At 36.2% G+C, this 67,111-nt stretch overlaps 2 protein-coding genes and 2 long non-coding RNA genes across 5 annotated transcripts; 2 read left to right on the forward strand and 2 right to left on the reverse strand.

Annotated features, from left to right (window-relative positions):
* The first annotated feature begins 574 nt into the window (after positions 1 to 574).
* LOC130052639 (uncharacterized) lies at positions 575 to 18,424 on the forward strand. The gene is made up of 4 exons (XM_056158183.1): positions 575 to 1,002; positions 12,724 to 12,811; positions 15,019 to 15,237; positions 17,475 to 18,424. The coding sequence occupies exons 1-4, from the start codon at positions 655 to 657 to the stop codon at positions 17,696 to 17,698; spliced, it is 879 nt and encodes a 292-aa protein (XP_056014158.1). The 5' UTR covers positions 575 to 654; the 3' UTR covers positions 17,699 to 18,424.
* Positions 18,425 to 38,461: 20,037 nt separating this feature from the next.
* LOC125677191 (uncharacterized) lies at positions 38,462 to 42,134 on the reverse strand. The gene is made up of 2 exons (XR_007370979.2): positions 38,837 to 42,134; positions 38,462 to 38,628 (listed from the first exon to the last, which is right to left on the reverse strand). It is a non-coding gene; the product is annotated as an uncharacterized LOC125677191 (long non-coding RNA).
* Positions 42,135 to 51,299: 9,165 nt separating this feature from the next.
* On the reverse strand, positions 51,300 to 54,859 carry LOC125677504 (uncharacterized). The gene is made up of 2 exons (XR_008801002.1): positions 54,684 to 54,859; positions 51,300 to 51,668 (listed from the first exon to the last, which is right to left on the reverse strand). It is a non-coding gene; the product is annotated as an uncharacterized LOC125677504 (long non-coding RNA).
* Positions 54,860 to 58,093: 3,234 nt separating this feature from the next.
* Positions 58,094 to 62,087, forward strand: LOC125677266 (transmembrane protein 45B-like). Of its 2 annotated transcripts, XM_056158185.1 has the most exons (3): positions 58,271 to 58,289; positions 59,086 to 59,195; positions 60,776 to 62,087. In XM_056158185.1, exon 3 carries the CDS (start codon positions 60,817 to 60,819, stop codon positions 61,699 to 61,701), a length of 885 nt encoding a protein of 294 aa, XP_056014160.1. In that variant the 5' UTR covers positions 58,271 to 58,289; positions 59,086 to 59,195; positions 60,776 to 60,816; the 3' UTR covers positions 61,702 to 62,087. The 2 variants fall into 2 exon arrangements, with proteins under 2 accessions (XP_048771229.2, XP_056014160.1); XM_048915272.2 differs by lacking the exon at positions 59,086 to 59,195 and having other exon boundaries at positions 58,094 to 58,289.
* The last annotated feature ends 5,024 nt before the right edge of the window (positions 62,088 to 67,111 follow it).

Raw genomic sequence — 67,111 nt, forward strand, 5'->3', positions numbered from 1 at the left:
TACGCAACACAAACAATAGAGCATTTGTGATTTGAAAAATGCAGTGATGTCTGTGTATAGCATTCTAATTTTTAAAGCGATCATGAGTAAGCCTTGCCCCCTCCCATGTGCCGGGATGTAATTTCATCTAGGTTGCTCACGGTCGTTTTAACGCCCCTGTGTAATACCAGTATATTTTATAAAAATTCCAAAATAATTATTAATAATAAATTAACAAAGCTGACGGTTTGTTCCTGGTACAGAAGTGCAGGATTTTAAACAATGAGACAGTTGATAAACAGTACGTTAATCATGTTCAATAATTCACTCTGCTAGATCGTTCACAAAAGTAATTGCAGTATTTCTGGATATTCGTTTCATTTCCGTCTGTCGGAAAATGGATATTTTGCAGTTCAGTCTTTTGTGAATTATTATCATGTATTTATAGATAACTTTTGTATGGAAACCAAGCATTTTGCATAACGAAGTCACAGTTGTTAAGCATGACTTTCCTGATACAAATGCAGGTGACTGTAGAACGAACGGTATTATTCAGAACGGAACAGTTATGTGTACTGTAATATCTTGTTAAATTCATCTGTATTTCTTATAGAGAGTTAGAACGTTTTAGAGGTTTTGTCTACCACACAGAAAAGGTTTTCGATAAACAAGATAATGAGAATTAACCAGAGCGTTTTATATTTCACTTTTCATTTCATCTGCTTGTTCTTCAAAGTATCTGCACAATGTGAAAGTTTAGACATTCAAATGGCGACTAAATTGATTGCAAACTCGAGGTTCAATATTACATTCATGAGTTACAATACGATTGGGAGGAATTTATGTATAAAGGAATGTCTGAAGTATCCCGCGTGTCTGTCCGTTAATTTTGATAGAAGCCATTTGAAATGTGAACTGGTCAGCTTTTCCAGTGATGTCAATCATGTTTATTTACTCGAGGATTCAAGATTTGAACACATCGTTATCAACAAGACCGCAGATATATCAACAGACAATGAAATGGTAAGTTGTTTATGTGTGTATATACAGCAGAAAAAAAAATTAACTATCGCTTTAAAGTTTGTGACTTAAAGGAAGTTCGGGATCGACAGTTGAAATAAGGGAAAAATACATTTACATGATTCAAGTGTCCAATGCTATTGGATAGGGTAGTCACGGGAATGCCTCCTTTATGACGAATAATAATAATATTTTTACCCTGGTTTACAGATCGTGGTACATGCTTGTGATAAATATTGACCACGATCTTTTAGAGTACGTGTAATTTGATAATTTCAGAGATTACGATTGTTGCTTTAATTTGAATTGCTAATTTACCGATACGTGCAAAAGTTTATTAGTATTATATTAATAAAAATAAATTCACCTTCCACTATCTCGTACATGTAGTTATGAGATAATTATCTCGTAATTGCAAGAAACAGATCTCATAATTACGAGATAAAGATTTCGCAATTACGACATAAAGATGGAAATTACGAAAAAAGATTTCGTAATTACGAGAAAATTATCTCGTAATTACGGGCAAATATAAATATTGGTCACATATTTTCATTCATATACACACACACACACACACACACACACACACACACACACACACACATATATATATATATATATATATAGTACTCAAAATTTGATAAGGATCATAGATATTTTTCTGTTTAAAAAATTAATAACTGCATAACTGGCAATATTATGTCCAAGTGAAATCAACAACGTCTTCAACAAACTTGCACGTGCATTTCATGCCATGGGAAATGCGGTTCTCATCACAGCACGATTTTCACTCAGGCATCGGTGTCTGATTCTTTCTAAAATTTCAAACTCACTTGTCTGTTTACATTACGTTTATCAACACAATGTCCCCTCAACGTGTAAGGCATCGCCTGACGACAAAACAACTGGGCAGATGTATTGGAATGCTTGACGCTGGATATTCACAACGTGACGTTGTAAATACACTAAACGTCAGCCAGAGCGTTGTAAACAGGGCCTGGAACCGACAGCAAACTTTGGTACAGCAGCACACCGACATGGGGGTGGTCATCAAAGGTCGACAACCCAACGCCAAGACCATTTTGTGGCTCTTCAGACACGACGCCATCCCTTCTGGACAGCAACCAGCCTACGTAACGACCTCCTGAACGCCTCGGGGGTGAATGTGTCCACTCAGACGATACGGAATCGGCTTCCCAATGCAGGTCTCAACTCGAGAAGGCCATGTGTTCGAGTCCCTCTGACTATTCGACACCGGCGGGAGCGATTGGACTGGGCTGAAGATCATGTCACTTGGACACAGAACGATTGGGTTCAAGTTCTGTTCACCGATGAGTCCAGGTATTGTTTGGACTTTTCAGACAGGAGGCACCGAGTGTGGCGACGACAACGTGAACGTTTCCATGATGCCAACATCAGTGAACATGACCGTTATGGTGGTGGTTCCATCATGGTCTGGGGTGGAATCAGCAGGGATGGAAGAACAGATCTTCATGTCCTAGAGAGAGGAACAATGACGGGGTGCGGTACCGGGATGAGATCCTCGATGTTTACGTCAGACCCTACGCTGGTGCTGTTGGCCCCGAGTTCATCCCGATGGATGATAACGCCCGTCCTCATCGCGCCAGGGTGGTGGAGCAGTACCTTCAGCAGGAGACAATTGTCCGTATGGACTGGCCAGCACGCTCGCCGGACTTGAACCCGATTGAACATGTATGGAACATGCTGCAGGTTGCTCTTTCACGTCGTAGAGCACAACCCACGACTTTGGAAGAGCTCGGAAACGCCCTCGTGGAAGAGTTGAACAACCTTCCCATTGGAAACAACAGGGTGCTTATTGACAGCATGGCTCGACGTTGTCAAGCCGTCATTGATGCAAGGGGAGGCCATACCCGGTATTGACACTTCACCGACTAAGTGTAATGATGGACTATCCCCAAAAACTGTGTAATTCTTTCTCTGGTTACTTTTTGTAATGAAATGCCTTTTGATGTTGATATCAGATTTCAAGCATTCCGTATTGATAAAAGTCCATGCCGTTCATGAATTTTCATTCATAACCTGAGTAAACACGTTTCTGAGTCAAATTTATGTCTTTTTTTATGTTGGTGGTAAATTACACACATATAACCTAGTGATCCTTATCAAATTTTGAGTAGTATATATAAGCTCTCATCTTCTTCCGTAAATTTTTAAGGCTGTTTGAAGAATAGGTACATATTGTCATCCATTGGTACATGTGTACTACTAATTTCACGTATTGATACTATGTGCCGAGACAAGGCATTAACGTCCCTCTCGGGAATTTTTCACTCATATGGAGACGTCATTAATACCGGTGAAGGGCTTCAAATTTAGGCCTTTGTTCGGCGCTTACGGTCATTGAGCAGTGCGGGTTCTTCAGCGTGCAATCCTACTGTAACACGGGACATGCGTTTTGAAGATCACCTCCGAGGACCCGTGATATTCACACCAGATGCCGAGCGTTTGACGATTGAACTGTCACTACCTGTTTTAACACTTAGGTTTGTCGCGGCCGGAATTCAAACCTCGACATTCCACATGCGAGGCGAACGGTCTCCACCGCGGAGGTTATCAGATACAATAGTCAATTGGTGTTGACAACGAGAGTGAAGATTTAAAGTGCAGACTGCTACAATAGGTTTGTTGCGGCGAGGCGACAATGGTGGTCGACACTCGGATACCCTGGTAGCGGGGACGGGTTTTGTTCAATTGATAGATAGATAGATAAAAAGCATTAAAACAATACTCAACATCCAAAGTTTTGCATCACCATTACGTGGATCAGCAGTCCCCAGGTCCTAGATAATTTTTAAAAAAAGGATAAAGCAACGGATGGTTAGGTGCACGATATTGTAGGTTTTTTGTTTATGTTTTCCAACGGCCTCGCAAACCGGTCCTACTAAACAGAGATCGATAGAGTACGTTGGTAAAAGGATGAGGTGAAAGAACAGTTAGAGTTGGCCCCCTTTTCTGTGGTCAATAAAAGAAATTTTACTGTACAAATGTTATTTTGTACGTAGACGCCACAGATAATGGTTTTTGAAAAGTTTTAATAGTTTCCTTTGTTTTTGTCACGAGGAGTGTCGAAATATCAATTGATTCTAGAACCCTATAACAATCAGTTTTCGTCATAATCCGCGGACTTCATGAATAATGATCAACAAAATGGGCAACTATGAATAGATCCCGTGCTTTCTCCGTATACAAATCACGTGACATTTAATTGTGATAGAATCTTGATATTTTTTTTAATTAAATGGAAGCTATGCATTATTTTTACTGAATACATATATGCTGCATATGTGATCGGTATTTTTATGCATGCTATTTATTCGTGGTGATGATGATGCTAATACATTTACCTAAACACGTTATCAAAAGGGCATTCGGTCATAGATACGGCCGCTGGAAAAAAAAATGAAATCAGAAATCAGTACAAATCTTACTGTCATTCAAATAGTTATTTTCAACTAAATTTGGAAATTATATTAGAACTGTTAACCGTCAACATACATTTCGTTCAAATCTTATATTATATTATGATGCACTGAATATATGTCACAAGTGTTCACAAAAAAAATAAATAAAAAAATAGAGACACCTCCTCTCCTTTTCTCAAGATCTTGATCGAATTTGCCTTGAAGCAAAATATATTAAAAATATTTGGGCTCGTATAATCATTGATGAAAATACCTTGATTATCTATTTTTATATTTAAAAAGCACGCGCTTTGAAAGCACATGTATATGTAGTAGTCTTTATGTTTCGGTCAATTATATTACAGGTAGAATGATACACCAAAAGATCTACCTGTAATGTGTAAAATTTTAATAAAGAAATTAAAATAATACTACCAGGTAGTACATTCCACTTTGCATTTAATGTAAACAAAGAAAATATGTAATTATTTGTTTAGAAAAATAGATTAAGAAACGTCAACTTATTTCTGATAACGATATCTACCCTTGTATAACTTAATATAATTCACCAAAATTTAGTAAATAAATTTAGTAAGTAAAGCACACAATACATCCACATCACGTGACATCGTCTTCTGTATAGAGCGAGCTATTCCGGGCAGGTCATCGAGTTCAAACAGGTTTCCATAATGGAAAGGCTTCTAGTGAAAATTTTGCTAACCCTTTTTTTAAATATCGGCGATAAGGGCTACGTTTATCGCCATACGAAATTTAAAAGTTTATGATAATATACAACCATAACCTACATGTAAATCATTAAACTGTACCTAATATCGTTCATATATTTCCAGATCTGTAAAAGTGTGGGCGGGACCAAATTCCTATGGAAATCTCAGCTAATGGTCGTTATAACGATCTAGTTCGTCAGTACAACCTATCATTGGTTCAAATGCTGTCTGACATGTTCATACCGATTGTTAGGCCGTTCTTAGCACACTGGTTTTGACTACGAATAACTCCGTTTACTTGATCAAGATATAGGGCTCACAGCGGGTGTGGCCGGTCGACAGGTGATGCTTACTCCTCCTAGGCACCTGATCCCACCTCTGGTGTATCCAGGGGTCCGTGTTTGCCCAACTATCTATTTTGTATTGCTTATAGGAGTTATGAGATAAATCACTGTTCGTTATCTTCACCTTTCATATGTAATTTTTTGTAGAAAAGAAGTAAATCCATCTGTGTTGGTTGAATTGTGCCATTTGTAGCCTAATCAATCACTAAAAATAACTCGTATATCTTAACTCAGTAAAGGCAAAATGTAAAAACCAAGAATATGACAGCATAGAAAACGAAAACTAATGAAAACACATATGATCCAATGAGCTATAAAAAATACCTACTACTATCAAAGCCTCTCCTAACATTAAAGGCAGAAATATGTTCCCCATATTTTCCATCAATTTGAACTCGACATTTCATAGTATCAATAAATATAAACTATCAACTAATTTTCAAAAGTATCCAAAATATTATTTCATAAATAATACTGCAGCAACAACCCATGGATAAACAAGAGCTCCATAGGCCACATCGCTCACCTTAGTCAACTTGATTTGCCCTATATATTTGCATGTAAAACTTTGATCCCCTATTGTTGCCCCACCCTACATCTGGGGGCATGATTTATACAAACTTGATCCTGCACTATGTCAGACAGCTGACACATAAATTTGAACTTCTCTGGCCCAGTGGTTCTTCAGAAGAAGATTTTTAAAAAGAGTTTCCCTATCTATTCGCATGTAAACTTTGATTTCCTATTGTGGCCCCACCCTACCTCCGGGGGCTATGATTAGAACAAATTTGATCCCATCCTATATTTGCATTTTTGTCATTATTTCCCCCTTTAAAGGGGGCTGACCCTTTATTTGAACAAATTTGAATTCCTTTCACCTACAAATGATTAGTACATGTACCCAATTTGATTGAAATTGGCCAGCTGGTTACGGAAAATATATTTTCAAAATTTCTTAGCGAATTTTCACTATTTTGCTAGTATCTTCCCTTGGAGAAGAACGCTGCCCCTAATTTGAATAAACTTGAATCCCCCTCACCCAAGGATGATTTGTACAAAGTTTGGTTGAAATTTGGCACGTGGTTGTGAAGAAAATAAAAATGTAAAAAAAAATTACAATATCAATGACAACAACAACACCAATGACAGACAACAGAAAGTTTTGATCAGAAAAGCTCATTTGAGCCTTCAGCTCAATGGAAAAGAAGATAATTGTATTGAGCATACATTTATAAAGATACAGTCGAGTTCGCTATTAATATATTACAAGACCATGTATCTAGTGAAAATGGATCTTGAAGAGATTATAAATTTATGTCATAATATATTTGTAAAAGATAGATCCCTATACAACAAGGTTTATAAATAGATAAAGTATTCAGTATTGCAGTAACAAGTAAATATTTGTTTTACAATCTTGATTAAGGTCTACACTGACTAGGCTAGGGTCTTCAATGGCTAGATAGGGTTTATACTGATTAGGTTAGGATCTATATTGACTATTTGGATAGAGTCTACACTGACTAAGTTAGGGTCTACCAATACTAGGTTATGATTTACACTGACTAAGTTTGAGTCTACACTGACTATGTTAGGGTCTACACTGACTAGGATAGAGTCTACACTGAATAAGGTAGGGTCTACACTGACTAGGTTAGGGTCTATACTGACTAGGTTAGGATCTACAATGACTAGGTTAGGGTCTACACTGACTAGGTTAGGATCTACAATGACTAGGTTAGGGTATACACTGAGTAGGTTAGGGTCTAGACTTACTAGGTTAGGGTCTACAATGACAAGGTTAAGGTCTATACTGACTAGGTTATGTTTTTCACTAACTGGGTTAGAGTCTTATCTATCTACATTTATTAATACAGTAGGTTAGGGTCTATGATGATTATGTTGTTTGACACTGACTGGGTTATGTATAGCATCAACATACAACATGCCTTGTCTCCACATCCATAATGACAAGTTTTTAGGCTTTAATTTAACTCAAGTCATAATGAAGAATCATGAAATATATCTGCAATTGATCAAATAGTTCATTGAGCAGCAATACATGAAGACAAAATATGAATTCTTCACTCTTCAATATTTTGACTTAAGTAATACATATGTTTGATAATTACAGCCAGTATAAATGGCTCATCAAAATTTGGTCCCTTAAAAACTAAAGTACAGAACTCCCCTAGCCCAGTGCCTCATAGAATTGCTTTGAGTGATATTGATATATAACATATGATTGAGCCCTCACCTTTTAGTGTCTGTGCAATAAGTGTGTTCAAATACATGTATTAAGAATAATTTATAACAAAAACTTTCTAGTACAAAACCTTCTTTAACCTATAATCGGTTACACTATAGGACTTTTAATTTGTAACAGGAAAGAACAAAATGTGACAGACCAGATTGGGATTCAAAACTTGTGGCCAAGTAGCTCAGTTGGTAGAGCACCTGACTAAAGATTCAGGGGGCCCGGGTTCGAATCTCAGTCTGTCTGTTGCATTGTCTCCCTTCTTGTTACACTTGGTGCCGTAGACCAACCCCTGGAACTGACACAGCCTGTGACAAGTGAAAATGCCTTCCAGGTTATAAAGATCCTGGATTGATGTCTTGAAGGTGAGAAAACATTTATGGAGGGAAGAATGTGGCAGTCAGACAGGTTCGATCACCGGGAGTCATCTATAGCTCAGTTGGTATTTTGGACCTGGCAAGAAATTCAGGGATCGAGCCCAGTATCGTTTTATGGCTCATGCTACAACATAAGACAAACTAAGTAGGACTTATGCAGGTCTTAATACAGGGGATAATATCTGGAATTTGAGCCTATATACTAAATATTGCATATCACACACCACTTAACAATATACGATCTAATTATCAGCATATGTTTACAGATATCATAATCAACAATATCTAGCTTAACGTAGAATTAACGCCGTTAACTGTTAGTGACATTCAACTACTCAATGCATTAACACAATAAGTATATCGCATACCTTAAGTATTACCTTTTTAGACATTCTCGAAAATGTTTCTACCATATTCGTTTTCATTTCCCCCACAAATATCCAATCAATAATTATTTAGCGCAATAATGTCAATCGACACATTTTGGGATCGGGATAGACATATTGTATAAAAGCTAAAATTGAAACGGATAATTTTTTCTCTGACTAAGTTATGTTATATACTCTGTTCAAACTCACCGAAAAGAATAGAGAGTTTAAATGGACCACGGAATGCCAAGAAGCATTCGAGAAGTTAAAGAATCACCTGACCACGGCACCAATACTATGTCACCCAGACTTCCGGTATTCCTTTATACTTGATACAGATGCCAGTCAATTTGGACTTGGTGCTGTCTTATCGCAAGAAATTGACGGAAAGACACGAGTTATCTCTTATGCCAGTAGCACATTGTCAAAATCAGAGAGGAAATACTGTGTCACACGCAAAGAACTTTTGGCTGTAGTGTTTGGATGTAAGCATTTTCGACATTATCTATATGGTCACAAGGTGATTGCAAGGACATACCACAGTACACTTAGGTGGCTTCTAAATTTTAAGGATCCTCAAGGCCAGGTAGCAAGGTGGATAGAATTTCTTGGTACCTACGATATTGAAATCAGACATCGAACAGGTGCCAAACACTGCAATGCAGATAGCTTAAGTAGGCACCCCTGTCATCAATGTGGTTTCTCTGAAGACTGGGAAGAGATCAATGACCATGGCAGTAACAAAGATTCTCGTTCAAATTACATACGTCAGATTAATACTGTATCTGAGGGCAACGGAACTGTGTGACAGGGCATGCAGGATAATGACCAGGAGCTGTGCAAAGTAAAGCATTGTGTAGAAACTAAGAAACGCCCATATTTTTCAGAAATCAAGCATGAAAGCAGAGTTATCAAATCACTTTGGTCACAATGGAATCATTTGGAGATTAAAAATGATCTCTTATGCAGGAAATGGATTGGTGATAAACAGGTTTACCACCAAATCATAGTTTCCTTGTCTGAAAGGAGAGATATTTTGAAAGAATGTCATGACTCGAGGACATCAGGTCATTTGGGTGTGAACAAAACTCTACAAAGAGTTAGAAATAAATTTTACTGGACAGGATTACGAAGTGATGTACGTAGCTATGTTATTGGATGTGCACAATGCAGAAAGAGGAAAAATCGTTCGGCAGGCAAATCTTGTATGCAACTGGATCAAAGTGGCAATCCAATGGAACGTATAGCAACAGATATAATGGGACCACTACCCGAGTCTGAGGAAGGCAACAAGTACATTCTCGTAATATCAGATTATTTTAAGAAATGGAGGGAGGCATTTCCACTTAAGAACATTGAAGCACAGACAGTGGCAAGAGTTATAGTGGAAGAATTCATAACCAGGTTTGGGGTGCCAGAGGTAATTCATAGTGATCAAGGTCGCCAATACGAAAGCCGACTATTCCAAGAGCTCTGTGACTTGCTTGGTATACGAAAAACAAGAACAACAGCATTCCATCCCAAATCAGATGGGATGGTAGAGAGGTTTAATAAAACCTTAGCTACCATGTTATCTGCTTATGTTTCGGATCATCAACATGATTGGGACCGACATCTACCTTACGTTCTAATGGCATACCGGTCCGCACAACATGGGAGTACTGGTTATAGTCCTAATATGCTTATGCTGGGGAAGTTTCCATCCCACTGGATCTCATGTATGAACTCCCTAAAGACATGATACCGTGTAATGTCCATGACTACGTTTGGAAGTTAAGAGAAGTTCTGGAAGCAGTACATAGACATACTCGACAATATACTTCTCAGTCCATGAAGAAGAAATATCACGACCAAAACGTGGTCCGCAAACAGTTTGACATTGGGGATCAAGTTTCCTCAGAGAAAGATGGGTAAATCCCCCAAGCTTATGAGCTTTTGGTATGGTCCATATAAAATTGTAGGAAAACACACACAGATCTAACCTATACAATTCAGAAAGAGGGTGCACCAAAAATAACATTGGTACATGTAGACCGCATAAGATCCTATGGTTGTCAGAAATTACAATTCGAGTCTGAGAATGAAGTTAGACCACAAAACGAGTCGGATGATTGTAATGATACAGAAAGAACAGTCGTAAATGACGAAGAAGTCGACTTGCTTAGTAACACAGATCTGAATGAAATAGAAACTGAGTATTACAGTACCAGAACAAGAAAAAGACCAGCATGGTACTCTGATTATCAGTTTGATTATAATGTTTAAGAGAAATGCAAATACTTCATAATCCATTTTCATTTATTTCTCTGTTTACAGATCAGCCATAGTAAGCAGCATGCCTTTAACAAAAGTAACCCCTAGGAAACCGGGATTTCTGTGCTCGATTTGCTTGTGTCGACTTCCTACTCATGAAAAATGGCAAGAACATCTTCTTGCCTGTGCTGCTGACGATATTGAAAGAAGAAAGTTTGAGTGCAGTGATTGTGATAAAGCTTTTGCTAGGCAGGCACTACTGATAAGACATCAGAGGAGAATTCACCAGGTGACAACTAAATGTGACAGTAAACAAGCAACACTTCAAGATGAACAAGACGAAGCCACAACTTGTTCAGTAGATGAAGGAAATGACAAGGAATGGCAAGATGATCCAGGTGATCTCATTTACGAAAATGAATTGGAAGGTGGTAGAACCATTAGAAAGAAAACTTCGCCTATATTACCTGGAGTAAGACGTAGAGCAGAAGAAGTGAAAGCAACAGACACAGTCACAAGCGAGAAGATACCTCGGGTAGTCGATGATGAGAACAAACAGGTATCCTTGCAGCATTGCCCATGTTGAAAACACCAGGTAATTATGTTGGATGCAAGCACTCAGACACAACGGATTAGCCATCAGAAAACGGTACGGATCATCAGAAAGTATCAAAAGGACGGCGAGTGTGTGAAGTTTGAAGAAGACATTTGGAATGATTAGGAGACACTGAACCCCCCCCCCCCAAAAAAAAAACCCAACGATATTCATAATTGTGAGGCACACACAAGATCATTGCATAACATGCTTATTTATGTATGTTAATAAAAAGAATTTGCATTCCTTTCTGCAGATTTTGAATCATTGAAAAAAAAGTTTGTCTTGTTAGGTTGATAAACATGCGGGACGCATGTATACAGAGGCGTGGGTAGTGTAATGATTAATAGTTATAGTGTATTAGGTCCATGTCTTCCAAACGCAGAAGTGATTTATAATTTGGAATAATCCAAGGACATGATCTCCCCTTTTGGATAGACATGGTCCAGTAGTATATAAGAGCCTGCAGTCGAGAAGTCAGTCGGTCTGATGTGAACAGCTCAAGAAGCAAGAAAGAGTAATAATAGGTAGGCTAAAAATAGAAATAGGCTAGGGAGAAAAGGAATAAGCATAAGTGAAAAGAGCTTAAGGAATTGCAGTGGGGTACTGGGTGCAATTATCCTGAATAAGGGTGAGGCACCCTGTACTTTCAATAAGCAATAGGAACTTGGCTCAGGAACACAGGGCAAGTAGCCCAGCCAGCGAACTACCCTCTGTGTATGATTAGAAACCCGAGATAAGTAACTCGGTACCAATCAAAGCTCGGACAGAGAAATAGAGAAAATTGTTTTAATGATAAATCAATAGCTCAAGTAGAGTAAGAGGAAAATTATAAATATATGACCCCATCTCTTGTAAAGAACCCAGTAACACGTTACAGTATATTAAAACATCTCCTTGCTTTATTCAAAATTTCAAAAAAGGTTTCTCTTCCCTGATCAGCAACATATACTCGCAGTAAAACACCTACATAATTAAATTCACTGACAATATCAATCTATTAACTATTATACGCCCATTTTTGTGTTACTTAATATCACGCCGTTTTGAAATACCGGGTTTTATTATTTTGATATTGTTCCACTTGTTGCAATAAAGATACAATATTCTCAACATTTTCTGTAAATTTTGCGGTGATTCAGCGACACACTCAATCATTTCTACATGTACATGTATATTCTACAATACATGTACATGTATAGTCTGCAAACTTAAATCAATCCGAAAAGTGCCATATGTGGGTTTTTTGTATTTGGTATTGATTTTATTTTGTAATAATAGGTTTTTGGATCGAGTACAGAAAATGTAAAATGCAAATAAAATGTAATAGATCCATTCTATTTGTATTTATTTTAGAGCAAGACTACAGTTCGCGGAAAGTGTAATGAATTATTTCACAAATGTGTTTTGACAAAGTCAGTAGGAAGACGCTGTTTACCAGAAGGTGGGTAATCCAAAATATGACGTCATGTATCGTTTCACTGCAGTTGTTACATCAGTAATTTCATGATAACGTCCAGTACATTAGCTGTACCGAATCATTTACCTCTGTCTATGTGTGTATATTTAGGTCACCTGAATCATTAAGGTGACCTATTGCAATTGCTCTGCATCCGTTGTCGTCCATCGTGCGTATACAATTTAACATTTTTAACTTCTTGATAACTGTCATTCCAATTCTTTTCAAATTTGATATGAAACATCTTTATGACAAGGAAGGGACATAAATTGTAAATTTCAGGTCTACTGTACACCTGGGCCTTAGGGGCGGGACAAAAACTACCAAAAATGACTAATTTTCAAAACTCTTCGTCTACACAACCGCACATATGTAAGAACAAATACATGCTTAGTGATGAAAAACAGGAAGGCCTCTACCAAAATAGCAAATTTTCATGATCCCCGGGGTAAAGTTTCTGTCTTCAGGGTGGAGCCAAACTTTGGATATAGTGTTTATGTTTAAAACATTTAGATTACATCTTCTTTAATGCTATTGATACTAAATTGAAAGCAAGTGGATATTTAGGGCAAATAAGTAGCCCATTATCCAATTTGTTTTCATGACCCCAGGGGTAGGGGTTTAGTATCAGGGTGGGGTAAAAATAGTCATACTTATTAAATATGTTTTGATGATGGAAAGAACATTTTTCTCTTGTTCTAGATAACTACCATTCCAATTCTTTTCAAATTTGATATGAAGAACCTTTGGGACAACCGAAATAAAATTTAGGACTCCTTCATTCGAGGAGGCTTACAGCAAAAACTGACGAAAATGACCATTTTTCAATAATCTTCAGTACAACCGCACATTTGTAAGAAAATCTAAATGCATAGTTTTTAGAGCAGGAATGCCTCTACCAAAATTGGAAATTTCACGATCCCCGGGGTAAAGGTTCAGACCACAGAGCTGGGCGAAACGTGTTATATAGTGTTAACGAGTAAAACTTCTTTAAATTAAATCTTAATATTAATGCTATTGACACTAAATTGAAATTAAAGGGATACTTACCGGTAGAAGGAGCAGATAACCCATTATCAAAATTGTATATTTCATGATCCCAGGAGTAGAAGGATTTAGTTCCAGGGTTTGACCACCATCATTACAGTGACTATTATCTTTAACATTTGAAATACCTCTTCTTTAATTTTGATGATGCTGTATCAAAACTAAATGCATATTAAGGGAAAGCAGAAAAAGATATATAAAATCGCGAATTTCCAACCGCAGAATTTTTACTCTAATGCGGGACCAAAATGGTCATACATGTATATAAAGTCTTTCATCGGTATAGCTACTTTCGGGACATTTAAGTTAAAAGAACACATCTTGTTTTATACTATTGCTGAATATTAGAATGTAGCTTCGATATGCAGAACACACACACACACACACACACACACACACACACACACACACAATGACATTGTGGATCAGCTGTTTTGACGAATAGGACACCAAAACATGTAGTGTGCAGTGTAAATGTTTGTAGATTTAGTGTAGTTGTGGTACGAGGTGTATTTATATGTAATTTTTGTTGTTCTCTGTTAATATTGGCCATCTTATGTAATTCTTTTCGTTTCTCCTGAAGAAGGGACGGGTCCCAAAAATTTTGACAATCTGGTTGTTCGTGTTGTTGGTCATTTTAGCGTTTTGATGAAATTATTTTAATTACATTAAATATGTTCGCTGACAAATGACTCTTTTAATTCATAAAAACTCGAAATATGTGCACGCTTATGCGCAATATTACTATCTAATTTTACTTTCACTTTATCCGGAAATGTGTATTGTTAGCTCGTACAAAAAAAAATCCAGTTTTTAAATGCAATATGACACGATAGTGTAAGAACATAGTTTACCAATTTACTTTAAAATGACTATAGTTTGTCCTCTTACAATGCCACAAAAGTATGCGAAGTTTGAACATCCTTAGTTTAAGGGTAGCTTTATATTCTGCCCAGTAGCTTGTAACGGACACACATGCACGCAACTTAGCGATGCTATATTTCCTCCGCAACTAGTTGCAATAGGGGATAAAAACAAAATTTTAAAGATATTGAATATAAAATTCATGTGGTAGAACTTATCTCTGCATACCATAACAGACAAATATCATCGCAGTATACCCTCTCTCTTCTTTTTTCAAAAAGGTAAGCGATGGAGTTTTCATAACATTGCAAGGAACAAGACCATTCATTCGAGCTCAGTTTGGAGTGATAACCTGCCTCAACGTGGACCGCAATACCTAATTGATGGCATCCGGACGGCAATCAATCATTACTGCGCGGCCACCAAGACGGAGTCACAGCCATGGTTTGCAGTCGATCTACAAAATGTGTATCAAATTGACCACGTTCTAGTTTATACTGGTAAGGCTGATTAAATAGGAAATTTCCATTTTCAGGAAATTGACAAGTTTAAGATAAACATTTAACATAGTTGCTGTAATTGTTCACACGCCATTATAACTTTCTTAGAAAGCCTTTTTTCAGTACGAATTCATTCACGATATATGTAGTGATATTACTGTATAAAAAGTGACGATAAGGAACAATGATCATTCTCATAATCCCATGAAGAACACAAATTTTAGGAGAAAGAGAGCACTAAAAACCCAACAACATTCCTCCCCTCGGGATCCGGGTTAGAATATGTTCCCCGCACTCCTTGCTTGTCGTAATAGGCGACTAAATGGGGCGGTACTAAAACCGAGGCCCCGTGTCACGGCAGGTGTGGTAAGATGACCATTATTACCAAGAACCACACAGTTCATAGGTTTAACGTATACACATACAATGATTTGTACAATATATTTAACATATAAAGCTTGAAATAATAAATAAGAATATGCGGAATACACATGTTGTAGTACAATTGTAATACTGCAATTTTCTATCAATTATACGTGTTATATAAGCTCTAGTTTGACATGTGTACAATGGAAAAATGAACAACACACACAGTTATTCCATGGGGATCCGGAAATTAGAACAGGTCCTCAGTACACTGTACCCCTTGCTTGTTGTATGAAGCGACTAAATGGGGCGGTCCTTCGAATGAGACCGCAAAAACCGAGGTCCCGTGTAACAGCAGGTGAATTTAAAATCTAATTTAAAATGTAACACCTGATGATTTTTTTAATTTCAAAAATTTATTTAAGATGTAACGCCTGAGGATTATAAAATGAAAACGCTTGCGTTAAAATATTAATTTTCTGTGATGTTTATTAATTTCAAGGGGGCCTCAGTGGCCGAGTGATTAGAGCATTGCGCTCAAAATCACACGGCTTCTCACCTCTGTCAGCGCGGGTAAGTGAAAAAGTTTCCCAGTTTACTTTCGGAAGGTCGGTGGTCTCTTCCCAGGTACATTGTATCTGGGTTATCTCTTCCACCAATAAATACTGGGCGCCGCCATATAACTGAAAAATTGTTGAGTGTGCCGGAAAACATTAAAACAATATTAATTTCAATATCTTAAACCGGACACTGATTTTTCAAACAAATTATACACACACACACACACACACACACACACACACACACACACACACACACACACACACACACACACACACACACATACATACATATATATATATATATATATATATATATATATATATTAATTATGTCGTGGCCTTTTCAGTGCATTTATATATATATATATATATATATATATATATATATATATATATATATATATATATCTCCCTCGTGCATAGCTCTTATCCTTGGACGAATTTGGCTCCACTTGTTTGGCACGCTGTTTTTGGCTATATTTAGATCTAAAACTTCATAGTTATTTCGGATTTCAAACACTTCGGTTGAGCATCACTGAAGAGACATTATTTGTCGAAATGCGCATCTGGTGCATCAAAATTGGTACCGTATAAGTTTTACATTATGACCCCTGGGTCGAGGCCTCTGCTGGTGGACTGTTAGTCCCCGAGGGTCTCTACAGCCCAATAGCTAAGTACTTCGTTACTAGCTTGAAAATACGGATGTATATTTAATTGCTGTTATAAAATTTAGAAATTCATTTCAAAATTAAGGATTATCTCCCTCATGCATAGCTCTTATCCTTGGACGAATTTGGCTCCACTTGTTTGGCACGCTGTTTTTGGCTAAAACTTCATAGTTATTTCGGATTTCAAACATTTCGGTTGAGCATCACTGAAGAGACATTATTTGTCGAAATGCCCATCTAGTGCATCAAAATTGGTACCGTATAAGTTTTACACACACACACACACACACACACATATATATATATATATATATATATATATATATATATATATATATATGCCTGTTGACAAAAAAAGTTGATATTCTCCTGTGGGGTTATTTTAATGACGTCATAGAATTGTACATTTGAAAGCTGTCGTATCTTAATGTATTGTGAAGTTTATCACTCACACATATGATAGGTGAAGATAACGAACAGTGATTAATCTCATAACTCCTATAAGCGATACAAAATCGGGTTACTGTGGGGGTAGATTTATATTTAAAGTCTTTATAAGGCCCACCCTTCTCCTAGTGTATTACAAATACATTGTTAAGCAAGGTCACTTATGTTTAATTAACATCTTGATATTATTTAGGATGGAATAACGGTGAACCTTGTAACACATACCAAGTAAGAGTGGGCGTGACCACAACATGGAACGAAATGACGTCATGTGGAGTGGGATCACAGGCACAGGACGAAACTATCGTCTGCAAGGATTGTCTCCTGGGACGCTATGTTCAACTTCAGCTTACATCGACAGATGCTAGCTGTCATATTGTAACATGCGAAATAGAAGTTGTTGGAAGCTTAATATAAGCGGAGGCAAATGTTTACTTTGTTTATTAAAATTCAAAATCATTGATAAGACACATGAGTATAGGTAGTTTATAATGCGAGAATATCATTAAATTAATGCTTGTTTCGAAGACATCTGCTGTAACTAAGTCTGCGTTTCTTTGTACATTGAGTATATCGTGGTACTTAAATATTGTATGTCCTGAATTTGTCTCGTTGTGTTGAATACCCGGGATGTGTTTAAGTTGGACATTATTACCTATCGATTTTCTATTCATATTTACCTCTCATAATTTCGGAACATTCGGCAATATACTTTATAACTTACGTGTACACGGACGTGTTCGTATTATACTTTATAACGTACTTGTACACGGACATGTTCGAATTAATATTTTTGAAGAAGAGTTTAAAGAATAGTTAAAATGTACTGTAAAGCAATGATATTTCTTCAACAGCGATTTAAACATCCATGGTTTGAGTGTATATCAGAGCATCGGGTATCCTAGACTTACAGGTTTCAGAAATCGCTTCATTTTCATAACTGAATAATATATAAACTTAGCGAATGGCTGAGGTTTTTGTTATCTTGGTAATATTTCTATCAAGAAGTGGACATTTTAATAATGCAAAGAAACATTTAACAGAACAAGCATCAGACGCTTTTTATGGTGTATTACGTAAGATTCGTTATTTCAATTTATCAATTGATTGTCAGTTAGACATGTTTGATAAAGTCATCAACCCAGTTTTACTTTAATTCTTGTGAAATATAGGGATATGAAAATATGGATATTATTGAAAAAGTACACCTTCAATCTTAAGTCAAGTACCCTAAATTGTATGATGTTTGAAGAAAGTGGCAGATTTACATTGTCACTCAATGTCAAAGATAGGAATGGATGCACTGGGCAAAATTGTTACAGTCCGTGAGAATAAACTCACAAATGTAATATATTGCTATTTTTAAAAGTGTTTTATGGATGGGTCATATATACACCCATGAATAAAATATATACACGAAATACTTCATGCTTGTGGACTGTTTTATATATATATATATATATATATATATATATATATATATATATATATATATATAAATCAAACATTTCATAGTCTTAACTGGCTAAAGTCTTGTGTTAAAAAAGAGCTAAAAACCAATTTCTACAAGAATGGAATAGTGTTATTAACGACTCACCGACACTGCACGAAATATTGCGTTTAATATAAAATTAAACACCAATTATTCCCCAATTAAATGTCAAATTTAAACGTAAAATGCACATTTCATGTTTAAATAAAATTAAACGTCATTTTACGTCTAATTGAGAATTTAATCATCTTATTTTACTCCATTAAATTTCACATTTAAGCAATATTAAACGTTAATATACTCGAAGTTTGGCGTATAATCCACCCATATTAAATTTCATTTTACTTGGAGTTTCACGTATTTTCATATTTTACTCCATTACATTTCACATATAAACGATATTAAACGTCAATATACTCGGAGTTTGGCGTATAATCCACCCATATTAAACTTCATTTTATTTGAAGTTTCACGTATTTTCATATTTATACTCCATTAAATTTGACATTTAAGCAATATTAAACGTCAGTATACTCGAAGTTTGGCGTATAATCTTTAGTTTGGATGTAAATTAATATATAAGAAAAAAATATATGTAATGAACAATATTATGATCTCTCTCTCTCTCTCTCTCTCTCTCTCTCTCTCTCTCTCTCTCTTTACATACCTTTCAATATTTCCTGTAATTTCAGTGAAGAGAAGGCAATCCCCCCCCTTTCCCATCCAGTTGATGTTTACTGCTAGTTTTGTGGTGATCATATGGGAAAGTAGTCTCCTTACTGAACTTTTCGTGTTTTCACCACCAATAGTTGATAATGATCTCACCTGCACATTGTAAATATTGATAGAGAGTCACGTGTATATACCATTTCATGTATTGATAATTCAAAATACAATATCTTAAGATGAACATAATTTTGCAGGGTTTTTTTTTTAATAAAAAAATACATGTATATGTTTCAATAAAACAAAATGATCAGTAACCTACCAAAGTTTTACACGTATTTTTACTCTGCAAGAGGTCCTCCACTTCTGTATATCTTCTTGTTTTCCCAGAGGAAAACATACATCTAACTGCAGTGTAGTGTCGGGCTCCTCTGCACCAGGAGCAGGACGGCTTTCAAGTCTATCGATCTTTGTGATTGTGGCCTGCAGAAGCTGCGTATTTAGGTGGGTCTGTACTTTTATTTCCTCCACGTTTGTCATAACTTTCTCCAAACAGTTTAGGATTTTCTTTTCTGTTACTGAAAGAAATCCACGGCAGAGTTTAAGACAGACATGCAATTAGTCCAAAATGTATGTATGGTTTTGATATCATTTATAAAAAAAAAATGGAATCATATAAGTACCTGAGCTAGTGGGGCTTTTGTCAAATAGTGAAACTGTAGAACTTGATGTTGCTTTGTTGCACACGTCTTCTAATTGACCAATATGACGTCTCTTTACCCCCTGAGTACTTGTTCATTTTCTGTGAAAAGAGATAGTCAGCAAAATAGATTTTTAAAAACCCAATATGAATAATTTAGAAAGTGTTTTTGAAAAATTTGAATATGCAATGGCGTGGGAAAAAACCCAAAACAGAAAGATTGACCTGCAATGAAAGAACACTTTTTAAGCCTTTTGTGTACACTGTTTTATAATACATGTGCAATTAAGACAATAAAAATATTCAAAAAATGATTTTTGTTTAATTCAAGCACTTTGTTACTCTGGTTTTAAAAAATCTCAAACGTTTATTTTTAAACATAGCGCAAACCCTGTACACGAGTTTGAAATAAGGCTTAGCCTTATATACATTATTACTTTAAATAAATACAGCATGATATACAACATCATATATATTGCGATTGATTTCTCTCAAGTTTCATTTGATTACTTACAACTGAGAGGTGAAAAGCAATATTTTACAATTTTGAAATGGGGCAAAATGACAACTTATAATTTACTTGACAGCCAAATAATTTCCCAGCCCCCCCCCTCCGCATGCACAAGATATAAATGCATTTAAAAATTGAAGATTACACATATGTGAGAAAAAAAAAATCAACAGCCTCAACAGGGGTGCAAGTATGGAACGAAACATCGGCCATTACTAAATCATGTGACCGGCAAATCACGTGATATCTTAAAAGGTGAGGCGGAAAAAGACGAAAGTAGTAAAATTGGAAAATTGAGACATTCTTAATGATTTACTTTGGAAAACAGTATAAGTAAAGTATAATTCATTCTTTGGAATTGTACATCATATTAAAAAATTATGTAAATACGTTCCTTTGAATGTAAGCCTGACGTTATGTAATATATATATATATATATATATATATATATATATATATATATATATATACTGTAGATACAGCCCGGAACGTGTATTTCAGTAAAAAAAAAAGTTAGAAAGATCACACATTGAATAACAAGATGTACTTACATATTGTCTTGCGAAGTAGTATATCCAAATTTCTTTAATCCAACAAAAATTCCCGTGTGCATCAATTAAGCAGCTCAAATGCGAAATTTATTAAATGGATACACATGCTGACCATCTCGATTTATTAGATTTCGCAGCTACCAAGGAAACTGGCCAGTCTCCTGCTGTGAGAAGCACTGATGATGTTGACCTAATTTCTTAAACAGAGAAACGTTCTCTTATCTCGGAATATGCCCCCCCCCCTAAAATCGGCACTTTAGCGAAATTATGTAATCGATGTTTCTAAGATAACGTTGGCCCAACACAACTATTCCAACGTAAAAAAAAAATTCTCTAGGGCGCACATTGCTAACATAGCGCCGTTGTTGGGCCAACATTGTCTTCCCGACTTAAGTGTGACGAAAATTAAAAGCAGCATGTTAGCATTGGACCAACGTTGTATGCCCAACGCCAACCATCGGCCGACAATACATCCATTTACCAACGTTGGCCCAACATAGTCATGCTATCTGGGCTAGTATAAAACTGGTTTTCCTACTGTATAGACTTTCCCCTAGCTCTAACCTCTATTCTGTTATAAAAGTACTGGTATCATGTATATATATATATACACACTTACTCTTATGTGTGGAGGTACAAAGATGCTGGACTCTTGTTTTCGGGTCTTTTCGGGTTTTTGTTTTGTCTGCTCCTTAATTTCTTTAACTTCCTTTGCCAGATCATCAATTTTTTTTTCAATCGGCATAAATATTGTATGATTTCATTCTATAAAAAAATAGATGCAAGTTTAGTGAAACACTTTCATAAAGATATAAATTGCTGTATGATACTGGTAACCATTTTTTATTTGCAAATGAAGGACAGAATATGAAGAGAAATATTTGTCACATTAAAGTTCTCTCGAATTTCACAAAAATTTGTTGCGAAAGCTTATTAGTTGGTTTGTCCTACCCTTGATTATAAAACTAAATGTGAAGTATCAAATCAATCGAATCAGTCCTGTTGATACCTTTTCCCCGCTCACAATAAATATTGTGGGGGATAATAAAGGAGACTCATGATGCAGTGCTATGTACAGCTGGTGATACATACAATATTAAAATAAATGGCAGTCTTTAGCATTGTGTTGAAGCATATTGGAGAGGATCATTAAATTGCAAGGACTTGTACGTATCCAGTCCATTTGTATGTAGCTCTATTATACAATAGAATAGGTCCAAATCAAAATAAATGGAGAGAAGTAATTTACGAATTATCTGTGTCCATTGGTTCACTTTCGTGTCACATGCATGCCTATTTACTATAAATAAGCTGTCTTGAATACTTAGGGTACATGTACAAGCCTTCCAGTCTGATTGACTTGGCAGTTGGCACAGGCACTACCCTTGGTACCCTCTGTGTTCGGGACATTTTATACTGTTTCAATATTTACTTCCCATATATAGCATACTTGTTGTGCAATGCATTTGCCATCGGTATTATTATGAGCAATGTCCAGACCAATGTCAATATAGAAATCCTTATAAGATCATATGCATAAAGGATATACATTTGTATATGGTAGCATGTAGTTATAATGTTTAATTGTTAGAATTGTATATCCTCCCAGATTAATAAATAAATATACCTCTTGACCTATATGACACTTTTGGACCATCTGTATTTATTCCTGTACAGAGAATCTGTAAATATATTTGTGCAGATGGAAGGGTTCAGAATAAAGATGTTTCTTACATTTGTCCCAATATCAAAGATGTGAATATATGATGTTTTAAAGCAATATTTCATAATGTACATGAAGTGTGTTCATTTCAGTAACGTATACTTGTTTAGCAAGTACTTGAAAGATTTTTTTAAGTTAGTTTTGTCATTTTGTGGTAATTGACAATGTAATGTTTGAAGATGTTCATGTATAGTCATCCACCGGTTAACTAATATCTCTGGAAGGATGTTTCGTCCTACGCCAGATGATAAATATCTCTCGGAAGGATGTTTCGTCCTGTACCGGTTGACAAATGTCTCTCGAAAGGATGTTTCGTCCTATGCCGGTTGACAAATGTCTCTCGGAAGGATGTTTCGTCCTTTGCCAGTTGAATGGAAGGATGTATTCTGAGAATTTTTCATATCAATACAAAACGTTTCAAATGAACTCATTTGAACATTTACACTTGTGATTATTAACGATTAGTAATTTATGCTTATGATATATATACTTTTAAAAACTATTGAAATGTGCAATAAACCATTGTTTATACTTGTTGTGATGTGATTATTACTAGCAGGGTGAAAATTTTTGAGGAATATGAACGCTAATGCTGAACCCATTGCTAAAACATATGGTGCATGAAAAAGTGAATGTAATGAACAGTGATTATTCTCATAAATCCACAAAGAGTACTAAGAGTAGGGCAAATGTGTACCTCTGGACACAACAGAGGTAAGGACGGGTGCTTATTTAATTAGGAGCACGTATCTCCTCTTGATCGGTTGCACGGAGGAATAACACACGTTGCAAATAAACACTGTGAAATTGATATAGAAAATCTGTACTTGGATTCTTGCTAGAATTATAAACTGACAACAGGGTTTGAATACTCGTTTATATTGTGTATAGTTCATATATACATTCTGTAGTATTTAATATTTTAAATTCTTGTATTTATCAAGCGGGGGTACATGTAACTTATGCGCAACATTTGCGTAGTGCAGGTTGGACTGCCTGGGCAGTAGAATATGAATATTGTACAAGCAGTGCGCGTGTGTAAGATCTACTTGAAATCATACATATTTGATAGAAACGTATACATTTGTGTCATATGGGATACAATTTAAAATGGTTATTGAGGGCAGATGATACAAACAAATTTTTTCTTTCGAAGAGACTTTATATGATGTCATTCTTTTATAAAAGTGGATAACTCATTGAATTCTTTTCCCTTTTGACTTGGAGAGTGAAATATTTTCCATATTTCAAAAAAAAGTACAAAACAATAGTTATCATGGTAAATTAGTTTATTCTTCATCTGTTTACCTTTTTTATACCTCAAAAAATGGTTGTCAGGGAGAACAGAGTGTACTGATATTAGATTTACAACACAACATGTAAAATATTAATGCATTACAAATTTTACACTTGGAAAATATCAATTGCTGCTTCAATAAAATTACATATATGGACATTGCACCCTCAGTAAAGGTTTACAAATTAAAATAAACTTCATAATATGTTGACTTAATGTTTAAAGTGTAATATAAACTTAAAAATCATATACCATACGGGGTGAATTTTCTGAGTAGAAGCAAAATTGTAAATATCACATTGGCTGATTTTCTCAAGACAAAGAAGAGTTATCTCCCATAATATAAGAGTAAAATTTTACAACTTCTGAAAATAATTTACAATGGCATTTATGATTTTACTGTTTGTTTTTTTTTTGGGGGGGGTTGTTGTCACTCTTGGTTTTCCTTTGCTATTCATCTCTGAAAAAAAATAAAGAAATGCCTAATACAGGATCTCTTTGATGTGCCATTTTACATTAATTTCTGCATTATCTCACGTTTCCCAGTAAAAACAGGAGAAAGATAACTGCATGCTTCCTGCTGACATCTTATATATAGCAATGATCCAAGTCCATACCGTTTTTCGTCCTCACAATGTCTTATGCGTTGTTAAATCTAGTGGTCTACCACACGCAGCACAACCTTTTTCCAAATTGTCCACTAGAATTCCAAGTTCCACAACTCGTCTCCAACAAATCATCTTCCGATTCCTCACTCTCTGATGCATCAGATGGATACGTTTCTTCATTTCCTAGGCATTCTAGTGAATTATCACCAGACGAACAATTTTTTCTTGATTCATCCAACTTCTCCTCGATCACCACGTTGTTATTTGCATCAACATTCACTATCTTACGTCCAAGGGATAATGCATAACCTTTCTTAGCATTCTGTAACCTTTGATGACGTTTTTTACTAATAATTTTTCCTGATTTTTTCCTGAATGATTCTGGCATCACAATTGTTTACATTGTTTACTGACCCCCTTTCCTGCTCTTAAAACACAGAGGAGTTCCAAAAAACTATAAATGAGAAAACCAAAACCAACTAAAGTATTTTTTTTATCATGGGAACTCTTCATTGCTAAAGGTAGAAAAATTTGTTTATATCATCTGGCCTTAAACTCATATTATATATGAAATTTACTAACATTAAATCTGCATTATACATGGCATAAAATTGGAAATTAAATTTCATTTTACGGACATGTATAAATTTACTGTAAACTCCAATTAAATCTGAAACTTCACGAATAATATAAGTTTAATGAAATATAATATTTGTAAACGCCAAATTTCATGCAGTGCGAAATGTATTTTAAAACTTTAAAACTATATAATTTTTAAAACAATTTTTGGTCTAGAAAATTATGTGTTGAACTTGTCTAGAGATATAAGGATCACATTAACTAAATTGTGAACTTGCAATCATCTCCCTATAGAAACTGCAGATGGAATGATATTGAAAGAAATTACGGACATGTACAATGTGTAATTGCAATAGTATTGGTGATGAATTTCATAATATCATTTTTATGTATTGTAATGCACTTCACCATTGGTTCGTTTGATATCACGTGTCAAAGCATAGAAATGCGGATTGACTGCGTCTTTCTAATTATAAACATTAAAACAAACTCGGATTGACCTGTACTTTCTAATAATAGATCAGGGAAACTTTGCTACGTGCAACAATGAATGTGATTTGCTGACGAATGTCATTCCAACCAATCAAATTCTCTTTCCAGTTTTTCTAGTTATAAACAAAAAACTCGGATTGACCTGTACTTTCTAATAATAGATTAAGGAAGTGAATTTATCAATAAATTCTTATAATTTCCTGAAATGGGAAGATGATATATTCATTACTTGTTTCATAATTTTTAAATTAAATAAAATCAGTGTGCCAAGAACGGCTTAACAATCGGTATGAAACACGTCAGACAGCATTTGACCCAATGCGAGGTTGTATTGACGAACAAGATCGTTATAACGATCATAGAATTTGTGAAATGCTGACTTCAATCCCTGTACCATCAACTTGTTTGTCAGTAGCTTACCTCGATTTAAAAACTGACTATACGCAGAACAAGCTCTTGCATATTGAATCAGTTGAGATATATAAACACTATATGCAGGTGATAATGGAATATTGCTACATAAATATGGGAAGTTGACGATGGAGAAGCTGAAATCATCCCGTTTGTCATACAGTTAAGTTGTCAGTTTGTCGTTAATGTCTACATTCAATAAAATATCTAAGTATGAAGCAGAAGTGGACGACTCTGTGGTGTCCTTTATTTCGAGCTCACAGGGATATATCAAATCGACATATGAATGAAAGCTATCATTGTTAATAGACAAAACGTAATCGATATATCTAAAAGTCGAATTGAAGGCCACAGCGAGAGATTTTTCCTTCTCACGTAGAAGTGTTTGAATAAATTCTGCTTCATATGAATAAAAAAACAGGTCAGCTAACAAAGGAGCACAATTCGTGCCCATGGGAATTCCAACAGACTGTTGGAAGACCTGATCACCAAAGACCACGAAGATATTGTCAATGAGGAACTCTAGCATATTTTTTATTTCAATTTCAGAGTACTTGTGCGTGGAATCAGAGTGGTGTTTAACAAAGTAAGTTTTTGAATGACTGATCACTAGATATGAATATTTCCGTTTTTGTTGAAGAAGCAACTGTCTATGATGTCAAAAAGTCTAGTCTTTCATTTATCGTGAGGAATGGTCGTGTATAGTGTTGAAAAGTCATAGGTTTTAATGTTATTGATTTGGGAAAAATTCTGCGATTTCAAGTTTACTAAAAGTTCTTTAGAATTTGTTAGAATCCCCATTGGATTAACACCACTTCTGGCATATGTAGTCGCACAGTAAGTTTGAAGTTTCTCCTTCACAGCCGTTAACATTTTCGTGAGGAGCAAAGATATGGGCTTGATAGAGCACTTACTGGATCCAGCAATGTATCTTTGTTTGTAAGGGTTTTTATGTAGTTTAGGAATCCAGTATAGGTACGGTAACTCATATTCATTCGACCCATTGACTGGAATATTAAATGTGTCTAAAACTGAATCATAGTTTTGAAGAATTCCATTGTTTGACAGAGCAGTTGGAGTATATGTATGATTACCAAAAGTGGAATTTTTGAAGTCAGAATTTTTAACTTCTATGGTCGTTTAAAATACAGTTGTAATAATGAGCCTTACAAAGACAATGTTGTTATAAGCTTTATCAGCTGGAACCAAAACATATTCCTCATGTAACCTATCTAATTCTTTTATCGCTTCTGGTTTACTAAGCACAGAAGGATAGATGGTACGTACTTTTGTTTTCATGTGTCTAATGTGGGATTTTAATATCCCTCTTATGCTTTTAACCCATTCTGACAATGTATCAAGTTCTTCTTTTTCATATTTAGCCCATCTTCTGGCATAATCTTCGACAGAACTCATAATAAAGATGAAGTTCTGTCGCCAATTAAAAGACCGAGGTTCTCTGTATTTAGGACCTTTAAGAATAAGTGATTTGAGGTCCTCATTTTCAACTATATCAACATCACCAGTGATGACATGTCCAGCTGGACTATAGTTGAAAGAAGATGAAGAACAAGAACATGTTTGTGGATTACGTATAAGATGGTCTATATCTAAGCACTGCAAAGTTTGTTTATAATTAAAAAAGTTTGGATGCAATAGTAGAAGTATAGCTGTAGGAAATACATCGTGTAGATTTGAACTTGAAATAAGTTGGAATACACGACTGAACCCTTTTATGTCGAAGAATGTTGCTTATGTTGACGGATGCCGTCTAATTTGAGCTTAAGGAACTGACGGCATGATTCGGAAGGAATATCATCCATGGTCCGTGCTGATTTATAGAGCCTGTGGTAGGCAACATCCATAATCATAGAGTTCAGTCTATATTCAGGTGTAGAAAAATCCAAGTATAGACTAGCCATAGCTTCTTCAAATAACGTGTGTAAAACTCTCAATGGAATAGAGTAAAGTTTTGTACGAATATGATGTGGACCTAATTGTCTGTTGACGTAAGGCAAAAGTGAATCAAATGTGACATCATTTATACTTAGTCTTTTATATGAGCGATGTCCATGACTGCGTTTCCGTCTTTGGGTATTGGGAAAGAATCCCATCACATTCACGTTATTTCCTTGTGGACTAGTCAAATTTCCCACATCATATACATTATCATTGCATCCATATGGAAATGCAGTGCCTAGGGTCCTGATCCAGTGATCTTCTCGTTGTCTACGAAAAGGGGTGCTTAAAGTAGGATTGTTTGTGTGATGGTAATTTTTTTCTAAAATCCTTACCCTCATGGACAAGATGGAGTGGTCCGGTGCATTAAAATGCTTGTAAAGAAGTTGGTTACCACCATTATTAATTTGAAATCTGTGCCCCGATATGTATAGTCATATAAACAGATTTTCTTTCCAATACGAGATATCGGGATGATAGAACTTTAGAACTCTTCAGAATTAAAAATATGCTGCAATTGGAGAACTCTTGTATACAAGACGTGGCTAAAGACAATTAATTTCTGATGTAAAAAGACTTACTTGTTTTCAAGAATGTACACACACACACACACCCGCACATACACACATCGCAGTATTCTTTTACCTTATGAGGATATTTTCTCAGTAAATGATATATCTCGAGTCATAAATATCAATCTACCGCTATGCAATGATGTCATAAATGGTCAAGCACATTATATATGCATTAATCTCCAGGTACGTAGCAATCGGGGGGAGGGGCCTGATACCCCCATGACATGTGACGTATTTATTCGTTATTACTCATCACGTTTTACATGCATATTATTTTTGTTATAGTATCGGTAGATGGTAGTGTAAACGTAAGGTTGAACCGGTGAATTTAACTCCTGTACTGGTGTACTGAAGGATAAACGCACGCCCTCCACGATTATGGGGTTTTGCAGAACTATATTTGGCTAACCTAGAATGTTCAAACAAAAAAGAAGGCAACTTTTTCATCCATTTTCAAAAACGATGCTTAGTGTCTGCGCTCACTAGATCTGATATTTCCTGAAAAGTTGCCCAAGTTCACGTAGAAAACAAGATCTCGTTGGGCATACTAAACAATAAAACCACGACGGACTCAGAGACGAAATAATGGATCCGATATTCCGCATGCATTGAATTAACGATTTTTAAAGATTAAATATATTTTTACAACATAACCATTCGAGAACCATCTTAAAGAATGCATCCTTGCCATGGGGTAAAGAATTTTATGATTTTGGAAGATGCATATAGTTTTTCTTCGTGACTAGTCACTATGCAAATAGTTTGTTTTCTAGGTACCCCCAGTGAAGATATCTTAAGTTTGCATTGGGATTTACCATCTCACGCCAGCATAAAGCTTCCTGATTCATAGGCCACGAACTGTACAATTTTGGGAGAGGATTTTCTCTTCATTATTATTCTGTTCTCAATTTGATGCCCAAGAGTCAAAAGGATTTTTTAAGAAATAGCATATGCTCATTATAAAAGGTGAAATTAACGAACAGCGATCAATTTCATAGCTCCTATAAGCAATACTAAATAGAGAGTTGGGCAAATATATACTGGATATACCAGAAGTGAGATCAGGTCCCTAGAAGGAAGCATCCTTTGTCGACCAGTCACACCCGCCGTGAGCTCTATACCAAGTGTCTTGATCAGATAAACAGAGTAATCCGTAGTCAAATGCGCAACAAAGCCCACACTTAGCATAAGAACCTCTTATTTAACGCCAATTTTGGCAAAGGCTTCAGGATCTCATATCATTGATACTATGTACTCAATCTAATTGATTGATGCCAAAGAGTTCGGAGTAAGACTTTTAAAGAAATAATACGTATTTGTTACATGAAAGATAGCACCAGAACGCCATGAATTTCACAATGTTAGCAGTGTCGTCCTCACTCATCATGATAACATGTATTACTAGATGTACTTAAGTAAAGATTTTTTAAAGAATCCATCATTTTAAACCTTTGATCCTATCCTCAGACTCCAATGAACACTAGTTTTACAATTCAGTTTTAGTTTTCCTTATCGCAAATCTAATATTTACTAAATTTAATGAAAGATGGCCATTGAGTGTACTTTCAAAAACAAAGCTGACTTCAAATTTTGACGAACTACGGAGAACGACGGTTAACAACCAATCGCAATGGATCACCTGAGTGAAACAGACGACCTACCTGTACATATAGTTTACAAGTGTACAAGTGTTCCAGCAATGTAATAGAAATCACTAAAATGATTATAGACATAAATGTCGAGTTGAAGGCCACAGCAAAATATGTTTCTTCTCATGTAGAAGCTTTTGAATAAACTCTGAATATAAAAACAGAACAGCTAATAAAGGACCACAATTCGTGCCCATGGGACTTCCAACAGACTTGAACACCAAAGACTACAAAGATATTGTCAATGTGAAACTCCAACATAATTTTATTTCAAGTTCAGAGTACTTGTGCGTGGAATCAGAGTGGAGTTTAACAATACATAATGTATATTTTTTTGGATCATGATGTATGAAAGCATGTATTTCCTTTTTCCATTTTTTATTCAAGAAGAATATAAATATAAAAAACTTAAACTTCATTTTTGAAATTACATGAAGGTTTGAACTACGAAGCTTCATGCCCACATACTTTTCACAACGTGCGAAAGATCATACCTTCATGAATGTATTTTCAAAAATAAAAGTTTAATAATTAATTACAATGCGTTTGATAATGATAATGAACAAAATTTATGTCCATTTGATGATTTTCAAGGAGCGCAATTCGTACCCATGGGAATTCCAACAGATTGTTGGAAGACTTGACCACCAAATCTGACCTCCAAGTAGCTAGATTACAGAAGCACACCATCATTCACAGTCTACGAAGATATTTTCAGTGAGAAATTCCAGCATATTTTTTTTTAATTTCATGACGTTTTGATGTTATTACAGAATAGTTATATGTAAAACTTATACGGTAACAATGTTGATGCACCAGCTGTAGAGACCCTCGGAGACTAACAGTCCACCAGCAGAGGCCTCGACCCAGGGGTCATGCAATATTATTTATGATATCAATTGTTGTTCTCTTTTCTGTATTTCAACTTATTGTGTGCATAGAAAGTCAAACAAGATGTATGAACCCGATAAATTTTGATCACGGTGCCGTATATTTTGAATGGGTCATCAAATACCCAAACGAAACCTTCTGCTAGGTGGATTCGATGATTTGAGAAACCCGCCGCTAGATGGATTGATGATTTGAGAAACTTTCGGAAAAGCGATACTTAAACACATTGATTTCTGTCATGACACCGTGTTTTGTTGTTGTTTTTTTTTTTGGGGGGGGGGGTGTGTAATGTTCCGAAAGCAAAGACAACATATTATATGATAATAATATATGCAATATGTTTCTCGGTATTCAGATTATATATAAAAAAAATAGCCAATTTATATACATTATTGGCTTCTATTTTGATACACATGTACCATTAGGAACATTAGAAGATGGACGCAACATATGTTATCCACTGTTGTGTCAAGGTCAAGAGTGTATTTCAGATAAAGGTGAAGGTCTTTGTGAAGAATTATCATAGTTTGTGACAAACAGATGCACAGGAGGATTCCTATAGCCATTTACATGTACTTAGCTGTTGTTTGCAAGTCTGTTCGCAAATATTTGGTTATTGAATCATATGTTTTACTAACACTACTACCCCCAGGTCAGGACTTTATCGTACGACACGTTATAATTATGTCCTGTTTAGAGAATATCGTCCTTATATCTAATGGATTGGAACTCACGGTAATTATGTATAGAAATCCACGTACTGTATTAACATACTGTAAGTAAGTAAGTAATTTTATTTATTATAGTGGCATATGTACATATATTCATACATCCAATTTCATCACAATATACAAATCAATAAACACCCGGCCCGTTGGGCCTATATGCCACTTTAAACGTTGATATAATGATATATAATGCAAATAATTGCGCATAACATTTTCTATTATATATATATATATATATATATATATATATATATATATATATATACATACATGTATATACATATATATATATATATATATATATATATATATATATATATATGCATGTGTATACATGTATAATAAGTATATAATGTATAAATAGCTCAGTTGTTGATTTTTCCAAATGCAATAGATTGTCTAAGAGAAAAGGAGGAGTACAAGTATTTTGCTAATTGTCTCGGGTAGTTTGTAATTAACATTCGAAGAACCTCTACATCTGACATTGACATTTGATCAAATCCCGTGTTTTCAAACTAAGTTGTTCTGAGTTTAGAATACAATGGGCAATAGAGTAAAAAATGAACTGTATGTACATTATTTCGAGGTTCATATGTTGAATATGCTACATGTATGTATCAGAGCACGTGACCTACGAATCTTGCAGATGCATGTAAGAATAAACTACCCAGGTATACAGTTGAGACATTGTATCTGTTCCTCAATTTTCGTCAGTTAATCTCCCAAGTAATAGAGCCTCGTCCTTTTTAGTGGATCTGTTATACTTTCTACGATGATATATCGCCATCACTCCGCCGATAATAAAAATGACAAAGCAGTCGGCCGCCATATGCCAGGTAAACAGTAAGGCGGACATCATTATCCCAGTGTGTTCTTTACGGTTCCACGGGGTCTGAAATGCAAACTGGGGATACAATATGAATGATAGCTGCCAGTACCAGGTTCCTTGAAAGAGAAAACCAAAGCACTTCATCAATGAACACAGAATGTTATTGCGGTATTTCATTTCCAGAGCTATTCCCGTCATGTTGATAAGAATGGTGTATATCAATAATGTGTGCATCGTAACATCCAGATCGCCACGCCCGTGCACATGATATCTGAATAAAAATGCATGAACCCCAAAATTGGCTATTTGAGACACATACTCAATGTTTGAAGGTAAAGATGCACCATAGAATATGAGTAAGTCAATTATAGCACTGTGTCCGAAGAATATGTACAGAGTCACGTGATGTTGGTTGTTTATCCGAAACGGTTTCTTCTGTATCACTGAGTCGAGTACTTCCGCTATGATTCTGCTTGATACCATTATTAACCTCAGTCGAGGTTCCAGGGGGATTTTTCGTAATTTTCCTTGAAGAAAGAAAAAGGGATAAGACAGGGAGGATTTGAATTGGGTTCGACGTCTCATGGCGTCGAAATATTTGTGAAATGTGGATATAGTATACCAAATTCCTAAGTAGATTAAAAATGATCCGGGTAAAACATGTCCGCCAAACGTCCTTATCTGTGTGATCTGTTTATAGACGAAGAGCATGTGTATGTGAGTTGTATCATTAACTGTATGCAACAACAACAAAGCTATATGATGTACATATCTACAAAAAATATGCTTTACAAATTCGAAAAATTGCATCAACGTGTTATATTCGCCAACTCTAAAGCAAAAACGATATATTCCAGGAACACGTAAAGCACGTGTGGTATAGTACGAATAGCAGTATGGAAATGTATTGCAAAATGTCTCCGATATCTAATACATGAAAAATCCCAATCCGTCAAAACTCAGAATCCTATGACATTGAACTCTGAAAATTCCTGGACTACTGAATCATACATGTAACTGTGCAATGTATTTAAACAAACAGGGTTTTTTAAAAATATAAATCAATGGAATAGTTACAAACGAGTAAAAATGTAAATATATGAACGCATAATAAAGATTTCATTGTCTTACACTCTTTTAGTTTTGTTACTTATTGAAATTAATATTAAACGACAAATTATTGATGAACATTAGTAAACATGGAATATTATACAACAAAATATTGATAAATATAGATAAGCATTGAATATTACAAAACAAAATATTGATGAATGCAAGGTGAAGATAACGAACAGTGATCAATCTCATAACTCCTACAAGCAATACAAAATAGATAGTTGGGCAAACACGGACCCCTGGACACACCAGGTGAATATAGATAAATATTGAATATCACAAAATAAAATGTGGATAAACATAGATAAATCAGCCTTATCATTGGTAAACATAGATAAAAAAAATAATTTTGATAATCATAGATAAAATATTGTTATCATTCATTTACATAGATAAATCGGTGTTATTATTGATAAAAATTGATAAGATGTTGTTATCATTGATAAACATAAATGAAATGTTGACATTATTGATAAACTTATAAAAATTGTTGTTGTTTATTAATAAACATTGATAAATTCTTGTTGTTATTGATAAACATAGATAAACCGTTTTTACTATCGATAAACATAAATACATTTACATGTAAATCTGTTTCATTGTTGATAAACATAGATAAATAGTTGTCATTATTGATAAATATAGATAATTGGTTGTTATTATTGATAAACATTGATGAAATATTGTTGTTATTGATAAACATTGATAAATCGTTGTAACTATCAAGAAATCTTTGTTGTTTTGCTGTACTAATGGCGTGCAGTTTTGTTCCATTTTCAATTTTCATACTTGTAAATTGTACGCTACATATAAAGTATTGTATCTGTGGTGTTTGCTTACTTTGAAATTTCGAGAGGGCTAAAATTTAGCCCATTCAGTCAACCGTAATTAAAAGAAAAACACAATTGTCATTAATTATTATTCGTTTATAGAACCGCGAGGAGACAGATAATCACAGATCCATCATCAAAGTTACTGTTTGTTGATAAATTAAGACGGAAACACCATGATCCTGTTGTCGTAAATTGTCACTTCCGATTGATTGCATTGTGTGAGATCCGTAAATTCAAGTCATATGTACACCTTTGTATGTATTTTTAAAAATCATTCTAAACAGATTATTCCATTTTACATTCCTTTTCACTGTTTTGGTTTAATGTTCCAACCGATCCCATAATATTACCAAATATGTTTTAGAATTAGCATATTTTGATACATTTAGTTCCAGCTGGTGGTGGCAGGTAAAAATATAGACGCTTATGTTTCATAGAATATTGCATTATAGAGATATTACTAAGTTATTGTAGAAAAGAAGAGGGGAATCTTTGGACCAATCGACGATCAAACCCGCAACTCTTGTATTACTAGTTAGGTGATCTGACCACTGAGCTACACAGGCCGATATACGAAGTACAGTAATAGTATGTACTTAAACTTACTGGAGATGATACAAGAAACTATTGATTTAGAAGAGATGAAAAATGGAAGAAAAGCGCAATAATTTTATATCACTCGTTCTAAATTACATCTGCGATGTCCCAAATGTCTGTGACACAGTGATAAAATGTAGTTGTGAATAGTTTTGGAAAGGAAATCGTGTAACTTGTACATGGGTTTGTAATGGTCGCACATTTGATGACAGGCACTTTAGATACACATTTTTTAGCCCCTTGGTGTAAGTCTTATTTCATAATTGTAACAGAAGATGGTTTTCATGCAGTGATTTATTTTCATGTTGAAGATTTTAATGAATGGTCTAACCACACTCCATTATTGTGTAAATATACATATCGTGCCTAATGATGAGAGGAATAATGCAAATATGTGTTTTTGTTAGAATAAAATGGGATGAACAATGTAAAAACTCAACTGTGTAATCATTTACAACAATTTAATGAAGCTTTAGAAATGACATTAGAAGATGTAAACAATAGTATTGAGTAATTTACACAGGTACATATACATATGTACTTGCTATTGTATTTTTGCCGTATTGTGGTATAGAAAAGGTCATTAATGAAATCAAGAGAAGAGAAAAAGCGTGTAGATAATAAACCATGGTTTGCTGTGAAATGTTGGGAACATCTATATACAAAATATAAAATTGTTTGATAGTACCCGTGATAGTACACGTGCTAATTTTCACTGTATTTGTGACTTCTAAGCGAACTTTCAAAAAATATGAAAGACAAATTAAATGTGAAAACTTCTGTTACCAAGGAGATAAATGAAAATATCTAAAGAAGAAAAATTCGAAAGAACTTTCATTTTAGGTCACCTGAGTTTACCCAGACGATCTATAATTGCTATCCATTTTTGTCCATAGTGCATAAATTTTTCCCTTTTTTCAATTCTTCTCCAGAACCACTTTACAATCAATTAATTCAGAACCACTGAATCAATTCAAACCAAATTTGCCACAAAGCTTTCTTGGGTGAAGGGGATTCACATTTGTACAATTGAAGGGCGATGCCCCTTCCAGTGGAAGATACTCAAGAATAGAGTGAGGCCATTTAAAAAATATTCTTAAGAACCATTGGACTTTACGAAGTTATTGTGGCAAAGAAGACCAACCAAGAATCAAACTACATTGTTTATGTTCAAAATACAGTTTGCTTGCGATTCGCTTTTACGATCAGGTTTGAATGAAGCTCGGGTTCGATATTTCAAGTAGTGGACGTAACAAAACAAGGTCTGTGTGGAGTTGTTTCTATGTAGATTGTTAGCATACTTGATTCTGATCAAATCCGGTCGAATCGAACTAAGCCGGGTGTACCCGGTGACGCGCTTAGAATCAATGACCCGACTACAATACAGTAATGCAAATGTTGATATGTTGTATAAATGTTAGCGAGCCAGCGCTGGCTGGTATTGCAAGCTGTAATGACTAAGGGGCGCAAAAAAAGCTAAATCTAATAGCATATTTCACTCTAACAATGACAATGACAATATCTTTATTCTCTTAAACTGATTTACAGTGTAGAGAAATAAACAAAGAGAACGTAATTTAGATATACATACAAGTCGTGGGTAATGGTACATTTTGAAAGAGAGAGAGGAGGAGGAGGACTATAATACAATGTTGTCAGTGGATGGATTGATTAACCTGGAGAACATACTCTCTCAGAAATGATTTTGATAAATTTATTTAAATTGATTAATTTACTTCTGTTTTGTGTATCAAAAACTTGTTCAAATTTAATGATATTCGGGTTTTTATAGTAATAGCTTGCTATATGAGCTATATCAACGATCCGGCACACCCAGGTTAATCGGTGATGACCAGCGACACACTTGATTGTGAGCCGGAATTGCGCACGCATCCCGTCGGGTAAGCCGATTGAGCCGGAAAATTTTGATAGGCGAAGGCAGCTTCAAGCTCGCGTCTTTGGAAATAGTAGTAACGAGAGTTGCTTATTCTGAGACAAAAATGTTTTTAATTTTTATACTGGTGAAATAAACATGATTTGTAAATATGTTGGTCATTTCTATGCCGAATAATGTTTAGAGCAAGCCAGCGAGTCAGCACGAAGTTGGCTTCGTACTGCGAGCTCTAATGACTAGAGCGCGGGAAATAATCTGAGCTAAATTTTCCTTGTTAGAGGTTGAGATTTAGCTGATCAAATCATGAACATTACAAAATATGTACATGCATGTACATGAAGCTGCGCTCGCTCAAACGGTATCACCGTCAACATATTAGTCCAAGGTGTGACTTTGCGAGATATCATCCATTTCTGGGATTGGCGTCAAAAATTTGATCAGGTTCAATTTAAACAATATTTATCTGCCTAATTATCATAACATGACTGAAATTAGGTAGCTGAAACAGCTAGGCCGTTTTAGTTTTCTCCCATGGTTTTATATTAAAAATCATTAAAATATGTGTGCATTAATGTAATTGAAATATTTTTATGCTATACAGTGAATATACATTTTATTTCTGCTGCCTTCACTGTGACTTGCTTAACCTTTGATGCACGACTTGTTCTGAACTTTATGCTCTCAGTATTTGACTGCCTGTAGTTTCCTTTTTTCTAGTCTCAACCTTTTCAAGTTACTAATTAATGATAAAAATGCCCAAACATTAAACCTTTCAAGTTTGTAAAACTGGAAACAGCACTGCCTTGGAACATAAAATGCATTTCAATATAATGATAATTTTAGATAAATCGATAAATTCAACTATTGAGCATGTATATGTACATCTAAAATTGAGAATTTCGTATTCCAATCAGATTTGTGGTTTGCAATAGATTATAAACAATTTGTATTCGATGCCATATTACATATGCCTAATGTTTACGTACATGTATATTCAATATTGTCCCGGTAGTATGACTTTTAAACAAGTACGTACGTATTTAGGTCACAAACTACCAGGAAATGGAGGAAAATTCGCCTTCAGAAGCCCATGTTTTAATTTTCAGATTTTATTACCATGGCAACCAATTTTCAAAAATAATGTATATGGTTCTTGAAAGTACACATGTGAAAGATTTTAAAGGTCCATCATGACATCTGATGCTAGCCTGGAAATGGGTCGAGATACACTCAGGCACCTGTCATCCTGGAAGTAAAAAAGCAACAAAAATGAGGAAAATATACCCATTTCAACCCACCCTAATTCAAAAACAAAAATTTTCCCAGTATAATGACGGATATCAACTTTCAGCAAAATTCCTAACCTTTCCAACAAGGCCAAATTTGCAATAGGGTCCTTGATTCCTTTTCGAGATATTTTACATCAAAGATGCAGCATGCTCTTTTCAACTTACCGTTTAAAGTGAAAGTAGAATTGCCCGCCTAGAAGTCAAACTCTCATACATCTCACAGTCACAGTTTCGAATCCCATAAAAAGGCACTGGATCAATGTAGAATGGTCACCTCCCTATATTAATACAGATATCAATAACAATGAAACTATTTAAATTCTATAAAATACTCTTTTAACATATTTACATTTTAACCCTGGTCACTTTAGCTTCGTATTGGCAATTCGCCAGGTATATTGAGACTTTAGATCCGCCACTGTCCGTCTTATTATGACGTACGTCGAAACGTAGACATGACATCACACATTATCTTAGCCTGCCTTTCATAAACATTGCACTTCGTTAAAGATTTCGCCTAATAGTGTACTGAATTTTGGAGCTAGGAGACCACAAGATTAGGATGAAAATCCACGTAAGTTCACAATCATATTCCAAGATGTTACTTTGCGAGTCAGTACGTTTACCCCGGAGATCATTTTCAATTTACAATTTCGGTAGAGACCTAGATCTTTATTACAAATGTGAGGTTGTAGGGAAGATGCTTTAACATTGATCAATATTTGTTCCATCCTAGGTGCGAGTCAATGCTATCAAAACTCAGGTATACCGGGGCTTTCCTCGAGATCTAAAGACTGCAGGTCATCATTAGCTGTGAATGTTATCAAAACATCTTTCTCGGGTAGCAGTAGACCACGGTCTCTGCAAACGTCAGTCAACTTAAGCTCTATTGTTAAAAGTTTGATTGACCGGCGGCTTATCATTGATCACGACACAGGTAAAATCCGGGGATGCAGGATTGATTGATTGATTGAATATTGTTTAACGTCGCTCGAGAGAAAATGGTGACCATTGCCGGTGAAGACCTGTGAAATTTAGGCCTATGCTCGGCGCTTATTGCCTTTGAGCCGGGATGGATATTTCTCGTGCCACACCTGCTGCGACATGGGGCCTCGGGTTTTTGCGGTCTCATCCAAAGGACCACCCTATTTAATCGCCTTCTACGACAAGCAAGGGGTACTGAGGACCTATTCTAACCCGGATCCCCGTGGGAGCGGGGTTGCAGGAGGGATATATGGGGATATTAGGTCACATAGACTTTACTGTAACAGAGATAGCACACACACTGACACTCGACGTTTTAATTAAATATCTATAATTTAAAAAAATTGTTTTCCTGTAAACATGATATTCACAAGGTATATCACGCCGCCATCTTGGTTTTCTGTTTTACCGCCTGCATCGCTCGAAAATTTCGATTTAATATGATAATTAGACCCCTACCGTTTAGAGGCAACTATGTCAAGGTCCTACCTCTCGCATTGTCATGGTGAACTGGAAATAAAGTCCATTTATCGGCTATAATCAACCGTCAAATATCATCTACTGCTTCTCAAATGCGTGTGAGAAATAGTACGAGTATGGAAAGGAACCGGAACAACTCGATACAACTAACATTTCTGTACATTGCCTCGGTTCATCGCTTATTCATGTATGTACAAAAATGTCACGAAAAGGTTTTCGTATATTAAGCTTATGTCAAATTCAGCCGTAAATTGTAAAAGTCAGCCCTTCTCGCAAAAGTCCAGTAGGAACTGAGCTGTCCAGCGAGAAGGACGTATTGATATGAACACGCTTTAACCAGAACTTCTCATTACCAGCTCGTTGAGTTATCGCGCTTTGATGACTCTTGTGCGTCATTGGTAAGAAAATGCACAAGTCTCGCGAGCAAGTGCGAGATTACTGGGACATAAACGAAACGGTCATAGCACACACACCCCCCTTTTTTAAGAGTTAAAATACATGGTGTATTTTTAAATAAAATAACCATTGGTCAAACTGCATTTTTCAAATATTCTAACACAATCTTATTAAAAATGTTACATGTTTTTAAACTCCACCGCACCTATTTTAAAAATTCCAAACAATGATGTTCTCTGTCCTAAATCCATCAATATTTTGTAATTTTCAAAATAGCTTAAATGCAGTTTGGAAACGCATTAGTTGTGTTAATTAGTGTTATAAACGTCTTTAAAAAATTCAGTTTGGCATATATATATATATATAACTTGTTCTAAAATATGGAAATGGGGGGGGGGGGGGTGTTCGTGTACGATTACCAAGTCCATGCCATATGAACCTGTCCTAATTGTATGATAAAATAGAATGTCTTCATAGTCTGACAGAATAACTTTAAAAACATATTACTCACATTAAAACTTTTTGTGTTGGATGTGCATATAGGTTTTTCCCTTCACAGTTCTTTTTGCGATTGATGCTTTATATCGGTCAGATTTGGCAGATTTAGTACCTGCACCCCCTCACATAGTTTGATAAGTTCGTCTGTTTTCTTGTAAGAATAATCAATTCCTAAATTTAACTTTAGAATTTTAATCAGTGTTGTGGTTTGCAGTTGGTTATATATAATATGTATCCGATACCATAATTCATATTGTGACAAATTGAGATCGGGTTCGGGATGTATCATAACCTGTTGGAGGCTAAATATAACGCTTACGTCAACCGGGCTTTATCGTAGGGCATTACGATAGCATCCGAGGGTAGTTCGGGTGCTCAGTAGTATAAATACGGGCGTTCTGGCAATAGATCGCAGTTCATTTTTCGGAGGTCGACAGAAGAGAAGGTGGACAACATTTAATACGGTGTGTATTAATGTAATTCAGTATACGGTGGCGAGTAAACTGGTCTAGAGGATAGTAATAAAGTATTTCCTCTGTTATTGCCTTTTGTCCGGTTGTAGTAGGACGTACATACTACACAAGTATCTGTCCGGTAGTGGATACAGACTAGCATAGGTCCCAGCCTTGTTTACCCATAACTTATAGGTTTCAATGCTATGTGTGATTAGGATAGGTAATCCTGGAAACTATTTGTATATATTGACTCGTTCGTTATCTTGGTTGTTCATTTGTTTTAAATACATATTCATTCATCAATAATCATACTTTCCCCCGACTGGTCCGAATCATCGAACCTAAACACGTTACAATATTATGTATACCTAAGTAATGTTTACGTATGTTGTGCCGGTAGCACGACTTTACGCGCCTTTAATTTGAAGAGTTCCACTAATGGAAATGATAAGTATTATAGAATAACTTTATTGCAGACACTTTGGCATTGTTGTAAATGTTGCCCTTGTTCGGCTTGTTCTGAGGTGCTACCTTGTAGTGTGTACCAAGTAACCACAGTATCGAAACCAAACACTTTGGGGAGCATCGACATGTGTGATGTGTCCACGTATGACAGCAGTTATCAGTGTAGTGGATCTGTGTTTAAGCCAGACGCCATTTGGGGAACTTTACGCTCAACGCCATAAAACCGGGACCAGAAACTTATACCAAATAAATATGTAAATTGTTTGTGACTTTATCATTTATCACATTCTAGCACGGTTATCCGTGACACGGTAGTACCGCCAACATATTATTTAGCATAGGAATAACCACCACATTTACAAATCATGTTTATTTCACCAGTGTGTGTGTATTAAAAACATGTCTTAGAATAAGCCACTCTCGATACTACCGTCTCCCACGACGCCAGCTTGAAGCCATCTTCGCCTATCAAAATTTTCCGACTCAATCGGTTTATCCGGCGGGATGCGTGCGCAATTCTGGCTCACAATCAAGTGTGTCGCCGATTAACCCGAGTGTATCAAGTATATGTTATGTGTTTTTCGATAGTTATGAAGGTAAATTATATGCAATCAATGAAAAAGGCCTAAGTCATTGTAAAAATCTGGCGCTGGACTTTCCCACTGTACACAGCCATTTCTAAAAGTTCGGCTACTTTTCCACTTATAACATCAGCGTATAAGTTGGTAGTATCATAATATGTATTTTAATCAAGCATTCAAGTAATTTTCGATATAGTATTTTTTAACATTGTTTCTTTCATCTGGGTTTCCCCTAAAAGCTAATCAGAAGATATTACAAATAATTATTGAGGAATTACACTTGTAAGTTATTTGTCAACGATTTTTAAATCTCGCTGAACGAGAAATCATTCTTGGCACACTGATTTTGACTACGGATAGCTCCGTTTACCTGAAGAAGATATAGGGCTCACGGCGGGTGTGACCGATCGACAGGGGATGCTTAATCCTCCTAGGCACCTGATCCCACCTCTGGTATATCTAGGGGTCCGTGTTTGCCCAACTCTGTTTTGCATTGCTTATAGGAGTTATGAAATTGATCACTGTACGTTATCTTCGCCTTTCATTAAGTAATTGGTCGAAAAATTACGATAGTATTGTGACGCTCAATTTGGTTTTAAAGCTGGTTATAGTACAACAGATGCAATTTCAATCTTACACTGGCTAATCAGCCGAAGTATTGCTAAGGGAAACTTACTGTTTTTGTTGTTAAGAGGCTTGATGCAAAGAGAGTATCTGTCTCTTTTTATTCTCTTTGCATGTTTAAAATGATTTTGAAATGCAATTCATAGAAAATGTTTATATGCCCCTAGGTATTGCTTTATTTTATGTTGTATGCAAAGGCCGCTGTGTGTTTCTCTCTTCAGAAACAGAGCAAATAAAATTTACAAGATATTATAACGTATAGGGGTCAAACTATCTGTTTGCCTTGTATTAGGGACCGGGTCTGTGTAGTACTAGACCTTAGAGAGCTTCTATGAGGGACCGGGTCTGCGTAGTAGTGGACCTCAGAGAGCTTGTATGAGGGACCGGGTCTGTGTAGTACTAGACCTCAAAGAGCTTGTATGAGGGACCGGGTCCGCGTAGTAGTAAATCTCAGAGAGCTTGTATGAGGGACCGGGTCTGCGTAGTAGTGAACCTCAGAAAGCTTGTATGAGGGACCGGGTCTGTGTAGTACTAGACCTCAGAGAGCTTGTATGAGGGACTGGGTCTGCGTATAGTAGTAGACCTCAGAGAGCTTGTATGAGGGACCGGGTCTGTGTAGTACTAGACCTCAGAGAGCTTGTATGAGGGACCGGGTCTGTGTAGTACTAGACCTCAGAGAGCTTGTATGAGGGTCTGGGACCGGGTCTGTGTAGTACTAGACCTCAGATAGCTTGTATGAGGGATCGGGTCTGCGTAGTAGTATATCTCAGAGAGCTTGGTGCACTTTATAACATACAGATATGCGCAACATATTTACAATAAGTCTAACTGACCTTCAGGAGAATTGTTGTGCTTCAATATATACAAATATGCATAACACATATAAATGGTAAGTAATAACTATCAAGAATGTTGGATGTATTTATATATGAAGAGACCCTCGGGGATTATAACAGTCCACCAGCAGAGGCCTCGACCCAGGGGTCGTAATGCAAAACATTTACGGTACCAATTTTGATGCACCAGATACGCATTTCGACAAATAATGTCTCTTCAGTGATGCCCAAGCCGAAATTTTGGAAATTCGAAATAACAATAAACTTGTAAGAGCTAAAAGGAAAAATAAAGTGCCAAAAACTGGAGTCAAAGTCGTCCAAGGATAAGAGATATGCATGAGGGAGATAATCCTTAATTTTGAAATGAATTTCTAAATTTTATCCCAGCAATTATATATACATCCGTATTTTCAAGCTAGTAACGAAGTACTTAGCTTCTACAACCTTGCCCCACCTACCTGTCCAGCGCTCACAGCCTTGTCCACCTACCTGTCCAGCGCACACAGCCTTATTCACCTACCTATCCAGCGCACACAGCCTTGTCCAGCGCACAAAGCCTTGTCCACCTACCTGTCCAGCGCGCACAGCCTTGTCCACCTACCTGTCCATCAGCAGTCAGCCCCGTACCTTAAACCTGTGCTGCTGTATTTTGGCATCGCCGGAAAACAATAGTTTTGCAATATTTGCAACCGCAGTGATACATCACCATCATATAGTTGTGTCGATCCTACCGACGACGCTAACATCGTGTAACCGAAATACTACATGATATATATGATGAACACAAGGCATATGCATCTGCACAGGTTCAGGTTAGGAGGTCGACTGCTGGACAAGTAAGTACACAAGGTTGTGTTAAGGCCTGGTCCCACTGGCCTTTAGGAAGATTTGCGTATGAATTGCGCACAAAATTGGTTTATATTCGCTAAACATCCGCAATATTCGTGAAACATGCTTGTATGAGTCGGCCGACATCTGCACACGTCCGCAATTATCCGTAGAGGCACATTTTTCCGTTCCCAGGATTTTTAAACTGCACAAAATTTTGGTTGCGGATGACTTCCGCCTTACATACGCAATACATACGCAATTCATACTCAATCTATGCGCTGTATATCCGCTGATATCCGCTGTTGACGGGGTATTGCGGCTTGACAGCGGATTGGAACAGAGTGTAAAACGGATATATAGCGTGCCCATCACGTCCACATCACGAACTAAAATAATTTATAGCGAATGTATACAGACTGCCCACAAATAATGCGTTTGTATTACGTCTGCTTTGCATCTGATTTGCGAACAATTTGCGAATGCATAACAAATACTTCACGTAAACCCAAATTTCTATATAAATGTGACAGAAATCGACATATTTGCCAGTCATTGCCAGTGCAGCTGTGGAGAAGTACAGATGTAGGTATGGATCCCCAAAGACGTCGTGTGATAGTTGCTGCCATCCAAAAACATAACAATCAACTTTTGTAAGTCCAGCAATTGCTCCAGAGGCGGAGAAGAAGGCAAAGAAGAAATCAAAGAGCTGTTTGGGTGAGACCATGGATTGGTAGAAGACTGGATCTGGGCATGTACAATAAGCTGATGATGGAGCTGCGTAATGAAGATCCACGTGCCTTTCACAACTTTATGAGAATGCCTCCAACCATGTTTGACGAAATGGTGAACCGGCTCACTCCCAGACTGACCAAGGAACAAACCAACTTCAGACCTAACTTGGAGCCTGATCTCAAGGTGGCAGTAACCCTGCGCCACCTGGCCTCTGGTACAAAATACAGGGACATGTAGTATGCCTGGAGGGTGCCACACAACAGCATCAGCAAAGTTGTCAGAGAAGTATGTGAGGCCGTAGTGGAGGAATACCTTGATGAGCAAATGACTTGCCAAACCACTGAAGAAGAATGGCGGCAAATTGCTGATGACTGGCTGCAAAGGTGGAACTTCCCTCACACCATTGGTGCCATTGATGGCAAGCAACCCCCCCCCCCCCACACACACACACACACAGGGTCGGAATACTACAACTATAAGGGCTTCTTCAGCATCATACTGTTTGACATGGTCAGTTCCGACTACAAGTTCCTCTGGGCTGACGTATCAGGAAATGGCGTTGCATCAGATGCCCAAATCTACAACCACAGTGAGCTGAAACAAGGTCTAGAAAACGACAACATCATGGGTTGGCCACGTCCAGACCCCTGCCCAATGACACACAAGATGTTCCCTACTTCATTGTGGGTGATGACGCTTTCTCCCTAAGAACATACCTAATGAAGCCATACAGCGCGAGGGACCTCACCAGGGAAGAGAGCATCTACAATTATAGATTGTCAAGGGCAAAAAGAGTGGTAGAGAATGCCTTTGGTATCATGGTCAATAGATTCCAGGTACTGCTCACCACCATGCAACACCGTGCTATAACAGTCAGGCTTATAATGAAGGCTTGTATTCTACTCCACAACCTGATGCACACCCGCTACCCAGTCCTGCAGAACAGACGTTTGAACCGTCAGCTGCAAAATGGACAAATGGAGCCTGGGGAATGGCGAAGGGGCCAAAACCTTGTTGACACTGTGGAAGTCCAAGCACCCAACAGAGCTTCAAAAGTAGGTAAGATGCAGTGCAATCTCATCAAGCATTGGTGCAATTCACCTGCGGGTTCCGTAGCCTGGCAAGACAGAATGATAGACTTAGTGTTAAAACAGACCTTCGAAACCTGAAGAAACACTTCATTTCACCATCTTCTTGATGATTTGATTGGCAAGATGTAATGTTGGATGATGTATAATAAATGTATGATGAATCTTGAAGTTTGCAACACTTTTATATCAAGTTCAAAATTTATTGTCTTTCATTAATATAGGTCTAATTAGGAAGTCACAAAAAAGAGACACAGAAAACAAAGTTAAACAAACACTTTCTTTTATTTTGTTCATAAGTGACATTATAAGGTAATGCTGTGAGACATGATAAGGTAATACTATATGACATAATAAGTTAATACTATGTGGCATGATAAGGTAATACTATGTGACATGATAAGGCAATACTGTGTGACATGATAAGGTAATAGTGTGTGACATTATAAGGTAATACTGTGTGACATGATAAGGTAATAGTGTGTGACATTATAAGGTAATACTGTGTGACATGATAAGGTAATACTATGTGCCATGATAAGGTAATACTGTGAGACATGATAAGGTAATACTGTATGACATTATAAGGTAATATTGTGTGACATGATAAAGTAATACTGTATGACATTATAAGGTAATACTGTGTGACATGATAAGGTAATACTGTCGCGGGTACGTTAAGGCAGGTTATGAAAATTTTTACTGGGATAAAATCCACGAAACAATGTGACGTCATAATTGAAATAAGTATATCACTAAGTATATATTAAATTCCGATTTTATTTTTTATTTAAGTTTTATTTATGCATAAAATAAACCATGCAGCTACTGTGATCCAACGAAATTCGAAATGCTATACTGCTGTTGCGTAGTTTCTGTCTGATCGATATGAAAGTAAACTGATGACGTCATGACTATACATCGAGTGACGTTGACACATGCAAGGAATTTGTTTATGTGTGCCATGCAAATATCGACAAAATGTAGAGTATTTGAAATATATGACATGGGGTATATGGAATATATATGTGAAACGCTGAGAATTTATTGATATTAAGAAGGTATCATTCATTGACAACTTTGTTTAACGGAGAAAACATTCCATTTAGCATGTCAATCCGATTTTCCTCTGTCACAGACTGAAATAAAACTGCAAAAGTAGCACATTAGCCCGCATACTTTTAGAGACTTTTTATACACCGTTTGAAAGGTCATAAACTAATGTACACGGCAATTACTGATAGAATCCTCTGTTAAGAAAACTTTTAAAGAAAACTACATAGCATCATGCAAAATGTAAAACATGAGCTAGATGGTTTCTTGTTTAAATGTTCAATAATTATTTCTTATTGAAAGTGGTAGGATTCTATCAGTAATTCTGATATACTATGGGTATTTTACCGTCATTATCGCCAGTTAGACCAATATTTGAATCTTGGGATAATATATTACTTTTACATTTTCTATTAAGGTATCTCCATGATCTATTTATAACAGTCATACAATGACGTCATACGGGAGCGCATGTTTGTCATGTTGTTATGATACAAAATGTTCTCATGTAAACAACCAAAATAGTTTTTAAGAGTTAGTAGCTCCCTCTCTCTATGTAAGATTTTAAAAATTATGCAGTTTACGTGCATAAATGAAGCATGACCTGCCTTAACATACCCGCTGTGTGACATTATAAGGTAATACTATGTTACATTATAAGGTAATACTATGTGACATGATAAGGTAATACTATGTGACATGATAAGGTAATACTGTGTGGCATGATAAGGTAATACTGTGTGACATGATAAGGTAATACTATGCGACATGATAAGGTAATATTGTGTGACATGATAAAGTAATACTGAAAACATCAAATAAACAAGTGAACTGTCCATGGCACAATATAGTCCATAAATCTACTGAGAGGTCTGTGGAGTTGCAGGAGTCGAAGGCAGTAGAGCAGGAGGTGTGTTGAGGGACCTCATGGATGGCAAACTGTCATCCCCCAATCCACTGAGTGACAGGTTCAGGGAGCCATCCAAGACGTCATGTGTCAACTTCAACACTTGTGACAAAGTGTCTGCTGAACGTCTTGGCTGATCAGTGGCACCACTGGTACTTGTCTGCTGGGACTGTGCTGGCTGGTATGGGGGATGGCAGGTGGCTGTGGCTGCTGGAACTGCTGTGTAAGCTGGTACTGGGGGATGGCAGGTGACTGCTGGAACTGCTGTGTTAGCTGGTACCGGGGAATTGCAGTTGCCTATGACTGCTGGTACTGGGGGTGCGACTGGTACAGGCCCTGAGGAGGTGTAGACTGGGACTGCCTCGGCCTGGGTTTTGCAGGTACAATGGAGGGGATATCAGCAGACGATAAGTCGGTGGTGTTAAGGTTTTGCAGCAGGGAGGTGATATTTCTCATCACGGTGTCGCACTGATGATCGGGTAGTCTTCTCAGCGTGTCCGACACGTAGGTGATGAAGGGCTCCCTGGGTGAGGATGACTTCTCGCCAACAAGCTGGGATAGTAGCTGGGTGTTGGCCTTCATGCTGTCCCGGATCTCCCTCAAGTACTCCTCTTCCTCATCATCCTGGCGCCTTCTCTTCGTCGAACGGCTAGTGCCACCTCTGCTGTAGACTGCACCTTTTGAGGCCTGTGCAGCGGTCTTCTCTATGTTTGAGAGCAGCCCTTCAGTCTCCACCTCCTCTTCTCGGTCGGCTTCGACAGGGAGGACACTCTCAACTTCTGATCCAGCCTCAGAAGCAGCTTCTGCAGCTTTAGAGTCCAAGTCACGAGGCAGCTGTAAGTATAAACAAATTAATTAAAGTTCCATGGTTTTGTATAATAAAGGCAATGAATTATGGGAAAAAAACAATTTGCACAACATTACTTACAGGTTTCATGGGTGCAGACGATCGGTGTCTCAGTTCTCCCTCATAGAAGGAACACTTCTGCAGCACATATTTCTCTCTGTCTGTGAGTTTCTTCGCAGCCTGCCCAGACTTGACCTTGTGCAGCTTCACATACCAGGTATGCATCCCCCTTCACCAGCCCTACAGATGTTCAGAGGGCACGTCCAGCTCCCTCCCTTTCTCTTCCCACAAGGCCTTCTTCCTGTTCGTGTCCTTGAATAGCCTGTGTCCCCTTCTCCACAGTAGCCCATTTTCCTCCAACCACTCAAACACAGCGTCCTCTTGTTCTGGTGGGAGGGTGAAGTTCATCCTCGGCTTCCTCTCTAGCTGCTGGTCTGTTGCTTTCTCCTTGTTCTTTTTTCCCGTGCCCTCCCCCTTGCCAACAGTAGGAAGTATATCAGATGGGTCTCCGGCATGACTAAGACCAGAAACGACTTCCAGGACCTCATCGACAGCAGCAGCTGCAGGAGGTGGAGTGGGAGACCTGGCGATAACCCGGGACGGGGCTGGAGGGGGCGGGTGGGAGATGGTGCCCTCTCTTCTGCATCAGCAGCAGCCTTCTGTCTCTTACTCCCCTGCCTCTTTGATTTCTTTCGTGCAGACATGTTGTCGCTGTGGTGTTGGTATGAACAGTGATGCCGAAAAGCTCGAGTGCGCTTCTTTTATGACCGCAATGCAGTTGCCGCGCGTGCACAATACAACCGCTGTTTTCGCAACACGTGCGCAGTGCATTCTCAATACTTCCGTGATAATCACAATGTATCCGATCCGTTTCCTCAATACATGCGTTATACATCCGTGATTGTTCCGTTATATATCCGCAATGTTTGCAATACATTCGTCAACATTTACCAGTTGTATCCCTCATGGGAGAGCATCCGCAATCGCATTCGCTTTTATTCGTGAAATATCCGCGTTTTTTTCGTCATATATTCGCTATACATTATTAATATATCCGTAATTCATACTAAGAAATTTGTCATTTTTGGCCAATTTTGTTGCGGAAGACAACGAACGCCCGAAATTTGTATACTCAATTCATGCGCAATTAATCCTCTCCCCAGTGGGACCGGGCCTTTATAATGAGATACTAACTTGTAATAACGAATTCTATTTCTTTTACTAGTTGGCTTTCGTAATATTGTTTAACATGTAAAGTGAGACATATGTCAATTTTGAGGTATAGCGTTTTGCTGACGAAACTCTACAGGGAAAACACCGGTTTCCAATAATAGATTGGCGTGTTATTTTTAAATGTAAGGCCAACGTTTTTAATGTTTCGTTATACAAGATTAATGATTGCCGCAGTTTAGCATTACTGACATTTCTTCTGACACCCCGAGACCCTGTAGACATGACAACACGTTATTTAAAGTGGATGATGACGCGGTTAGCGCTCATGTTTAATTCTCATTCAACTTATACCGCACTTGAATATATATATGTATGTATATATATATATATATATATATATATATATATATATATATATATATATACATGAGTTGCATCAAGCGAAAAGGGGCCTTCGGGACAATATTTTCACAACTGGGTTTTTATTATTTTCTGAAAGCACATATCTTCCTGATTATTTTGATACCAAAGTTTACCTTGAACGTTACACCTAACCCATAGTAATACTGATTTGAAATGCATGCATTGATCCTGAGATAACGTTAGAAATCATTTGATAACGTTATATAACGTCAATATCGTTGGAACATCATTGTAAAGAAAACAAAGACTTAAATATTCAATGCAAATGAATTTTATCAAATGTAATTAAAGACTATACCACTGGTGACCATTTTAATGACTATATAAACAATGCTAAGTTGATTTCTGAAATAGTGATCAATTATGGACAAGAAAAATGAGTATTATAAATCATCAACAACAGAATTCCACCATCATCACTCTTCAACATTTGGACAAGTGCGTGGTATCGTTGTTTGGGTCACGGACCATGCGGAACAGGTAGCATCGCTCCAAAGGCAATCCGCTCGGAGGATTGTCAGGCATTAAGTCCTCAGGTCCGATGGTGGGCTTCAGCAGAACGAATTTTCTCTGTGTATCTTCTGCACCACTCTTAACAAACAGCTTCACTGTGTATAGATTGATCTATGAAGTATTCCAAAACGACAGTTGTACAAATATTACCAGTAAACCATGGATATGGAATCTTAATACTACCCTATATGGAACTATCACATCAAATATATTGACATTCATATGTAGACAATCCGCCATGCAAACCTGGAGATGAAAATTTGAGGTCTTGTAAGTTGTATTTTTCGTATGCCTTTGACAGACATGATTCAGAAGCAGAATTCAAGGTAATGGTAAATGTCTTCCAGTCATACCACTTTCATGAAATCTCACCTGGATTTCTCAAAGAAAACTTTCATATGTCGAAACTTCGACTTAAGGTTGAGATTTTACTCAAATTTTGACTGCTCAAATAAAAGAAAACTCAAACTTAAGTTTTAAAGAAATACAAGAATATTTGTCTGCATCATTAGTTTATACTTATGATGAAGATGTTGGACTTCCCACAACATCTATGACCCGAAAAAGACTTCACACTGTAATAATAGCATTTATTTATCCAGGATGACACAAATTAGCATATAGCTAGTTTCCATTGTGGTCCTGCAAAAAACTGGAAAAAAAAGTGTGTACTGCTGCCAAAACTCTGAAAGTTTACCAAAAATAATCATATCTCTCTCTTTTGATAATTCATTGGTAGTCAAGATGGAATTTTGTACTTCTTTTGAATTGTCATGACCTAGACATTTCTCTCCACATGTGCAAGATTTTTTAAATACTTTTTCTTTCAAACTCTACATGACATTATATCCATTGCACGCTGTTTTCATCGCTGTTTTCTGTGCAAAGGTTTTGCCAAATTTCCTTATTTTCTTCCCGAGATCCTCGTTGTGAGCTCTGTCAATTGAATGTCTTATGTCCAAATCACTATTCTCAATTTGATTCTCCTCATCAATGGTGCAGATTCAGGAATTGATTTATGACGAGTTAGGAATTCGTCAATCAAGTTGTCTAAAGCTGGTGTTAAAGCATGTAATTAGGTATAAATTCGATTTGTATGATCTATTAATTTTTATATCAAAGTTTTGTTTTAAAAAAATAGTGCACACAGTAAAAGATAAAGCATATAAAGAAGCAGTATATCTACTCTAGATTTTTTTTAGTATGTGTCATAATTTTTTGTTCAAAATCACCAAACAATTTAAAATCCTGCATTAATATGCCAGTACAATGTATCATATATGTTGTTCATGCTACGAATTGTCCTTTGAATCTTTTGCATTAGAAATATTTTATATTTTCTTTGATCAAATTTCACACAAAATGAAATAATTGTATTGAAATAATACATTTCCAGGTCGGAGCATATTTGCCAGCTGATATAATGCTGGAGCTATCTAATCAAAATTAAATCCTCAATGTTGGAGCAACAAATAATTTCGTTTCATTTTCAAAATTTTAATGATCTATCTATAAATAACATGTTATAATGAATATTTTCCCTGCCACAGGTATATAACATTAAATATATAGGAAATCACACATCAACACTGGTAATGTCTTCGACCCTTTGAAATGGATAAGTATGAATGGCGAATAAATATTGTTATTAATAAAAACAAAACAAAAAAGACAACAGTATTTTATTATTATTATTTACTAGGTGTGTGTCAATACAAAATTAATGTGTAGAGTGATTAGGATATATTGGATTGTTAAAAAAATTGCCAATCTAATGCGTGTATTTGTTCATCTAATTCTTTTACTTTTGTTTTATGTTGATTTTAGAGTAGGCCTATTTCATAGTTATAAAAATCAGCTTTCTTTTGGCAACACCATATATTTAGTAATAACGTTTAAAATATATATATTTGGATTTTTAAATTGTGAATGGCTTTAACTACAGCAATTTTGAAGTGTATGTAAAATCAATTCAAAAGAAATCATTGTTTAAATTATGTGAAAAAATAATTCATTTGATAGAGTAACCTCCTCTGAAAATTGATACTATAAATAATGCTTAGGCCAAAATATATATATATGTTGGCTTCCACTTTCCCTACCTACCCTAAAAAATTCTGCCGACCCTAACACATTTTTTTTCCCATTCTCACAGATTTTGCAAATGTCATCACTACAACAAGAGTTTATTTATTGACTTAATTATCAAGTTATTTATTATGCACTAATACTAGACAGATTCCAAAACACAGAAACAGTATTTGTTTACAGGAAAGTGAAGAAATGTATTGATTCATCATATAAATTTTATTTGATTACTAAATAATCACTTTATTTTATGCATAGTAGAATTCTAAATCATTAGAAAATTATTCAACCTATAAAATAAAAAATTAAAAAACCACTGCATACCTACCGACCCTTAAAAATTTTGAGATGAAAGTGGAAACCAACATATAGGCCCTATATATATATATATATATTTTTGGCCTTAAGACTACATCTAATAATGTTTATATTACCTTTGAAAAATAAAATAATGAGTGAACTTAAAAAGATAAATTATTAGAAAAAAAATTGCACTCCAAAAAAAAAAAAATTAAAAAAAATGCGCAGTCGCTAAGAGAATTGAACCCGGACCGCCCGCTTGGCAGTCGAGAACGCTACCTCACAACCAAGTTGACTCTGTTACCGCCGCAGAGAAAATAAGATAAAATATATTAGGAAAAGAAGTTTTCCCGTTCTTACACTAGCTCTACATCTTTTATCATCAACGCAATGTTCGGTGCCGCGCCGACATCGCGTCGGTGCACATAATATCGTCTGTTTGTAAACATTAATTTAATACAAGACTAGGCCTATTGTAAGTACTTTTAGTTTCCTTTCCATCGTCACCGACTGTGGTTTGTACATTGTTTACATCAGATTTATTATTTGCATCATGTCACTTAATATAGGCCTATACACACAAGCTGCTTACTGTAGACTCCTTGTTACGTAAGAATCATTTAGCCAGACTAGGCAAATGCTACCTTCCATGCAGAAAACGGATAATTTTTGGGGACACATGTGAAACACAATTTAAATGACTAATTAGGTGTTATTAAGCTAAATATAATACATTACCTGCCTATCCATGGCGTTTGCTGCATGGTATTTTCTCTGCTAAAAATTCTTCTTTTTTCGCGTTCAGATTTTTTTTTCGGTAACTGTCGGCTGTAACAACGTTACTTTTAGGATCGATTGTGACGTTATTCTAAACATGTCACGAAGGTCCCTTTTCGCTTGACGCAACTCATATATATATATATATATATATATATATATATATATATATATATCAAGATAACCATCGAATCTGAAAAACACAGCTCTTGTAACATCGCTCGTCATCAACAGATACCTTCACCACACTATAGAACACAATCAAGTCACATAAATGTGCATGATATAACAATAAGATTTACGAAATCATAATGACAAGCCTTTATCACCAACGCAGTTCTTATAACATCGTCCATTATTTATGACATCATCCATAGTCACATAATAAACACATATGAAAATCACATTACTAAGAATGCATAATATAACTCATGTGATAATAATACAAAATCCTAGGCACAGTCCCATCAAAAACGAAACATTTATGTGTGTACTGGTTGAGCGCCAACACGTCGAATGATAAATTCTTGCCTATAACCCATGAACCTGCCAAAAAAAGGCGCGACAAAGCGCCATCTACAGTGTCTCATATCAGGAGAAAATAATTCTATTCTAATTCATCAATTCAAACGAATAGAATTATATTGATATGAGTTGTTCTTTAATCAATAAACCATGTTCATATATGGAATGATGAACAGCACAATATTTTCATAGGTGCATTCATATCACACAACAACCCTTTTACATATGGTATTACTTAGCTCGCTGTCTGTTTCTGACATGGCTGTAGCACCTTTAACATATGTAGATTTCATCAGTTCATGACATGAGATTTTATATTTACTTTTTAGAAGTCAAACTGTATAACAGCTCTTTTTCTCCCTTGACCTATTTTTACTTATTACATGCTGTGCTTTTGTGCCCCATTTCTTGTAGTTTTGTTTAGCTTTTCGTCAGCCACATTACGGTTTGAAAATCCTCTGCACACAGGAACAGATTAGTGTAAACAAAAGGAACTACAGTGATCTCGGAATAAATTCCTTTTCTTTAAGTCGTAACTTGCAAATATTGGAAGTTATGATGAAAATGACTAATATCTGTTATACATGTATGTATCACATTTACAACCCCCCCCCCCCCTTCAAGAAAACGACCCCAAAAAATGAAAAGAAAAAGAAGAAAAAATAGATAATAGATTGTGGAAAATATTGGACTTGAACTCGGAGTGCGTGTTTTAAATGTAAGATTACCGAGCACCTAAACTACTAGGCCACCCAGGCATATAAATTTAAAGGGTTCACGTTTGACAGGCTGCTAAATCTCAAGGTAAATTTTGAGAACGATTTTGGTCATATTTTAGCCATTTTCAACAAGAGGGACACCTTAAACAAAATTTCCTCAAATGGACTTATGTACAGCCATACTTAACTAAAACAATTTCAGTGTTTTATTTCTGGTTTAGGGTGACCTTTTACAACAGTTCGCATTTTTTAAGGCCCATTACGTTACATCTACTACATAACTCTATATAATCACGGTGATCAAATAAAAATACTATCAACATATAGATATCTCTATTAAGTAATTTGGGTAAGCATAAGTATAAACTGACATTGCATAGCAGAATGTTTATAAAAATGATATTCAAGAGAAAAGTATATATGTAGGTTTCTTCACAAGAAAAATACTGTTGTGAAAAGGTGAAGAAAAGAAAATGTAGGTCACCCTGATGAAATCTAATTCTTCTCGTGTTTTGAACAAAGGAAGATTGTTCATGCAAAACAAGACTTGCATTAACTTGTAACAAACCCTCTCTGACATTGTTTTTCAGTTGGATAAAATTTACATGTACCTATAAATAATCCGACTTTGATGTGAAAAACTCTAATGTACACCAACTTGTATTAATTTTTTTTCTGACAAAGACGATATACATGTATAGAGTACTGGTGAATCTCGGCTGAGATTCGGCTGGGCTGGATATTCACCGAACACGGAGTAGTCCTTTATACTTCATGTCGGGAAATTTACTTTCAGCTTCGGTCGATTCTAGCAATTAATGTGCACTTGGGTGACACGGTCGTTCGCTTCAAATAGTTCATATTACTGTTAAATTAGCTTTCAACCACTATCATTTCATTTACTTTGCTTACCGTCTAGATATGAAAATCCCAGAGTATATTGTCACTAAATTCTCCGTTCAAAAGAAGACTCCCATGGTGTAATTGTTTATTTCCTGATATCGAAGAGTTTATTTTTCTTTAGAAGGTATGGGCAGTTACTCAATATCACTGATACAAAATAAGTGACTAGCGGTGTTTATTTTTGGGATTTTCATACCAAATTATTAGAGTTAATTACACATTTGTAGCGGTCAGCTGGGTTCGATCGCCGGTGGCCAGTAAGCTCAGTTGGTAGAGCACCTAACTAGAGATTCAGGGGGCCCGGGTTCGAATCCCGGTCTGGTCCGTTGCATATTTTCCCTTCCTGTTACATTTGGTACCGTAGACCAGCCCTGAAACTGACAGGTGAAAATACCTGCCAGGGGATAAAGATCATAGGTTGATGTCTTCAGTTGTTAAGAGATTTAAGGAGGGAGGAATGTAGCGGTCAGCCGGGTTCGATCGCCGATGGCCAGTTAACTCAGTTGGTAGAGCACCTGACTAGAGATGCAGGGGGCCCGGGTTCGAATCCCGGTCTGGTCCGTTGCATTTTCTCCCTTCCTGTTACACATTTGAAGTGAAGGCCGTGTCACCTAAGTGCACATTAAAATTGCTAGAGCTGGAAGAAGTTGAATGTGAATTTGCAGACATGAAATGTGAAATTAAGGGCTTCTCCGTGACCAAATCAGTTCAGCCAATCTGAATTTCAGCCGAGATTACTGGCGCGTACTGCAGTATCAACTTACAGCGCTTTTTATCGTGTTCTGTATATTGGCCTATCGTTGTATAGTTACCCAGTCAATCACTACCCAGAGTTATCGTTCCCGCTACGCTTCACTAATACCTCTGTCAACATCTAAAAAGTATATCAAAATGTACTATAACTAACTTAGCATATCAAATTGTAATGATGATATATAAACAAATTAAACACTTGTCTGAACTTTTCAAAAACAGAAGACGGTAAATATGAGACACTCGAGGTTTTATATAACTATTCATTCATTCAATAATATACAATAACCATGGAATTTGTTGTTTTTGTGAACCTACTTTAAAATTTAAAACTTAAAACTAAAAGTTGAAAATTATTATTTATGCATCTTCACAAGTCAAGGGTTATTGATTCGTTACCTCGCACTAACCCTTGACATCAGTCGCTATTTAAAAGTTGGGCTCAAGAAAAAGGATGACGCAATACGCTAAAATAAATCAGCCAATGGGATTTCTTGTTTCAGATGAAAGTTTGGTAAGGGAATAAACAGAAAGTAAAAAATGGCGTCCGTTGACGAAAAGATATGTGAAAAACATCAAATCGATCATTTGACTGAAAACCAAAAGCTTTCGATATCATGTATCAGAGAAGAAAAAGGTGTTTTTATTGGAACTAAAACCGGCAGTGGTAAATCGCTATCTTACGAAGTTGTTCCCATTATTTTGGAGGAAAATGCAGTGACGCTGATAGTCGCCCCACTTTTCAACATCATTGCGTGTTAAATTATTTCGTAACGCAATCAATAATTAATATTTTTCGTCCTTTAATTGTTGTAGTTTATTATTTAGTTCATAGTCAATTTTAGACAACTTGTTTAATTTGTTAAAACATAGTCGACAAACGTACTTCGACAATCCATCATTTTCATTCGGCTCATACCCCAAAACCTCGTCTAATTGTTTTTCAAGCAAAACGAACTCCCGAAAATCAATCGACGGTATCTGTCTTGTACTAATTGGCCACAAATTCTACACCATAATGCCGTCGCCATGCGTGTTTACTGTTTAGTTTTTTCGACCGATTATAAAAGCCGTTGTCTGATTGGTTTGCAGCTTCAGGCTGCAAACCAATCATATGCTTCTTCTCGAGCCCAACTTTTAAATAGCGACTGATGTCAAGGGTTAGTGCGAGGTAACGAATCAATAACCCTTGACTTGTGAAGATGTTATTTATGATGCAAAAGGTAAAAGTAAGTTTTGCCAAGAATCTTGACACTCGGACGTTGACAGTGGTGTTGGAGCGTATTACGCCCTCTGATGAGAGATTGTCATCCTGTTCATAAAATGATTTTTAACACAACTTCGTTGACTTTCCCATGACTTATTTTAAGCAGTGTTCCTTTATGACAGTGTCATGGGCAAAACCTACGCCTACTACTAGTTGAAATCAATTGTCTTGTATTGATTTTTTAAATACATTAAAGGACCTTCGGGCAAGTGTGTACCCAGTCAATCGTGCAGTTCTATAAAGAGACGATTTAGAAATGTCAGTTCTCGATGTTTAAAGGGTAGTGACAACACAACATTTTGAAATGTAAGTACTAACGTTTTCTACATGTCAACTAGATTTAAACTATATTTGTGAAAGTTAAGTGCAGGCACATTTGATACCATGATCATAAATAAGGTACATTATAGCAGGGACCTATATACTAACAAGTATATAAGTCCCTGATTATAGTGTACCAGAGTACTGTTACTACTATATACTAACAAGTATATAAGTCCCTGATTATAGTGTACCAGAGTACTGTTACTACTATATACTAACAAGTATATAAGTCCCTGATTATAGTGTACCAGAGTACTGTTACTGCGTAGGTGAGTTAGTTTATTTTCTTTTTCCATAATAAAATCGTTTTACCCCTAAGGTGATTATGTATATGTAATGCCGTGCATCATACTGAATGTATCCGAGTGATTTCGTAAACATCATTATCAAGGAGACTGCCATTGATTTTTCTCATTTTTCGCACTGTGTCACGTTTTCGTGATAGTTCAGTAGGTAGGACGATCGGAATGTTTAGAAGGCATTGCAAAACTGGATATGTTAGCATCCAGTTCAAGATGGCAATCAGTCGATTCACTACGATTTTAATTTTACTAATTTTCTTGAATATTACGGCGATCCTAGATTAAATCTTTTATAAATCAATGATACAAAATAAAAAGCAAATTTACTGAAATGTATAAGTTTATGAAATTTAAGATATAAAGGGTCGTGAATAGACGCCGATATTTCTGAAGCGTTCATTGTCTTTTCACTCGGTAAACCAAAAAAAAAAAAACCCATCTATAGACCAAGGATGTTCGAATCATATAGTATTTGTATTTCAATCAAAATGTCGGGGTGGGGTTGTCTTGCTTGAATGAAAAAGCTCTATATCAATATCAGACATACCTGACTGGACATTTATGGCTATAATGTAAATACAACTAGACATTTCGGATAGCACAATCGAACTGATTTTAAGGGACTGGTTCACGTTTTTCGAAAGAAATATTTTTCATTTGTGATGTTAAAAATTAAAAATATAGCTCATTTAATGTTGACAACCAAAATTTGGACCGTCTGAATGTAAGGATAAGAGCAATATTTTAGCTTTGATTCTGTGTTATGTAAACAAAGACTCGAGTTTTTTTATGTAAACAAACAAACCAGTGAAACATTAATTTTGTAATTCAAAGCATCTTCATTTTGTACAATTACAAATTTTAACTTTTAAATGACACATTTTACCTAAAGCATACTTGAGATGTGATATATATAATAAACTTGGATCAGTATCCATTTATTTTGAAAACTCGTAAACATTAACACACCTCAATCTTTGTTTTCAAAACAAATAATAAACTCTCTATAATGAGCTTCCGTCATGATGAATTTCCTCAATTTTTTGGGAAATCTTCTAAAACATATTAGACTATAGATTTTGATTACTTAAAGAGAAATACAAAATTTGGAGGAAAATCGTGAATCAGTCCCTTTAAGCAGTTAAACACGATCCTTGTAATAGTGAGAGGTAAAAGTCTTCAAGGTACACGTGCCTACATGAACTACGATTTTCTATACCTGTAATGATGGTCACATTTTTGTTTTTATTATATTTGCAGTGTTATCATTAGGGCAGTTTATTCCAGTCCTGAAAGTAACCATGGGAACCTTTGGAGGTCACGCCCTTCCGGGCTCTTTCTTCATTATCTTCGCAGTGTGGTGGACTGTGTCTATCTACAACATTTATTTCAAATCCTTGAAACGCAGCACCCGATTCAAGTCAACAATGAATTTCCCGTTTCTATGTTGTCCTGGCAGAGTGAAAAACTGGCCACTGGAACCGATTGTACAGTTATTCTTTGTGACTATTGGATTTTCGCTGGAAATTTACACCGGAGCAAGGAATGGGAAATTTTTCGTGTTGGGAAATGGACAACATGCTACAATGTTTTTCTTTTTTGGTATCAATGCCGTAATAGATTTGCTCCTCTTTTATGGGGTGCAAATACCCAAAAATTTAGATTACGTGTCCATGATCATAGCTCTTGGGATTGAAGGACTATTGTTTAAGTTTCATCTCCATGGCCATTCAGACTTGGAGTCGTTAGTTCACACCATGCTTCTCTACTCCATTGCTTTAACCATGATAGGAACCATCTTAGAAATGAAGTATCGCGACAACATTGTGTGCGCACTTTCCCGGTGCTATGGATTTCTACTCCAGGGAACTTGGTTTTGGCAAGTCGGGTTCATCCTCTACAATCCAAATCCGAACCATACCCCATGGAAGCCGGACAACCACGACGATCTGATGATCGCTACTATGTATTACGCGTGGCATATTGGTGTAAATTTTCTTCTCATTCTCTGTATTGGAGGAGTGATCGCATGTATTCATCGACGGTATGGGGGATATCAGAGGGACGATGGATTCGTCACGAAAAAATTAATCAAAACAAGTCCCAATGGCCACACTATTCTCCAAATGCACGATGATAGCGAGAATGAAAGTGATATTGAGTTCCAAAAACTTGTATCCGAATAATTCATCTGAAATACAAATAGACATCTGAATATTCCCGCATCTGTTCTGTACCCCCAACAGTTTTCTTTTAAGTTGTTAATTTCTTATTGATTCCCTCCATCTCTCTCCATTGTATTATAAAGTTGATTACGGTCGTGTTTGGTGACTGTGATACCACCAATAAAAACATAAATGGTAGAATGTGGGTGTGTATGCGTGTGTGTGTAAAACACATTATGATTAAATTGTGTGGAACCTGTTGAATAAAGATGTTTAGGACCCTTGTGAGCTTTAAATTAAAGTTTGTGAGAGTAGATATAAGTAATCTGAATGTCAAGTATATTTGTGAGGCATTTTATCATGTAAAACTTGATAAGAATTATATAAAAATAAAAATATCGGCCGTATGGATTTGTTTATTGGGGGACTCGAACACAGTGGAATCTTAAAGGATAAAGCAGAAATGATGTCATGCTTCCTTATCGCCAAGATACACACAAGCTAGACGTTTATTCCCTACTGGCTTCGTCAAAGATGACCGTTAGTTTACTATCCGTCCGTTAATCTGTGCGTGACCACAATTTTAACATACAAAGCTTTCACATTCTATACAAAGCTATTTGACCATTAAAAGAAGACCCCATCAGGTTCTGTGGCAATGCATTACAACCAACCTTTAATCATAATTTACTCTGCTTTCATTGTAACACAATAAGTCGAAACATTTTCAACCTAGATCTTTTATATCGTATACAGAATTGTAAAGATTTTGATCCGCACGCTGGTCATCACTTTCATCAGTATCTCCGTGTCCAAGGTTGGTTCACACAAATTATACGTGTCTGTACTACCTTGCAGATATAATTCAGACTGGGAACACAATAATGAATATTATGTAATTGATACAATATATGTATTACTTTCATATTACAGGAGGTAAATACGTAAAATAAAATAATGGGTGAATACAAACCAGTACCCAGTAATCATCACTTAGAAGAGTTCTAGTGTGGCTTCATTAACCAATCAATAAACGATAGCGACAAGTACTGGTATAGCGGTATATCATGTAGCCGAGTCATTAATACACCGCTGCATTCTTTGAATCGATTGCAAACCTGAGCCTTTACCTGTGTAACTACGAGGAAATGTCAACAACACCCCAGTCATACAGTGCATCTACGGGTATTGGTCGCAACTGACTTGTCTATCGACTGTATGTAGAAGAATCGCTGCATGCTATTGTAACGTTACCCGTCTGTTCAAGCTCGCTGTTGCTTAACTTAGCGTGATTAAGTGAGGGACGCCAGAAAAGCTAGTATATACTGCGTACTACATTACTCAGGTGACCATTAAGTTCTCTATATACTGCGTACTACATTACTCAGGTGACCATTAAGTTCTCTATATACTGCGTACTACATTACTCAGGTGACCATTAAGTTCTCTATATACTGCGTACTACATTACTCAGGTGACCATTAAGTTCTCTATATACTGCGTACTACATTACTCAGGTGACCATTAAGTTCTCTATATACTGCGTACTACATTACTCAGGTGACCATTAAGTTCTCTATATACTGCGTACTACATTACTCAGGTGACCATTAAGTTCTCTATATACTGCGTACTACATTACTCAGGTGACCATTAAGTTCTCTATATACTGCGTACTACATTACTCAGATGACCATTAAGTTCTCTATATACTGCCCGCGACATTACTCAGGTGACCATTAAGTTCCCTATGTACTGCCCGCGACATTACTCAGGTGACCATTAAGTTCCCTATATACTGCCCGCGACATTACTCAGATGACCATTAAGTTCTCTATATACTGCCCGCGACATTACTCAGGTGACCATTAAGTTCTCTATATACTGCCCACGACATTACTCAGGTGACCATTAAGGTACACGGGCCTGTTGTTACTTTTGATACACATTTCCAACTAAAAATTTATTTCTGATTGGGTTTTTTTTTTTTTCGAAATTAGGAATTTCGCAAAATAAACGCAACTCGGACAACAAATTGTGGTTGGCTTGATCGTTTATTATGTGTGACGTAGGCCTGACCAAAGGAACCGGTACCCAACAGGCATTTCAACGTTGAAACAACATTGAATCAACGTTATAGTTTGCAACGTTGATATCATAATTTTGTCTGTATTGACAATAGTATGTGTATATACCATACCAACCCCTGGTTAAAAAAAACTCAAGGAATGAAACGGATTTTTACTCAAAACGTCGATTAGCAACAACCACGCTCGCTAGGTGGCGCGTCATGTTCTATTTTTATTTCTACAGGAAAAGTGGGACGAGGTTCCACCCTATTTTTTACGGGCTAGTATGAATAAACCTAGAGCCTACGAATGATGCGAAGTTGATCGTTCGGATCTAAAATAGCTATATTTAGCGTATCTCACGTGATTAGGCACATTCCAGAAAATCCTTTTGAGATTGAAGCGATTGAGCAGAGCTAGTATATGTAAACATTTACTTAACGGTGAAATACCCAACAAAGAGTGACATATTAATACATTTTATGCATGAATAAATTATACTGAGGTCAAACATGGACGATAATTACCCGTGTTCATATAGTATTTGATTGATTTAGATATCCAAGGAAAGATAACTCCCATTATTAACGTACTCACAACATACCGGTGGTATACAATAATACAATGTTTATTCATTTCTGAATGATGAGTGAATCTTTATTTTCATCAGAATCTTTTCCATCACACTCACAGACCAGGTCCCCATACCCCTACCAGTGTCAATCTGTGACTGATAGCAGTGCGGTATTTAATTTGATATAGTCTAGAGGAAATTCGAAATATGGTAGTAACATTTCTTCCTCACTGAATTAGCTGGATTTTTAACGTTTAAAGAAAAGTGGGGTATGTACTGGGGGGTTAAAAATGCTATTTGCCATATTTTCAACAATATTAATTACAAGGCAAGGCAAAAGGGTCATAAGCTACAGATGATGCAATTTTCACTTGCAAGTTGCACTGCCACTAGTTACACTTAATTAGTGACTTACTTACAGATAAATAAAGTAACTTACAAATATTCTATTTATTTATTTATCTATCATTTTTTTAATATCATGGGTTGTACTTGAAGAGTCATCGCAATAAAGGGACATTAATTATTAGTGTTACAAAAAAATCTAATCATGCAGTTTTTCTGAATCTTGAAAAAATAAAAATAAATAAATAATAGATTCTGATACCACTCAGCCCCCCGACTGGCCAGAGAGTTCTGCTTCTGTCAGTTCTGATGCAACTAGCTCAGCCCCCAAGACTGGCCAGAGAGTCCACTGTTTCGATAAATTCTGATAATGATGCAACTCAGCCCCCCCCCCCCCCCCCCCCCCCGACAGCTCTACCAGAAGTTCTCGGAAAAGACTTGCTGATGTTTAATAAATCAGTTTTCCTATTAATTTTACTGCTCCTGATCATTAGGCTATGGCCCAATCTGATTAAATTTAAGATCGTTTAACTTTCAGGTCAATTTTTAATGTGAAATGGAACATTTTCAATTTTTGACAACCTGACGGTAGGGGTGTTTAAGACACTATACCTCATTTACTGTAAGGAAGTGGAGTAAAAGGAATTCAGAATTGGATTCAGCATACTCAAAATTGGTAATTACACCTATTTTTTATTGTTTTGGGTAATGGTGTTTCAAGAAATAAAGTTGGGTCACTTTTTGATGAGAAATGAAACATTTTCCGTTTTTGGCAACCTGACGGTAGGGGTGTTTAAGACACTATACCTCATGTTCTATAAGAAATTGGAGTAAAAGAAATTCAGATTTGAAATAAGCATACTCAAAATTGGTAATTGCACCTGATTTTCATTGTTTTGGGTTATTTTTAAAAAAAATGGGTGGTGGTTGCTACGTCGATTTAAAATAAAATTCTGCTTTTATCGTCACACACCCCAAAGTTCTTTCTGATCCAGTAATTTCAATATTTATGTCATTGATCCATCATAAGGATAATCCTCATTAACGCGTATAACTCAATATTCAATAGTTTTTCGCGACCACTTTTTAACTTATTCTTTTGTTTGTCTTGGTGGCCATGAATATTTATATTATATTACTTCCGGTATCACATGTTTGTCACAATATTGTAATATGTATCACAGATGACAGTACATTATATCACAATTTGTATCACAGATGGTAGCACATGGTATAGCAGATGATATCAGATAATCGCATATTTCAATTGATATGAAAAGCAACAAAACTTTTTATGAATTGTATATAAATAAATATGTGAATGATTTTTATCATAGCTTTAGAATATTGCCTGGGATAACGCATAAAAGCAATTTAAATTACTTATTTCCAATGGAATTCCTTGATGGCAAACATTCATTACATTTCATTTCAAAATATAATTCATATATATTTCATATCATACACTTATATGTACTATTTACATAACAAATTCAGATATATAAAATCAAGTTCACTTCCTAATACATGTATAATTCATTTTCTTCTCTTTGCAGACAATGCTAAATGAGATTTTAAAGCATCCTTAGATAATATTCTGTTATTTATTTCATATGAACTGGTAATCGATTCCGATCAAGGATGGTACTGTAATAAAAATATGATGTCCCTTAGGAGCCAGCTCATACACGTAGGTACAATATAATTCAAATTGATAGCTCCTCTAGAATTACCTCATTTGTTACAATGCGCTCTGTCATGCACAATGTATGTTGGGCAGCGCCATGAAAATATTGGAAAATGATTTGATCACAGTTGTATCACCCTGTCAGGGACATATAGTGTATACTCGTGAGACATTCCTTTTTTGTTTCGCACTCGTGAAAATAGATATACATGTATACAAAAAAAATTAAATCCTCTCACTCGTGAAATAAATTCTATATCCAACAACAAAACATTGAATACCCTCCTTTTTTTTTTTTTTTTTTTTTTATGTCTATACTGCTTCGGCATGAAAAAGTCGACAGAAAATTTCCCATGATTTCTCTGTGTATTTCATTGGAAAATCCTTAATTATCTGCTCTTTATGCTATAAGCCTGTGCAGTTTTGAAGAAAGTTTTCTCGCATGCGCAAAGGCCAGACCACAAACCACGATCAAGGACCAATTCAGGGTTACTGTACCAAAAGAGCGCAAACTACTGGACCGGATTTGGTTTCAGTCATTACATATAGCCGGTCCACATTCGTTCTAGTTTATGACTATAGACCAAAAAAATGCAATAAGTTGTTTTTCACAAATTGCCTTTAGTGTGCAGATACACATTGTAGGAAGAAACATTTCATAGGTCTTATTGAGTCACACAAACTATAAAGTCTGAGGGTATAAATATGAACCAGGTTATCAAAAACACGTTCCCTAATTTTTTATTTTTTTTTTAG

The sequence above is a fragment of the Ostrea edulis genome, chromosome 3, assembly GCF_947568905.1.
Source record: "Ostrea edulis chromosome 3, xbOstEdul1.1, whole genome shotgun sequence".
NCBI classification, from domain to species: Eukaryota; Metazoa; Mollusca; class Bivalvia; order Ostreida; family Ostreidae; genus Ostrea; species Ostrea edulis.

Coding starts and splice junctions, on each gene's coding strand:
- LOC130052639 (XM_056158183.1), top strand. CDS start 655: ATGAGAATTAACCAGAGCGTTTTATATTTCACTTTTCATTTCATCTGC. Junction 1,003..12,723: donor TATCAACAGACAATGAAATG/GTAAGTTGTTTA, acceptor TATTTATTTTAG/AGCAAGACTACAGTTCGCGG. Junction 15,238..17,474: donor CCACGTTCTAGTTTATACTG/GTAAGGCTGATT, acceptor GATATTATTTAG/GATGGAATAACGGTGAACCT.
- LOC125677266 (XM_048915272.2), top strand. CDS start 58,163: ATGGCGTCCGTTGACGAAAAGATATGTGAAAAACATCAAATCGATCAT. Junction 58,290..60,775: donor TGGAACTAAAACCGGCAGTG/GTAAATCGCTAT, acceptor TTATATTTGCAG/TGTTATCATTAGGGCAGTTT.